General features: G+C 42.1%; 1 protein-coding gene across 2 annotated transcripts; it reads right to left on the bottom strand.

The window, feature by feature from the left end:
• Window positions 1-29,346: 29,346 nt before the first annotated feature.
• On the bottom strand, window positions 29,347-67,163 carry Cpr (Cytochrome P450 reductase). Of its 2 annotated transcripts, none has more exons than XM_080268505.1 (14): window positions 67,098-67,163; window positions 59,840-60,028; window positions 58,298-58,454; window positions 54,903-55,085; window positions 51,037-51,207; window positions 50,599-50,730; window positions 49,490-49,623; window positions 43,956-44,208; window positions 43,318-43,515; window positions 42,718-42,878; window positions 36,242-36,345; window positions 32,872-32,978; window positions 32,133-32,254; window positions 29,347-29,884 (listed from the first exon to the last, which is right to left on the bottom strand). In XM_080268505.1, the coding sequence occupies exons 2-14, from the start codon at window positions 60,025-60,027 to the stop codon at window positions 29,740-29,742; spliced, it is 2,055 nt and encodes a 684-aa protein (XP_080124631.1). In that variant the 5' UTR covers window position 60,028; window positions 67,098-67,163; the 3' UTR covers window positions 29,347-29,739. The 2 variants fall into 2 exon arrangements, with proteins under 2 accessions (XP_080124631.1, XP_080124630.1); XM_080268504.1 differs by lacking the exon at window positions 67,098-67,163 and adding an exon at window positions 67,027-67,070.
• Between the last annotated feature and the right edge of the window lie 4,926 nt (window positions 67,164-72,089).

Below are 72,089 nucleotides of genomic sequence, written 5' to 3'. Positions count from 1 at the left end.
TCATAATTTTGTAGCTGAAATTCTTGTTCAATGCCAGAAACATCAATTTCAGCACTTCCTCATGACTAGCACAATATTCTAGGTAACCTCTTGTTACAAGTACTGTACAGTGATAATGGAAAACATGTTAATTTTAGGCCAAGTTAGAATGCCGGTAAAAAATGTATAGTAATATTAGTTGTGCATTCAGACAAACTATTATTCTGACATTTGAAGCCTTTGTGGATCTATTTTACATTAATTTATTCAGGCCATCACAGTGGCAAACTGAGTGGCTTTTGCAGTGTTCTCTCTGAAAGCAAAAATGCCCCATTCTGAATGACCTCGGTAAAAATTCAGTGTGAAGTGGTTAAAAGTTACTTTAATTTTTTGCCTGCATACATCAATGACTTAGTATCAATTAACTACCTGTATTAGCTTTAGAAAATTTCCTCCTGATGCAAAGGGTAATAGAAATTCACATAATGGAGCATTTAAAAAAAGATCCACTGATCCAGATCTACTCATGTCTGTGTGTAAGAAACATGCTGAGCATTAAGCATAGGTCCGCCTTTATATATGTATTACAGCTCTAACCGGGAAAAAAAAAAAAAAAAGGTAGTCCCCCCCACACTCAAAACCTTCAATGTAAAAATGTCCTGTACATAATCACTTTAGTCCAGTTCAATTAATATACAACCATTTATATGTACAAAATACACCTACAGTATTTGCATGACCACCTTCTACCTATGGTCAATAAAAAAAACTTCAGCAAATGATGATATGACAGATGTTGGAAGCAGTGAGTTGGGGAGTTTGGACAACAGGAAGAGTGGATTGCTGCAGCCTGGTAGGGAGAGAGACACTGTGTTACTTGAGTAATAAGCAAAATAACTGTAAAGGAAGAGATATTAGGAAGTTAACTGATAACAATATGGGCCCTAGTGTTTTAGAACAGCAGGAAAAACATCACAGGGATAAAGATCAATATGATGGTAATATTTCTTATTGTGCTGATGATCATAACTGATCATCAAAGAAATATTGCCATCATATTCATCATCTTTATGATGTTTTTCCTGCTGCTGTAGTCCCAGGCTCCTCTGAAGGTGAACCAGTGAACTACAAGCTCTTATCTTGCAGTCAATCCTCATCCTTTCAGGGGATAACAAGACTGGGTACATGGTTATATCAGTGCCAGTGCATGAGGTCATCCTTCAATAACATCTTGATACAACAAAATATACCTATATGCTTTCTCTTTCTGGATCCTATCTAATCTGATCTTTTAGTGGAATTAGGGTAATCCATCATCCAATCCTATGTTGCCCCATGAGGAGTGTAGGAGCCCGGGGCTAGGCAAGTTGGGCCTGACATTTAAGATAAGAGTGACCAGCCTCACTCATCCCTGCATGGCATTACACATGCATTATACCCCAACCACCCCTTGGATATTAACCTACATATGCCCAATCCGATTGGAGTGCCTGAATTACCCACTACACCACCAGATGCCATAATTTGGTTATATGGTTACCACCTTCTTTTTCTAACAGAGACTCAGCTGTCTGAGGCAACTGACAGCAAACCCTTTTCTGTATCCTCCTACTTTCTCTATACTCATTTCAAAGCCAAAGGTGGCTGTTGTGTATACATACACAACGACTTATCTTGCTCTCGTGTTCCTGAACTTGATTCTTCTGAATTCTCCACACTCTGGCTTCGGCTTTCCTGTCTTTCTCTGACTAAATATATCTGTGCTGTTTACTTATCCCCTAATTCTACTGACTATCAAAAATTCTTCAACTATCTTACTTCTACTATGGAACACATTCTGTCCATTTCTCCTTTCTCTGAAATCTCCATTCTTGGAGATTTCAATGTTCACCACCACCTTTGGCTCTCCTCTCCTTTCACGGATCCACCTGGTGAACAAGCCTACATCTTTTCTATCCTTAATGACCTAGAGCAGCTTGTACAGCACCCTACCCATATCCCTGACCGCCTTGGAGAGAGCTCCAACATACTTGACCTCTTCCTCACAACTAATCCTTCTGCTTACTCTGTTAATCTTTTCTCTCCGTTGGGCTCCTCCGATCACAACCTTATTACCTTAACCTGTCCTATCACTCCGGTACGGCCTGTGGACCCTCCAGGGAAACGTCGTCTGTGGCATTTTGGAGCCGCGGACTGGGAGGCCCTCAGGCAGTACTTCTTTGATTTTCCCTGGAATGATTATTGCTTCCATGGCCGTGAGCCATCTGAGTGTGCCTTGCGCATTACGGAGGTTAATCTCTCGGGCATGGAAGCATACATTCCTTTCTCATATCCTTTGACTAACACAAGAAAGCCTTGGTTTAATCACACTTGTTCTAATGCTGTCCGCAACAAGGAGAAGGCCTACAAAAGGTACCGGAGCCATCCCACCCCTGAATCACATCATCTTTACGTTTCTGCCCGGAATCGTACTAAGTCTGTTCTTCGCTCTACTAAAAATAATTTCACCCATACTAAATGCTCTCAACTCTCCAACTCGAATTCTTCCCACTCCTTCTGGCACCTTGCCAAAAATCTTTCTAACAACTTTACCTCATCATCCTTCCCTCCTCTTTTCTACTCTGATGGTTCTGTAGCTATTTCTTCTACCGATAAAACAGATCTCTTCGCACAGACTTTCTCCTCCAATTCCACCTTAGACGATTCCGGTGCTGTTCCTCCATCACTTCTCCCCTCTGACTTCCTCATGGCTGACATTAAAATTTCTTCAGTTGATGTATTTTCAGCTGTCACAGGCCTCAATACTAATAAGGCATATGGGCCTGATGGGGTCCCTCCTGTTGTTCTCAAGAACTGTGCTTCTGTGCTTACACCCTGCCTAGGCAAACACTTTCGCCTTTGTCTGTCAACTTGTACCTTTCCTTCTTGCTGGAAGTTTGCTCTCATTCAGCCAGTCCCAAAGAAGGGTGACCACTCCCAACCCTCCAACTATCGTCCAATTGCTTTAACGTCCTGTATTTCAAAAGTTTTCGAGTCAATTCTTAATAGAAAAATTTTAAGGCATCTTTCCTATCACAACCTTCTTTCCGATCGTCAGTATGGGTTCCGTCAGGGACGCTCCACTGGCGATCTTCTCACCTACCTTTCAGACTCCTGGTCATCCTCCTTTCGGGACTTTGGCGAAAGCTTTGCCATTGCACTGGACATCTCAAAGGCTTTCGATCGAGTCTGGCATAAATCTTTAATTTCCAAACTGCCCTCCTACGGTTTCTATCCTTCTATCTGTGCCTTCATCGCTAGCTTCCTTTCTGGTCGTTCTATAGCCGCTGTTGTAAACGGCCATCGTTCTTCTCCTAGATCTATCAACAGTGGTGTTCCTCAGGGCTCTGTCCTATCACCAACTGTCTTCCTTTTATTCATCAGTGATCTTCTAAGCTGTACATCTAACCCTATCCACTCATACACTGATGACTCCACCCTTCACCTTTCCATTCGGTTCCCGCAACGCCCATCTCAACAGTTACTTCAAGAAACAAGGGATGAGGCTATGGCACACCTAATGTCTGACTTGGCTCGTATCTCTGACTGGGGTAAAAATAATATGGTTGTCTTTAATGCATCTAAGACTCAGTTCTTACACCTATCAACCCGACAAAATCTTCCACAGGTATACCCATTAATGTTTAGTAATATTCAGCTTAATCCTGCATCATCCATGAACATGCTTGGGGTTTCATTTACTCGGGATTTATCTTGGAAAGATCATATTACATCTCTTGTAAAATCTGCTTCCAAGAGATTGGGTGTGCTAAGCCGACTCCGCTCTTTCTTTACCCCTGCACGATTGTTGACTCTATACAGGGGTTTTATCCGCCCCTGTGTGGAGTACAACTCTCATGTGTGGGGAGGCTCCCCACATACAGCTCTTCTCAATAGGGTGGAGTCAAAGGCTTTTCGTCTCATTAACTCTCCTCCTCTTACTGACTCCCTTCAACCTCTGTCTCTTCGCCGCACTGTTGGATCTTTATCTCTTTTCTATCGCTGCTTTAATGGTCACTGCTTCTCTGAACTGTCTGCTTGCATTCCTCCACCTCTACGACGGGCGTGTAGCACCCGTCTGGCAGCAAACTCTCATCCCTTTTCTGTCCAACTCTCTAATGCAAGAGTTAACCGTTACTCCCAGTCTTTCATTTATGCAACAGGTTAGCTCTGGAACTGTCTTCCTCTATCTGTATTTCCTGCTGCCTATGATCTCCAGGCTTTCAAACACAGTGTGTCCAGGCATCTCAAAATGATCGGATCTTGAATTTGGCTCTCTATTGTATTTTGTTTTTCTCTTGGAGGGAACTGTTACTGCAGGCTCATGGCCTTTGGTTCCTTCTTCCTCGCATAAAAAAAAAAAAAAAAAAAAAAAAAAAGGTTCCTGGTATACAGGAAACCATTTGGCATGTCATTCAGTGTAAAGTCACCCATAGGCTGAAGAAAGAGGAAAGAATGAAGGAAAGCACGACAGAAGTGGAAGGAAGAAAGAGAGGAAAGGGTGGACACCCAAAGCAGCACTACACTGAGTGAGTGGATGGTGAGAGCCCCCACCTACCAACAAGTTAGGGTAATATGGATGCAGGGGGGGTAGGGATAGTAATCATCTCAACCCTATCTAGAAAAAAAAAAAAGGGGGGGGGTGAACAGTAGGATTGGGGGGGAAGGGGGATGACCAAGGCCAATCAGTTAGAAACTGTGTAATATCTCTCCCAAGTGATTGTTCTGCTTATTATTCCTTACTATCATCTTGTGTCATTTAAATCATTACAATACCTCCATACTCAGCATAAATACCATACGAATTGACAGTAGGCAGCCCTATCCAAAAATAATTAGCTACGGAAAAGATGCTAGGCAGCCTCCTTAGCCCTCTCGTGCACACATAAGTTTTATGTTTTGCAGAAACGATTTTACTCCACCCCCTTCTCCGCCAGCCAGCCCACGCAACGCTGAAAACACATATTTTCGCCACCCAAACCTCTATATGTTGCCATGAAACCTACATAGCTTATTTGCCAATGTTTGTTCTAGCCCATAAGCAAAAAAAACAAACAAACAAAAACAAAAACAAAAATACAAATAAAAGTACAATAGGCCACCGTGAATAAACATTTCCAAACGTCAATTTCACTTCCCAACATCCTATTTCAAATGTTTTCCATCATACAGAAAAATGTTATTAGAAGTTTTGATAGAGAATTTCATCAGCTTTCTATTGGGAAAGTCCGGTTAAGATATGGTTTGTAGTTTTTGAGAAAATAGCCCAAAACTGAAAGCCATTTTTTTTTTTAAAGCAGGTAGCTTTTCTGCAAAAGCTTTCTCACATGCTTATGTTTTTATTTTATAATCTTGTGTAGAATTTCATGAGCTTTCTCATGGGCCGTGCAGATTTTTTAATAGGCCTCATAGTTTCCGAGTACATTGCAAAAATACTACTGGGTACTTACGGCCATGCTACACTTTCGTCATGTGTGCACAATAACCTTTATATTCCCGCCAATGTAACGACGACTTTTCATCTGTGAAAAATGCATTGTTATGTCCTGTACATACATAGAATTCACTGATTTTTATCATGGTTCTTACAGGAAATTGATACGTCTAATAGTTTTCGAGTAAATGGACGACAAACGTAGAGTACTCCTCCTTGCCCGGAAACAAGATAAAAACACTCCCTTTCCCTGCCTCACCCACATCTACATATTTTTGCTCGTTAGATTTTATTATTTTCGTTTTGTGCTCAAAGTATACATGTAAAATATCATAAGCTTTTTGATAGAGCTCTCAGAAACTCGACGACCACCGGTCTTTTTGCTAGGTAGTGATACTGAAGCTGAACTTTCTTACATGTCATATGTGTATATGTAAAAAACAATACTTGTTTGTGTAAAAAGTATAGAAATATAGAAATAGGTCAATATACAAATCAACAAAATAAGGATAACTCACTTCCTCCAGAGGTGTTGAGATGTTGGCAGATCCTTGAAGGGTTTGAAGACGAGGAGTTATGTAGAGTGTGTGTGTGTGTGTGTGTGTGGGGGGGCATATTTTGTTCTCTCCTCCTTGCACTACACATGCGATGCACACAATTGATTTCTCCATGAACATTCGCTGCACGACATACGTATATATGTGTGGGATATTTCTTGTCTCTGATCCTTGTGCTTGGTTTTCGCTAAGTCAATCAGTGCTTGCAACATTTCTCAGAGAACACTCGCTGCACTAGTTTATTCATATGTTTCACACTAGACCATACGTAATATAGCACTGTCTGAGCTTGGTGCAATATCTTTTCACTGAAGTCTGTGATTGTGTGACATATTTCTTGTCTCTGATACCTGCACTAGGTTTGAGCTAAATCAGTCAATGCATGCAATATTTCGACGAACACTCACCACACTATTTTATACTTATATTTCACACAACCAATATGCAATACAAAACACTATCACATGATTCCATCCCAACCTCCTCTATTATTCCCTTCCTGACTCTATGGCCTACGTGACTGCTTGTTTCCTTAGCGACTATGGCATATCTCTATGGCATTCATAATGCCTGCTATGGTAGGTCAGTTATTTCACTAATCCAGGTACTATATGTTTCACAAAATATAAGTACTGGCTTCATTATAAAGGTAAATTACCCACATCATATACGGGCAGGGTGATGCAGAGTGGAAACCCCGTTATAACAAACCACACTCCTGCCTCTGGGCCTAACGGCTGATAACAGGCCCCAATGCTTTACAAACAATATATCTATGTTCCACAGACACAATCACTTCACATTATAGTCAAAAACACTGTACAATCACAATATTTCAATAATGGCTTCTACCTCGGGTGGGAGGGGGAAAATGGTGGATTTAAAGGGATGACTGACAGCAGCGCTACCCTTCAGCCCACCTGGTCGTGAGATACTGAGGTTTTTCTGCTGCGCACTGCCTCATCAGAGATTCGCGTTTTCGTGCATTTATATGCCAAACCACAAAGAACGCGATTTGCGTCAAATGCCTCAGAGGGTTAAGTTACAAGAATATGGACCCAGTGGTTATGCTGATACAACAACAATTAATGCATTTTTGTGGCCTATTACACAGGCAGCTGGAGCGACTCAGTGCCAATGAGGCAACAGCTACCAGCCTCACTTGCCCACCCCTCAGATGAAACCCTTACAGTCTCCATCCAGCTGGAGCACCTTAACCCATTAATCCACCACCCACCATAGCAAATGACATGGGATATAGCAAACCATTTCACTTGTCACTCAGGGGGACTACATAGGAGACAGGGAAGGATGGGGACAACATGAAGTAGAAAGAGAGGGGATGGGGACTACAAGTAGAGAAGGGGGGATGAGGATGGGGATATCAAGGAAAGGGGGAGGGGGGACTACATCAAGCAGAACAGAGAGGGGGGAGGCACTACACTGTGTGGGGGAAGAGAGGGGGTCACTATCAAGTGGGAGGAGAGGGAAGGGGTGGGGACAGAGAAAAGGGGGGAAGGGAGAAAGGGTGACAGCACCCCCACCTTCCAGTATTATACTGTAATTATTTTATGTTAAATACAACCACCATTACCACCAATGTTTCAACTTTCACGAACAAGACAAATGATAAAGTAGGAATACAATAATTTTTAATCAAGTGGACATAAAGTGTATTTTGCTTGAAAACAAGTGTAACCTTCAATACATTAATTACCTTGGGCATCAAGAAGGGTGAGTATGAAGGCACACTTAGGTGTCAGCTGGAAGTCTGTCTCACCCTTAATGTTGCTGATCAATTGTCCTTCCACCCCTGTTGTGAATGGGATCAGAACAAAACTGGTTAAAAGTAATAATAAAATTGTTAAAAATCACTCCTCCAACCATCATACAAACCTTCAGTGCTCCATCAGGAGCACAGGACCAACACAGCTTAGTCCAGGCTAGATTATGAGGCAAGTGACCAGTTGCCTTTTCTTGAATAAGGGAAGTGTTGGCAGTGAGGGGGGAGAGGGAGGAGGAGGCTGGAACTGGGACAGAAGTTGACGAGAATGAAGAGGAAGTGGAGGAAGAGGCTGGCACTATGAGAGAAAAAGGGGAGGGGGAGCTGGCACTGAGAGAGGAGAATGGAAGAGGAAGGGGCTGGCAATGTGATAGAAGGAAAGGAGGAGTACAGAGCTGGCACACACACAGAACAGAGGAGGAAGAGGCTGGCACTGAGATGGAGAGGACAGGAGGAGAAGGAAGGGGCTGGCATTGAGACGGAAGGGAGGAAAAGGAAGGGGCTGGCATTGAGACAGAAGGGAGGAGGAATAAGGAGCTGGCACAGAGAGAGAAGGAGAGAAAGGGGTGGGCACTGTGAAATGAGGGGGAGAAGGAGTAGGAGGCTACAAGTGGGGGGGGGGGGCGAGGAGGCGTAAGGGAAGGGGCACTGAGAAAGAAGGAAGCTAGGTGTAAGGGGACTAGGCACTAGTTGGGAGCAAGGTATAAGGGAAGTGCACTGAGAAAAGAGGGAGTGAGAAGCAAGGGAAGTGCACTGAGAAAGGAGGGGGGAGGAGAAGGATGCAAATGAGAGAGGATGCAAATGAGAGACAGAGATAGAGGGTGGTGGTGTGGAGGGGGAGAAAAGGGCTGGCACTGAAAGAGAAAGGGAGGAGAAGGAAATTACTAACGCCGAGGGAAGAGAGAGAGAGGAGGCTGGCATTAAAAAAGGAGGAGGAGGAAGAGGCTGGCACAGGGAGGAAGAGTAATGACAAATGTCTACTGCAAAGTTACCAGTATAGAAGTTTCAATCTTAAGATCAATTGATAAAAAATTTTCATTATGTGGGTACCAATAAAATATACCTGACCCTTTCAATATGAAATCTTTAAAACATCCATTTTCTTCATCCACTGACAATTTACATTAACTGTAATTTACTTTGAAGAGAGTATTAGTAGCATCCTGGCTAAAAGAAGTTTGTCTCAGTTCAATAAAATTGTTAGAAGAAATTTTAAAAATAAAAAATACACCATAATCATATGCACAGACAATTTAACTTTACTGTATTTTTAAAAGAGAGTACTAGAAGCTTGGCTATAGGTGGTTCATCACAGTTCAATAAAATTGTTAGAAAAATGAATTTTAAAAATAAAATACATTATCATATTAAATGGTTTAATGGGTCCAAAGCACAATAGGTTAAACTTCAGTAGTTTCTTTAAATATACACTCACTAATGCCAGATTATTTACTTCAGCAATATATGAACCTCTAGTGATGTGTCTGAAAGCCACATTTAACTCCTCCAGTTATGTCTCTTGAAATCTTGGCGGGAGGTAAAAAATAAATTTAAAAAAATCATCATCTAATCCAGTGCTGCCCCATGAACGTAGGAGCCCGGGGCTAGGTAAGATGACATTTAAGATGAGAGTGACCAGCCTCACTCATCCGTGAGTAGCATTACATGAGCAATAAACCCCAACCAATCCTTGGATATAAACATGCACAGACTCAATCCGACAGGAGCGCCTACATTGCCCACTAAAACACCAGGCACCTTAATTTGGTTATATGGTTACCACCCAGCATAGTAAATGGTTTCCTGGTGTACAGGAAACCATTTGGCTTGTCACTCAGTGTAGTTACCTGTAGACAGAAGGAAGAAGAAAGAATGAGGGAAAGACAGAAGAGGAAAGATGGAAAGAAGGAAAAGAGGAAAGGGCAGGCACCTGAGAAAGCACTACATCGAGTGAGTGGTTGGTTAGCTCCCCCACCAACCACTAATAATAAAAACTAAGTCAAAAATGACATTCCAGATTATTTTGTCAGTAATATTAATCCATCTGACAAACTATGAATCATCCAGATATCAGTGGAGTTTTGTTACCTCATGATAAATGCACAGCTGGACACATATAGACAAAGGTAATTGCATACAATGACAGCAAACACAGGCAGATATGACTAACCTTGCATCATCCAGGTATCGGGTGAGTGACTGGAGGCATTTACCATGAGACAGTGCTGGTTTGGGTGACACTAGAGGCCTTGTGTGTTGCTGCTGCCCCTCCACAGTAGGTGATGAGGAAGCCAGGGGATGAGGGGTGCAAGGATGGAGGAAGTGGGCAGCCCAGCTGATAAGTTTGGCCTGCCACACTAACAATCCTGTTCGCTGGCTCAGATCTGATACCTGCTGAATGCCCTGTGGGATCACAAGTCACTTTAACTCCTTCTCTGCAATTACACTGATTTTTCAGTACTGTATAATCCTACTATATACAGACGCCTTTATTCTGCTTGCGTAAATATAACAAATTGGAGAGGGCAGGCACACCACTAGAACTACCTGTTCATACATAGCATCCCAATGTTTCTCCCCCAGTTCCTACCTAAGAAAAGGGATGAGGTAGGATCCCCCTTCCTTCCCACCAGAGAGAGAGATTATAACAATCAGACAGCATACCCAGTGACATATGCCATAGTCATTATCACACATCACCAAACAATCTGAAGTAATGGCTCCACCTTATAAGTACAACCTGGTTGATCATCTTCCCTTTAGCACTTAACTCCTTCTGTAACACCGACACTTATAAAGTATTAAAGGTACTACTGAACTTTTTCTCTACCATCCACACATGCACTACTCAAAATAACATTGTGGTTCCTCATACAAAACTCTAATACAAAAGGGTTCCTGATGTTACCAGTAGTTACATTTATGAAAATCTGTTCTTATAAAAAGTACATAACCTATGGGCAAAAATGGGGATTGGATGTTTAACTACCACCATCTTACACATATAATGCTATATATAAGGCAATTTTAAACAAAAATAAAGGTTAGTTACACCTAAAATGCAAACGAAATTAACAACTGACCTTAAATAATGCATATCTATTGCAATAGATACATAAAGATTCCAAGAAGAGTTACTGGAATTGAAACCACATCCTCAAACTCCTGACTCTGGCTACTGATTGCATACAACAATCGTACACACAAGTGAAGTAACCCTTAAAGGATTAAGGCTGCTGGCAATACATAGAATAATTTATCTTACTATTGCCTGAAGCCTTAATCCTGTATGGAGTGACCAGAAACAAACTGCTTCCACACTGCCCTGTACTTTGACTGCCCTCCCTCCAACTCATATCCTCCTCTCTCATTTATCGTTCCAGTACATCCTCCCATCTTATCCCCAGTCTCCCCCTCCACCTCACGCACAGTCTCTTGTTTTTCATCCTCCCCATACGGCTAATAATTTCTGCCCCTGATTAACCCACCAGTTCACAGAAAATTATTCCTAACATATTACAAAACTCCAGGATACTTGATATCTTAATCTTGTCCCAATTGTTGTAATGTCTGAGGTGATACACTGGCAAGTAATGGTCCCTACCCAAACAACAGCATGAACAACCCTCCATAAGTTTATTATTAACAAAAATGGTTTAGTTTCTGTTGCTTTGATATTCCATCTAACTGACTTCATTGTGAAGTGTATGTTGACACTGAGTGAAGACAGATGTAGTATACAGGCCATTTTACATACAATATAAGCTTAGTAAAGTATATAAACACGGATGCCTTCATGTAGTGTACAGGTCAGCTCCACTGCCAGGTTTGACAAACATTCCTCAGCTCCCTCCCTATCTCCAGAAAAGTGGATGGTGAACTGCAGGAGGAAGGCAGCTTGAGCCCACAGTTCAATGGGTTCACATTTCAGATGTGCCTGAGGACAATACTACGTATGTTATGTGCTGCTGGTGCAGGATTTGTGCATTACACTGACAAAACATAATAAATATTACCTGTGGTGCTGCCAGCCAGTTGGGCACAGCCTGGGGCATTCCAACAGACAGGTACTTGTATACTGTACAATTGTGATACGTGCTGGAGTGAACCCATTTTCACTGTCCTCTTCTCCCTCATTGCTGCAGCCTTCAGATGACCCCAATGACCTGGATGATGCAGAAGAAGGTTTTGCTTGATGACGAGGATGACATATTGGTTGATGCTGCCGACGATGAGGGTGATGGTCCGCCAACTAGCACATGCACCAGCTGAGCAGAACAGCCACTTACCTAAGTGCACAGCTCTGGAAGTGTTGGGAAAGATACAGTGTATGACAAATGAAGAAATAACTACATCAATTTATCCCAACTCTTATTCACCCATCACATTAAATAAGTAAACTGAAGTGTCAAAGAAAGTGTAAAGTGATGCATGCAAGTACCATCCATCATCCAATCCTACATTGCCCAATGAGGCGCGTGGGATCCCAGAGCTAGGCAAGTTGGTCCTGACATTTAAGATAGAGTCCCCAGCCTCATTCATACATAAAAGATTTTCAAGTTAGGAAAGAAAATGAATAAACACCAAGATTATTATAATGAATGAATACAAAGATTATTACAGTGATTGAACACCAAGATTATTACAGTTAATGAACACCAAGATTATTAGCTACAATGAATGAACACCAAGATTATTATAATGAATGAACACAAAAATTATTACAATGAATGAACACCAAAATTATTACAATGAATGAACACCAAGATTATTGCAATGAATGAACACCAAGATTACGAATAAAGTTTGCATACAAGTACATACGAGATTTTCACGTAAGGATAGGAAATGGATGACGAACTGTACAGACTGAATGTGCAAGGGACAACCCCAGTAAGAAGACCACATGTGTCTGCCACAGCTTACCAAGTGACACACCTTAATGGTGAAACGTGCAGCTGGATCAGTTGTAAATAAAGATGCTGGCAGGTTAGCAGCAGCAGCAGCAAGGTGAGGGGTGTTGGTTCTGGTATAGGGGTGGCAGCCATCTCAAAAGTTTAACTGCTACACCTGCCCCAGATCTCAGTAGCCAAGCCAGGATGTCCCAGCTGGTGTGGCCTCAGGTCAAGGTGACAGGACAGTAATGGTGGTCAGGGGTGTCTGCTTCCAGGGTCACCGTGGATAGTTTACTCAATTAACGAAGATGCATTTTTTTTCCCATTGGAGGGAACAATCTTGCGGACTTCCAGTTTTTGGTTCCTTTTTCCATGAAAAAAAAAAAAAATACTCCAGTCATCCTCAGAAGACCCTCATAGGCCACATATGGTTGGAGTAACTTAACTCACCAGACCATGATGATGATGATGACGACGACGATGACAAAGGTGATTATGATGGTGAAAATTGGCTGCAGGTATCAGGAATGATCTATAATACAGGTAATATTCAGCTGAGATTCAGACTACAAGTAGATGGACTAATGAATCCTAGATATACAGGGTGAGGGTGGCTATTTGTCTTCCCCTGAGCAGTATTATATGAGCAGTAAAACACAACCATCCCTCAGATGTAAACCCAATCCAGTATTACCCCATCAGGAGTGCAGGGGTCCAGACCCATGATGGTGCTCTTACCCACTCTCCTTTTGCACTGGGGCCACAACACCAGCATGCTCCCTTTCTGTGTGGCCTTCTTTAAAAGGACTGTTTGCTGAGGGGATACCCTTACCCAGTGGCACAGAAACAATCATGTGACTCAAGCACCTTATTACAGCAACGACCCTCACCTCCCTCCCTATCCCCTAAAAGGGGGATGGTGGAAAAGTGTGTCAATTTTGGCTTGTAGGCTAGGGGGTTCACATTCAGAGAAAAATTATGGCAGCAAGAGACAAGAGAAACCAAGAAACCTCGGAAATGGCTTAAAGGCACTCACTCTGGACAGCATCGTTCACCTTGACCAGGAAAATGCCATCAGTTGAAAGGAAAACTTAGGAGCAGCACAAGTCCGAACCAGAGCATGATGAGATAGGAATATATTTTGTCCGTACATATCCTAGACAGCAGCACTACAGACAACAATAAACTCTGCAAATGAAGCAGGCTCATAATCACCATGCAGTAACTCCCTATCACTTAAGTTCTGTGCAAGATGTTGGTCTCATCAGCAGGCAGCAGCTCACTGACAATGCAAAGGCTGGAAAGGCTCCAATGAAGCCTCTAGGGAGGAGCCTTCAGGAGCTTTGAGAAAAAAGAGCCTGAGGATCATGTTGTGTCGTCAACAGAGGTACAATCAAAATCGAGGCCAAGAGATGCAGACTCACCAACACAGCTACCTGCCACATAAGGATCAAAACGGGAGGGAAATCTGCCATCAAAGACAAGAACAAACATTCATCCCCTGTCCCCACCAACAATGGAGTCCAAGGGGGATTAAACAACAGGGCCCATATTTATAAAAAGCCATACCACTATGCTTTTGTCAAACACCTAGAAAACGGCAAATTTCTCCCATAACTTCGTCGGAATCCATCATATGGTGTTATGACTTGCCATAAATGCTTCAGTTTTGTCATAAGTTTGCAGCCTAACTAGATCTGGTGGTGGAGGTGTCTTATGAGTGCACATGCCTAATCATGACAATTAAAACGGCCAAACCAAAACTTCCCCTGCATCAGCCAAAATGTCTTTGTAACAGAAAAAAAATGTTCTCAATGTTTTTATGATGAGGGCATAATGATTAGGACAAAAAGTTATGACTTTTTCATTGCTGTGACTGCTTTATGTTCAGCTGTTGACATTTTATTAATATAGGCCTAGGAGTTGAAGCACCTCTTAGCCTCAAGGGTAGCAGAGTATACCCAGGTAACCCACAACCAACAGGTGCTAAGAGCCAATGGAATGCTTGGCTATGTGGTGCCTGCTTGACCCTAGCCAAAACTGACTAGCCAGTTGATTTGAGTGGACTTCAACAAGCATCCATTTAGCAAGATCAGCCAACCAAAGAGGTGTGTTGCTAGCCAAAGGCCACAGCATACAGCATCACTCAAGCACCAGGCTAAGCATCACTTTAGCATCACAGGATGCCATGCACAGCAAACATTTGGGGCACGGACCATCCACTCACTCAATGTAGTGCTGCTCTCGGGTGTCTGCCCTGTCCTCTCCTCCATCCTTCTTTCCTTCCATCTTCTTCTGTCTTTCTTTCCTCATCTTTCTGCCTGCGGGTGACTTTACACTCCCTCTTCTGTCTTTCATTCCTTTATTCTTTCCTCTTCCTTCTGTCTGTGGGTGACTCTACACTGAGTGACAAGCCAAATGGTTTCCTGTACACCAGGAAACCATTTATAATGCTGAGTGGTAACCATATAACCAAATTTTGGTGCCTGGTGGTTTAGTGGGTATTTATTGTGCTCCAATCGGATTAAGCCGGTGAAGGTTTATTAAGGGGTGAATGGGGTTTATTGCTCACGTAATGCGACTCAGAGATGAGGGAGGCTGGTCACTCTCATCTTAAATGTCAGACCAACTGCCTAGCCCCAGGCTCCTACACTCCTCATGGGGCAATGTAGAATTGGATGATGGATAGATGGATGGATGGAACATCCCTGCCCCAAATGACAAGGGAAGGGAAAATCATCAACAATAGCATGCCCCTTCCTCTGGTGATGAAGGAGGGGCAGTAAGTCCATGAAACCAATGGCCTGGCGGCCTTTCTGGAAGGCAGTTTAAATATATTTCACAAATAATGTAACTACTATAACTGATAATGAGAAGTAACTTTCAAACTACGAGGAGATCAACATCGGAGTAATGAGGGGAAAATCATGTATCATAAGAAAATCAAGATTTGAATGGACACATTCTTATAAATTACTGGTTTAATCACTACTAGACCCAAGATATTGCTCAGTAAGAAGCAATTTGTAACTTGTCACTGACTTGTTTGAACTGTGAGGCTGCATAAAGTATCTTACCAGACACTACTTCTGTATTTTGTGCAAGTCACACAAGGAGACTAGAAAGGGTCTGGAACTGCATGCTAGGAACCACCTGTATTTGTACTGGCATAGGGTTGTGAATGACCTGCTGCCACTATCTGTGCTGCAAGCAGCATTGTACTGTACCTCCAAAAGTATAACAGGGGAGGACATTACACAGAGAACTCCTAGTTTGGAGACCTCTTTTTATACTTTATTCCTGAAGGTTCCAGATGATTTTACTCAGTTCAGTAGAGCACCTTAGTAGTGCAGGTTCAACTGAACCCCTGTTCTGTAACCACTTTAGCCACTTCTTCCTCATTTCCTCCATTGCTCTCTTAACCTCATCATCCCACCATGCCGTACCTTTCTTCTTTGTCATTACTCTTGCCACACCACACAGTGCTTCAGCATTTCTAACTAAGCAATCCCTATATGCATTCCACAGGCTGTCCAGATCAATTTCATCCCAATTTACTGATTCTAACTCCTCCTTTCTCAGATGAAAAAAAAAAAAAACAGCCTACAGTGTCTGTTGATTCATCAAGTTCCATCCCTTTCCTGGAAGGAAGGCAGTCAGGATACCTCTTCACATGCATACTTGTTGTCCAGTGTTAACTCCTGGTACCTAAGGATTTCACTCTCATCTTAGTCTTGTCAACTCTTAATGATATAAACTATGAATAGACTTTTCAAACAACAAGGACTACCGGTATATTTTTCAAACTGGAGGGGTTATATGTAGCATTAATAAACCCCTGCAAGTTGAGGGGCCTTTTTGTGAGTTAAAATAATAAAAAAAGTAAAAAAATAAATCATCATTCATCACCATCCGGACCTCCTTTCCCATCCTAGGGCAGGGTGAGGAGTAGCAATGTCCAGACAGCCAAAGTTTGCTCAATCCAATGGGCCATGCTTCCATTCACTGGTCTTTCAAGCCTCTGGAATCCTGGCTGTATCTGATACGCCAAAAACATTCACCACATTCTGCAGCTTCACATAAACGTATCCAACAGAGTCAATCCAGACACTGTCATGTTAAAATGGGGTACCAAATCCCTGATCATGCACTTCTCACAACAGTAGTAGACTGTAGCACCAATTGAGCAGGGCAGTACTCCCAAGGTGGATGGAAAGCTGATGATAGGGAGAGCTGGAGCTCCCGTTTCATCAGCCCTCGGGACTAGGTCCCGACCATCCCCCTTTGCTGAACTTTTTCAGTGTCTCAGTAACACAGAGAGTAGGCCAGCATGCTCTCCAGTACAAGTTTCTCTAACTATCAACACCAAACTACATGCACATTACACACCACACTTCCTTTTCAAAATTTAAAAAGAAAAAATGGCATCAAATAACATAGCCTCGAAGTCCCCAGGGGGGGGGACCATAAATGTCCCCACCTTCTGACCCTCTCCCGGTGCCGACTCAAGATGCCTGGAACCACTGTCTGACTCTCTTTTTCTTCATTTCTGCAACATTCGTGGCCTTTCCTCTAACTTTCGCTCTGTTGAGCACCACCTCTCCTTCTCTAAACCTCACCTTCTTTTTCTAATTGAGACTCAGCTGTCTGAGGCAACTGACAGCAGACCCTTTTCTGTATCCTCCTACTGTCTCTATACTCATTTCAAAGCCAAAGGTGGCTGTTGTGTATATATACGCAACAACTTATCTTGCTCTCGTGTTCCTGAACTTGATTCTTCTGAATTCTCTACACTCTGGCTTCGGCTTTCCTGTCATTCTCTTACTAGATATATCTGTGCTGTTTACTTATCTCCTGATTCTACTGACTATCAAAAATTCTTTGACTATCTTACTTCTACGATGGAGCACATTCTATCCATTTCTTCTTTCTCTGAAATCTCCATTCTAGGAGATTTCAATGTTCACCACCACCTTTGGCTCTCCTCTCCTTTCACTGATCCACCTGGTGAACAAGCCTACATCTTTTCTATCCTTAATGACCTAGAGCAGCTTGTACTGCACCCTACCCGTATCCCTGATCGCCTTGGAGAGTGTTCCAACATACTTGACCTCTTCCTTACAACTAATCCTTCTGCTTACACTGTTAATCTTTTCTCTCCGTTGGGCTCCTCTGATCACAACCTTATCACCTAAACCTGTCCTATCGCTCCAGTACGGCCTGCGGACCCTCCAAAGAAACGTCGTCTGTGGCACTTTGGAGCTGCGGACTGGGAGGCCCTCAGGCAGTATTTCTTTGATTTTCCCTGGAATGATTATTGCTTCTGTGGCTGGAAGCCATCTGGGTGTGCCTTGCGCATTACAGAGGTTATTCTTTCGGGCATGGAAGCATACATTCCTTTCTCATATCCTTTGACTAATGCACGAAAGCCTTGGTTTAATCATGCTTGTTCTAATGCTGTCCGCAACAAGGAGAGGGCCTATAAAAGGTACCGGAGCCAACCCACCCCTGAATCACATCTTTTATATGTTTCTGCCCGGAATCGTGCTAAGTCTGTTCTTCGCTCTGCTAAAAATAATTTCATCCGTACTAAGTGCTCTCAACTCTCTAACTCGAATTCTTCCTGCTCCTTCTGGCACCTCGCCAAAAACCTTTCTAACAACTTTACCTCATCATCCTTCCCTCCTCTTTTCTACTCTGATGGCTCTGTAGCTATTTCTTCTACTGATAAAGCAGATCTCTTCGCTCAGACTTTCTCCTCCAATTCCACCTTAGACGATTCCGGTGCTGTTCCTCCATCACTTCCCCCCTCTGACTTCTTCATGGCTGACATTAAAATTTCTTCAGCTGATGTATTTTCTGCTGTCACAGGCCTCAATACTAATAAGGCATATGGGCCTGATGGAGTCCCTCCTGTTGTTTTCAAGAACTGTGCTTCTGTGCTTACACCCTGCCTAGGCAAACTCTTTCGCCTTTGTCTGTCAACTTGTACCTTTCCTTCTTGCTGGAAGTTTGCTCTCATTCAGCCAGTCCCAAAGAAGGGTGACCATTCCCAACCCTCTAACTATTGTCCAATTGCTTTAACATTCGGTATCTCAAAAGTTTTCGAGTCTGTTCTTAATAGAAAAATTTTAAAGCATCTTTCCTATCACAACCTTCTTTCTGATCGTCAGTATGGGTTCCGACAGGGACGCTCCACCGGCGATCTTCTCACCTACCTTTCAGACTCCTGGTCATCCTCCTTTCGGGACTTTGGCGAAAGCTTTGCCATTGCACTTGACATCTTTAAGGCTTTCGATCGAGTCTGGCATAAATCTTTAATTTCCAAACTGCCCTCTTACAGTTTCTATCCTTCTATCTGTGCCTTCATCTCTAGATTCCTTTCTGGTCATTCTACAGCCGCTGTTGTAGACGGCCATCGTTCTTCTCCTAGATCTATTAACAGTGGTGTTCCTCAGGGCTCTGTCCTATCACCAACTCTCTTCCTTTTATTCATCAATGACCTTCTAAGCTGTACATCTAACCCTATCCACTCATACGCTGATGACTCCACCCTTCACCTTTCCATTCAATTCCCGCAACGTCCATCTCAGCAGTTACTTCAACAAACAAGGGATGTGGCTATGGCACACCTAATGTCTGACTTGGCTCATATCTCTAACTGGGGTAAAAATAATATGGTTGTTTTTAATGCATCAAAGACTTAGTTTTTGCACCTAACAACCCGACAAAATCTTCCACAGGTATACCCACTAATGTTTGATAATATTCAGCTTAATCCGGCATCATCCTTGAACATGCTTGGGGTTTCATTTACTTGGGACTTGTCTTGGAAAGATCATATTACATCTCTTGTAAAATCTGCTTCCAAGAGATTGGGTGTGCTAAGCCGACTCCATTCCTTCTTTACCCCTGCACAATTGTTGACTCTATACAGGGGTTTTATCCGCCCCTGTGTAGAGTACAACTCTCATGTGTGGGGAGGCTCCCCACATACAACTCTTCTCAATAGGGTGGAGTCAAAGGCTTTTTGCCTCATTAACTCTCCTCTTCTTACTGACTCCCTTCAACCTTTGTCTCTTCGCCGCACTGTTGCATCTTTATCTCTTTTCTATCGCTACTTCAATGGTCACTGCTGCTCTGAACTGTCTGCATGCATTCCTCCACCCCTACAACGGGCGCATAGCACCCGTCTAGCAGCAAACTCTCATCCCTTTACTGTCCAACTCTCTAATGCAAGAGTTAACCGTTACTCCCAGTCCTTCATTTATGCAACAGGTCAACTCTGGAACTGTCTCCCTCTGTCTGTATTTCCTACTTCCTATGATCTCCAGTTTTTCAAACGCAGTGTGTCCAGACATCTGGAAATGATCGGATCTTGAATTTGGCTCTCTCTTATAATTTGTTTTTCTCTTGGAAGGAATAGTTTTGCATGCTCATTGCCTTTGGTTCCTTCTTCCTCACATAAAAAAAAAAAAAAAAAAATCACCCAGCTAGCTCGATCTCTTGTCAGTACCTTAGCATCACCGATTTCCATATCTCACTTCCTCACACACACACATCCACCATATCCCTCCACCTTCTCCTTGGCCTACCACACCTCCTCTCTCCTTCAGTTACTCAGATATACCTATTTCACCACTCTATTGTTATCCATTCTCTCCATGTGACCATACCATCTCAGTATACTCTCTTCTATTCTGGTGTCCACAGACTTCCTCACTCCACATCTTTCATGAATCAGATTATTTCATATCCTACCCACTCTCTGTACTCCACATACAGTCCTCAGCAGTCCCATCTCCACTGTCTTCATGCTTGACTTTTCATTTTCATGCCACACCACAGTCTCACATACATACCGTATGTTAAAGTTGCCATAAATACTCCTTCATGGAGGCCTCACACAGATGCAGCACTCAAGCCTCTGTTTCTTATCAAGGCCTTCATAGCACAAGGTACTTCTCTTCCTTGCGTCACTGTACCCAGATATTTGAACTCTCTCACCAATTCCAGTCTCTCTCCATTCACTGTAACATCATACTGGGAGTCACCTTCTCTCTCAATAACCATTGCTTTTACTCTTTTCTACATTTACTCTCAAGGCAGATGCCCACAGACATCAGCAAAACACTGCACAAGTCTACCAAATTCTTGCCCTCCACTACTGCTAAGAATGGGACACATTCAAGTGGTGGCATCGATATACCTGGATAGCCAACCTGTCTGGTTATACAAATGCCCCTCAACTATTTCCCTACATTCCAAAAGGAGGATGGTGGACTGCAGGAGAAGGGAAACTTAAGATCGAGTCCACCAAGTTATGTTCCAGATGAACTTGGGGCTATAAGTACTACACTACTCCTATACTACTACTATACCTAGGTACTGGCTTCTTTGAACTGAAGGGGTCTGATAGTAGCCTTCATTAACTTCCTTCCTAACAGGAGGCTCTCATAAGCTGAACAAAATTACCTGGAGACATCAAGAATGGAGAAAATGAGGACATTGTCGGGCCTACATGGTCAAAGAAGCTTCCCTTCAGTTCTGTGGTGTCATTTTTACTAATTCCGGTTAGATAACTTTATTTCAGTTTGTGGGAGATGTCTTCAAGTGAAAGGGTTGATGAAAGCTGTATCTAATCCCTAGACTTCAAAAAATGTGCAAATAAAGGTGTCTGGCGATTGCAAGAACAAAATCAGAAATACGTTGCCAGGGTGAATGGTAATTTGATATAATTTTGAAGTATAGTGCTACAGAGGGATGCCTTCAAGTGGTGACACTGATGATGTATATCCATGCAAAAACATCCCTGAATCCCTCTTCCATCACCTGAGAGTGGGATGGTGCACTGTAGGTGAAGGGCAACTTCACCCTGCAGCCCATAGAGTTTCTGTACATATGAGCCTTGGGTAATAACAACATTCTCCAAACAAGGGCTGTAACTAACATATTAGGGATATGTTACAGTGAAAGGTTTTCAGCTGGTCAACCTGAGAACAAGACATTGCCACAACACAACATTCTTATGGACATCCCTGTCTTGTCTTACCCCTTCAATACCATGTGTTGTACTGCTTTAGTAATGCTGCTTCCATACAATTTTATTCAACTTGGAAATTACCACATAACTATATGGGTTAATGAAGACCAAGACTAATTTCTCCAGTTTCAAGTGTTTTTTAAAGCTGAGTAATTGGAAGAAAGCATGAATAAAATTTAATACCAGTATATACCATGAGATTGAATGGATTAAGACCATTAACAAAAAATTATAAACTGACACTGCAGTTTACTGTAAAAACTAACAGGACAAATACTTGTCAAGGTACATTACACAAAAACATTCAATGAATGGGTAAAAAATGAATAAAGTGGGCAAAAGGAGCCACATCAAAATCGTTTGACCATAATATAACAAAAGACCACAACAAATCCTAGAAGCCTAAAACAATGCTAAAGAAATTATTACAGAATATTCTGGGTGCTGTATTGGACCCAAGCTGTGAAGAGGAAGCTGACCTCTTCTAATTATATAGTTGTCAACCAACTCTGCTATTACTAACTTTCAATGAAGTTACCAGTATGCCAATGATTAAACTGTATACCTCAGTACAGTACAAACTCTCAAATCCGAAATGTTTGGGTCTAGAGGCTTTATAGAAAGGGTAATAATTTGGAAAGCAGAATGATGATCATGAGAAAATCAAGCAAAAACAGCCTACAGTACTAAGAACAGTAAATGCAATGAAGTACCTTGTATTTGTTATATGTCATCTGTTGCTACACTTCTCCAAAAATAAACTTCAGCGCTGATTGTGTGCAGACAGATGATATCAACACCTCCCTGTTGCATGAAAAAATAGTTTGGAAAATGGAGGTTTGGATTTAGGAGGCTGAACTGCATTGTAAATTTACACTACTAGCTACTAATAAAATACAAACAAAAAACAGTAGCTACAATATTAATACCCATCCATCCATCATCCACTCCTACAAAGCCTCCTCTTCTTTTCAGACATTATATAAAAGTTTCTTATATAATGGAAGCTTCAGTAACACAAAAGCTGGATAACAAACAATCAACTACAAAAATTGCTCTTTAATCTCATCAGTTACACAAATATAGTTCAGGAATGGTTTGAACATAACCTCAGTTATCATTAACAAATATACAGTAGTGTGAATTATTCTAGGGCATTTAATAAGTAAAATTACTGATATTAATCCACAATGATTTCTATTACACTTTTGGCTGATTAAAATACAGGTGAAATAACTGAACCACTATACAGTACAGGGTGGTTCATATACAGTAAAACCTCGATATAACGGACTTCGACAGACCAGAATTCGCTTTTATCGGAATCAGAGAGCCACTGGACTAAATTCTTAATACAATATACTGGAATAAGACTGATAAAGCCAGAAGCAGTCCAGACTGCCTGACCTTTTCAGCTATCCTCACCATAATAAGGTAAATAAAATGCATATTTATCAGTGTACAGTACAGTATCATTATGTATAATATACCATATTATTACTGTAGTGAATGTATTATGCAGTACAGGAAGGTCCGAAGATACGAGCAGTTGGGTTCCATTTGGCATAGTCGTATAAAGAATTCTCGTATAAAGAAACACGTAACTAATGCCAAAACACTGGTTGGGGTAAAGGACCCCGTCAAAGGCAAGTTTTCAAGCTAAAATATACGATACCACACGCAACAAACATATCTATATTACTGAACTGTAGAGAAAGCAACCTGAAAGAGCAACTAGAATGCAAACAACATGACTGCACATTAAATAATGAATTGTTGAACAGAGAATGAAAGTAATGCAAGTATAAATGGCTGGGAGAAGGAGGGTGGTGAGAAGAGAGGAAGAAATCAGTAGGATGGAATTTGTGGAAGCAATGAAGAAAGTTAAAATGGGGAAAACCCCAGGAATTGATGAAGTGTGTGGTGAAATGCTGAAACACAGGGGAGAGATAGTAGTACAATGGATGTGGAAGATGTGCAGATTGGCCCAGGAGGAAGGTAGGGTCCCGGGGGATTGGAAGTCAGGTGTAATTACTCACATGTACAAAGGAAAAGGGGAAAAAGACATATGTGATATTCATAGGGGCATTTGTCTTAGTCAAATAGGAAAAGTATATGGTAGGATACTTACTGACTGGGAAATAACAGAGGAAGTAGTTAAAGAACAGGGAGGTTTTAGGAAGGGAAGAGGTTGTGCAGATCAGATATTCATTCTTAGATCCTTAGTGGAAAAGTTCTAGAGAAGGGAAAGTTGTATGCGGCCTTCATGGATTTGGAGAAAGCATATGACAGGGTGGCTAGACAAGGATTGTGGAAAGTATTAAGAATATAAGGAGCTGATGGGAAGTTGTTGAAGGCCGTGAAGAGTATGTACGTGAGTGCTAAGGCTGCAATGCGTGTGGATAGTGAACTGAGTGAATTTTTCTATATGAAGGTTGGATTGAAACAAGGATGTCTCATGTCTCCATGGTTGTTCAATCTGTATATGGATGGGGTTATAAAGGAGATACGAGGTAGGGCAGTGGATGTTGGAGTGGCCCTAGTGAGAGAAGGCAGTGTTTGGAAATTCCCTCCACTGTTGTCTGCAGATGATACTGTGTTGTTAAGTGAAGACGAAGGGGAGCTGCAAGCAGTGGCATCATTTCAGTTTTCCTTGGGGGAGGGGGGGGCACAGGCTATTTAGGAGGCCCCCCTACTCCCACCTCCACACATGGGTGGGGTGGCAAGCAAGCATTTTGAAGCCACATGCAAGGCTATATTTAGGGAATTAAAGCAGTATACTGTATATATTTCTTTATTTAACCAATTACTTCCTGACACACACACTAATGGATATTCTAGCATTGGCAAACGTTCAAACTTTTAACTCCAACTTCGAACCACAAAATAAAATAGAACCATACTTTCGTGTACAATTCTATGTTAATTTTAATTTTTGTAAAGCATAAATGCCACTTAAAGGTCTGTGATTTTGATTTTGTCACACAGATTTTGTAAATAAAAATGCTTACTTGGTTCTGATGCCACCCTGCCGCCCCCCTAGTGTCCCCGTTTTCCTCACAGTCTCACGGTACCTCACTGTCCCCCTGGATCTTTCTGGACCACTTCCCACTTTGGGAACCACTGATCTAAATGAACTTCTAAGTCTCCTACCTACAGGTATTTTTTTTTTTTATAATGAATGGAGGAAGGAAAAACAAAGGGGAAAAAAATAAGTCCATGTGCCTAAAGGCATCATCCAATCATGAAATACTTATAACAATTGGATTTAAATTTGAGTAGATTAAATGTATGTACTTCCCAAGATGAATAAAAGCTTTTAATGATAGCCAGAATACAATAAAAAAGGCAGCTCGATACTGAATTTAACTGAACAGCGGGCTAGGAACATATTTTCACTGACCTCCTTTAATATACCTAGTTAATTATTATGATTATTACACACACACACACACACAAATGGTCCTGACGAAATTTCAGGTTGGGTGCCACAAGAATGTGCAGAAGAGTTAAGCAGACCAATATACTTAATATTCAAGGAATCCTTATATCAAGGTCAATTACCCGATATTTGGAAGAAAGCATTGTTCCCCTATTCAAGAAACGGAATAGACAGAATCCACTCAACTATCAACCAGTATCACTGACCAGTGTTGTAAGATACTGGAAAAGCTGATAAGAAGAGTTTGGGTAAACCATCTAGAAGGACACAATATGATAACAGAAAGGCAGTTCGGTTTTAGAAAGGGAAAATCATGTGTTACTAATCTATTAAGCTACTATGATAGTTACAGAAACATTACAGAAAAGAGAAGGATGGATGGACAGTATCTATCTATTTAGGTTTCAAGAAAACATTTGACAGAGTACTGCACCAAAGACTTTTATGGAAACTGTACCATCAAGGAGGTGTCCAAGGCAACCTGTACTGTTGGATGCAGGATTTTCTCAGAAAGAGGGAAATGAGAACAGTATTAAGGGGAAATTACTCATCATGGATGGGACTGGAGTGTATTGGTGTTGTGATGAGGAGAGGTAGATTGAGGTGGTTTGGACATGTGGAGAGGATGGGGGATGATAGTTGGGTGAGGAAGGTGAGAAGTGTTAATATTGGGGGTGGGGTTATGAGGGGTAGACCGAGAAAGACATGGGATGAGGTCATTAAGTGTGACCTCAGGGTTAAGGGACTGAACAGGGAGGCTGCAATGGATCGTGCAGCGTGGAGAGCCGCCATTAGGTGACCAAGGCCGACACATGCAAGCATGTTGGAGCCTTTAAAAACGAAAACGAATGGAGGGAAGTGACTAGCGAAGTTCCACAGGGCTCAGTGCTGGCACCAATTATTAGTATATATAAATGACATGGATAGTAACACTGGAAATGGAAGCCATCAAAATATGTTTGTGGATGATGCAAAAATACAAAGGAAAATTAATTATGTTATTAATATATATAAATGACATAGACATTAACACTGGAAATAGAAGCCATCTAAATATGTTTGCAGATGATGCAAAAATACAAAGGAAAATTACTAACAGATTCTTGCAAAGAGCTGCAAGAGGAATTAAATAAGCTTCATGAATGGAGCAGTAAATGGCAAATGGAATTTAATGTGATGTGTCATGTATTATGCTTGGTGAAAGTGAGAAAAGACCAGAGTGGGATTATAAGATAGGAAAATCAACCTACACATATCAGGAAGGGAGAAGGACCTTGGAGTGATTCTCAGTAACAGACTATCTCCAGTTGACCACACCAGTGAGAAGGTATATAACATGTATACATTGCTTGCTAATATGAGAATACCGTTCACATATATAAATGAAGACATGCTAAGAAAGATAAGAACATCATTCATCAGACCAGCCCTGGAGAATGCATCAGTAGTCTGGAATCCTTATCTCAAAAAATCATAGATATGATTGAAAAAGTACAAAAGGCAGCTACAAGACGGGTACCAACCTTAAGGGATCTAAGCTACGAAGAAAGACCAGAAAAACTGAATCTACCAACACTACAGGAGAGAAGGAAAAGAGGAGACATGATTATGCTGTATAAATGCATCTCAGGGAAAGAGAAAATAGACATAAATGAATGTATAACCTATGGGGAAGCAGCAGCAAGAGGACACGGCAAAAAATTACATAAAAAGAGAGACGATAAAGATGTAAGGAAATTCAGTTTCCCAAACAGGGCAATTGAACAGTGGAATGCACTATGATATGAAATAGTTTGTGCCAAAACAAATAATAAATTTAAGTATATGTATGATAAAAAGGGTTTAATACACGGGACAGTAAAAGCTTGACTCATTCCTGTAAAGATACAATTAGGTAAGAAGTTAGGTGAGAACACACGCACACACACACACACACACACACACACACACACACACACACACACACACACACACACACACACACACACAATATATTTCACTCAAAACGGATTAAGGCTAAATACAAATTATTTTTAATTTCAGGGTGTTAACTTTATTTTTTTTTCATTAACTGTAGTTGATTTGGGGGTCCCATAAGAAAGTTTGGGGGGGGGGGAGCACCCTTCACTGTGATTGTGGGTGTGTGTAAGAAATGGAATCTAAAGGTAAATGTAGGGAAGAGTAAAGTTATGGTCGTCGAGAGAAATGAAGTCAGTGAACGTACAGTGAGGCTGGATGAGGAGGAAATGGAAAATGTGAGTGTGTTTAAGTACTTGGGTAGTGTGATGAGTAAGGATGGAAGTTTAGAGGGTGAACTGCTTGAAAGGGTGCAACTGGGAAGAAAGCTTGTTGGTTCCTTGAAAGCAGTGATAAGAAACAGGGAAACTCCATGGAAGTGAAAAAGTTATTACATGACAGTATTGTGATACCAACTCTAACATATGGAAGTGAAGCTTGGACCTTGTTGGAAGGGCACAAGTCAAGAGTGAGAGCAGTGGAAATGAGTTATTTGAAAGGAGCATGTGAAGTCACACGGAGAGACTGACTGACAAAGGAAGAAGAGAAGAAGCGTTGTGGTGTGGATGTTGATGTGATAAGAAGTGTTAGGAGAAACACACTGAGGAGAGGATGGAGAGTGGGAGACTGAGGAGGAGAGTGTATGTGAGTGAGGTGGAGGGGGAGGGGGAGGCCAAGGATGAGATGGAGGGATGGAGTGGAGAGGTATATGAGAGAGGGGGGGGTGCGAGCTGGGAGCAGGGCAATGAAATGGCAGGGGACAGGGTGACATGGAGGCAATTTGTTTGTAGCCATCCCTTACAGGATTGACGTGTCTCGCGGGCACATTAATTAAACACATGAAACATGTATAACACTCATCTATAGGTAGCAATGTTGTGTTGGAGGTAGGAAGATGGCGGTCGCCAGCTGAGCAGGTGTGCCAGATTCCCAAACCCATATTATCGTACCCGGCACGTTAAAATTATCGCTTTTTTATCAAAACTATGACACTCATAAATAATGGCATTTCTTCACATAAATTGGTAATTACTGTGGAATTAATATATTTACATGTTGAGTGACTAATTAACGTTATTGAATTTGTTTAGCTGTTAAGTACCTACCAGATTATAATACAGTACTGGTTATCACAAGAGTTACTACATTCTACTGTTGTGCTAGTCTTACAGTAGACTTTTTAATTTTGCAATCCCCAATTTGTTTTACAGAATATGAAATTATGAAAGTTATCACATTATCGCAAAGTGTACCAAAATATCACATTTTGCAATAATTATTGCACATCTGGCAACACTGCAGCTGAGCAGTCCCACTATTTCTATTCGAGGTTGAGAGAAAATGGCGGTGACTACGTTTGTTGGGATGACTGAGTTAGAATCCTCCCACCTCGTCCCAGACTGAATGTCGTATCATTGGACTTTCAAGACTGTATAATGAAAATAGTCCCTAATTTACCCATCAGTTTCTCGTATATCGAGTGGTCGTATAACGGGACCTACCTCTACAGTACAGTACTGCAATGGTGGTGAAAACAGTTTAAAAACCGTTGTTATGATCCGGACTAATGTCTGATACATTGGAAAAAGTCTGGGGTAGCAGGGGGAACTTTTATCGGAATTCTCTTTCTTCGGAATTGCTTGGGTCCAAGTTAGTTAGTTATTGTGAGATTTTACTGTATAACACTCCTCTTCCACTCCACCACGTGATTTCTCAAGTGTTGTGGAGAAGGCTCAGTCTGCATCACCAGCAACTATCTTGTATTATTTATTCATTCCTACTCCCATTGCCACACCCACACCAGCAGACTGTGTCATCACTAGACACACAAGATACTGACAGGTGAGTTTCTACACATTTTTTTTTTTTTTACCAGGCAAAAATGTACTTAACAGGATGGTGATGATTGACTGAATACAACGAGTCCAAATAACATCATTGTATTTCAAATAATATACCGTGTAATGTGAATTAAAACTTATTTACGGACTCAAATTTCTCCCTCAGATATATGCTGCATTCAGCCAATCATCAGAAACTGTCAAGTGCATCTTTGCCTTAATCAAAAAAATTGAGTGTAGTTGAGTGCTATTAATGGACTACCCTGAACAATACCATAAAAGAAGACATGATATACTGTATATACTGTAAAGGTATCAATGGGTATTATTAAAATTTCAATCCCATATGCAATTTACATTTGTTATATGACCACTATAAATTACTATTTCTACAAGCACAACAATAAATTTCAAATTCTGAATAACTCTCAACAAATTATCAATGGAGTGGCCACCATACGTCAACTACCAGTACTGTACAACTCTGTCAACAATCAAACCGAATGGATCCAGTGCTAAGCAAAACTGACAACAGTCTTGCATAATAATATAAAAATACATTACGACTAACTACATTAGCTCGGCCATATAGTTTTTTCAACAATAAATTTATGTTCAACAAATATAGCACAAAGATAGAATACAAGAGAAAACAATAAAAAATATTTAACACTATTGCTACTACAAATACCAGTGATCATGCTGACTTCTCAACTCCAGACGTCTGATGAATAGCGTTTCTGATTAATCATCTTCTTGACATAGGCCTCGGCTTCTGAGTGACTCATGCCACCATTATTCTCACAGATTTTAATGATGAGGGCATGGACATCACGAGCCATGCTCTTGGCATCTCTGGAAAGCAGGCATGATGTTAATGATATGGCAATAACAATGTGGTATATTAATCATCATCATCGTCATCATCCTGACCTCCTTTCCCACCCCGAGGTAGGGTTGGTAGGGTCCAGAGAGCCACAAAAAAATTTATACAATGAATTACTAATCAAACTTTGCCCAACTGAATGAACCTCACTCCCATTCACTCACAACTCAAGCGGCCACAATCTTGGCTCCTAATGATGGGTCAAAAAACTTCTGCACCTAGCTTCTTCACTATCTTTACTCCCTGAAAAATTCAAGCTGAAGAATAATCTATGCAAAAGCCAAACAAAACAAATACTAGTAGGTTACTTTCCATAACCCAATTTCAGAGCTGGGCACCTCCGCAATCACTTTCGCATTCCGCAACTTCCGCAACAGTGGATCGCATTACAGTAATCACTCCAATATCCGACGTAATAGAGCCATAGGTAGGTCCGGATATTGGTTCTGTCCGGATATTGGGCCCCAGCTTATGGACTTGTACTTATGGACCCTAACTCAGAGAAACACCTATACAACTCCCTCTGGACATGCATAGCACCTATTTAAGACCCAAATCACACCAATAAGGCACATAAATGACTGAAATAAATGCAAAAGAAACATAAAATGAGGGTTTAGAAGTAGGTTCATAGAATAATAAACATTCTGGTGACTGGCTCCTGGACTGGTACTTATGGACCCTAACCTAGCCTAACTCAGAAAAACACCTTCCTACTGCACATGCCTAGCTCCTAACACCCTATTCACACCAATAAAGGACATTAAAGAGTGAAATGAGGTAAGTATAGTATGGAAAAAAGTACAGTTTGAAACATTCTTATGTCCGAATAGTGGGGATGTTCGGATATTGGGCGTCCGGATATTAGAGTGATTACTGTATTTCAGCTGCAGAATTGCAATTGCGGTAAACTTGTCCAAAACTTGCAGTACTGTGCTGGGGAAGTACTTTCGCAATCACAATCCTGTCCGCAATCTCCCACGTGGCGGTCAGTGTCAGTTAGTACAGGCAACAGCATGACTCATGAATATCACGCTTGAACAGGATTCCCAGCTAGCTGAGGCAGCAGGCAAGGCATGGCTGCATCAGTCAGCATTAGGGATGGGCGATACCAGGAGAAATTATTTGATACGATACGATATAAGCCAGCATGGCAGTAAATTTTGTGGCACACATAGCTAATCATGCACAGCTGTGGCGTATGAGTGTGAAGAAGTGTCAAGTGTCGACTCCTGAACTTGAACTTCTGAGTCAGTGAGGACTCTTGAGAAGTGGTCTGAGTGAAGTTATGAATGGAGTCACTAGCGAGTGACTGTCACAGTGGGAAATTAATGTCATAAATAGATTATAAATACGATAATTCACTATATTACCAATTGATTTACCCCATTTGTGCACTTTGTATTGAAAATTGTGAAACTGGATTGCAGCTGCGGTACTGAGGTAGCAGAACTGCACATTCCAAGTTTACTGTGGAACTGCATTAGCAGAAGGTAAGGGTCAGAGGTTGTGGAATTGCGATTGCAGAGTTGAATTTTAGATTGTGGTGCGCAGCTCTGCCCAATTTACACATTTGTTAAAACAGCAACAGACAATCCCATACTAACCCCTCTTAAAGATGTGACCCTGAGACCAGACTGTCATAGTCCAGAACATTTAAAGGCAGATGTCCAGCCTACTTCCCTTGGTGATATTAAATCAATACCTCTGGTAACACAATTATTTCAGCTAGGGTGGGGGGGGAAAAAAAAAAAAAAAAAAAAAAAAAAGGTGCTATAACTGTACAAGAAAACCAATATAAAGGCCTAAATTCCTTCTGGTCACTCAGTCAGTCACCACTTTAAATCTCTTTATGTTTATCAAAATGTAACCTGAACACTGTGCTAATGCACACATGTTGTAACAATGTACTGTATGCATACACACACACACCAACACTGAAACCAACTACTACTTACACATTTACAGCATTACTCGCAAAATGGGTCATAATATTTGTCACTATCCTACCTGAAACCAAGCTAAATAACAATGCATTACTTGATGTATTAGTGTAAATAATTGAAAAACCTCTGGTCACTTCTTGGAGAATAAATCTATGCAAGACCGTTAATGCAAGTGTGGCATGGACTCACAAAATCATCCAAGCCTAGCATCACACTAACAGGGTCCCATCAACAAACACCCACACACACACCAACACCACTAATGACTTACCCACACACATAGAGATGGCCATTCTCTTTGCCGATGATACGCCACACTTCTTCCTGGTTCTGTTCCAGCAGGTGCGTCACATAGACCTTGTGGGGCTGGTCACGGCTGAATGCTACATACAGCTGTGTTGACACAAATCATACAGGTAGGACAGTATCTAAAGTATACTCCCTTCACTCTAATGATGCTCTTAACACTTTTGCTACCTCCAAGCAATTTCATACATGTTAGAAGATTTTCAAACTGAAAGCCAGATTTGATCAGCTTACCAAAGACTTCTCAGACTGATGAGTTAAATAACATTCTGATTACATGTTAAATGTATTCATTGTAGGTTTGCAAATATTTAACTGAATACATACAAAGTACATTTACAATGAAAAACACTGGAAATTCAATGTACACTCGCGCCAAAAACTATCGGTGCATCGTGGGTCCGATGCCATCCAAAATAATTCGATCATGTGGCAGTGGCAGACCGTTAATACCTGTACTGTATATACAGGATTATAACAATTACTGCCATTCCCTACTCACTATGGAGGACACAAGAGGTATTTGAAATAGCATTCATCTGTCGTCTGGGATGCCTGCGTGTGGGAGGACAGAACCGCAATTTACAGATACCTTTGTTCCATGTGTCATAATATTTAACACATATTCTGCACCGATACTTTCTGGTGTGAGTGTACATTCCAAGTATATAATTTCAGAGAGAGAGAGAGAGAGACTGATTTACCTTAATGAGACCAGCATCACTGTGCTGTGTGAGTTCTTCTTCATAGAGGTAATCGTTGGCCTTGTTGCGGCAGCCAAAGTACAGCACTGTCTCTCCTACTTCCTTCCCTTTGGTGGATAGTGATACCAATATGTTACTAAGCCATTCACTCAACATTATCAAAAACATTAACCTATTTCCCATTATTTCATCATTCATCATCTAATCCAGTGTTGCCCCATAAGGAGCACAGATGCCTAGGGCTAGGCAAGTTGGTCCTGACATTTAAGAAGAGAGTGACCAGCCTCACTCATCCCTGCGTGGCATTACATGAGCAATAAACCCCAACTACCCCTTGGATATAACCTGCACTGGCTCAATCTGACTGCAGTGTCTTAATTACCCACTAAACCACCAGGCACCATAATCTGGTTATATGGTTACCACTCAGTACAGTAAATGGTTTCCTGGTGTACAGGACACCATTTGGCTTGTCACTCAGTGTAGAGTCACCCATAAACAGAAGGAAGAGGAAAGAATGAAGGAAAGAAAGACCGAAGAGACCTACAAAAGAGAAACAAAATAGATGATGATGTCAAAATATGAAAAGTGAAATAAGCCATTTGGTGCACCTATTCAATCCTCCTGAAACCTTCAGGTTCCATTGCACAAGCTTTAACATCTTATCACTTTCAAACTAAAATACATGCACAATCAGTATGTCACTAGTAGTAATAAGCAGGCTAAAGGCAAAACATAGACCCAATTACAGAAACTAGGCACAGCACCAGTATTTGAATAACAAAACACTGGACATGAAAAAAATAAACTACTACTATGCATTCTTAAATTACCGTATTTCAATCATAGTTTGGTAGCTGAACCACACACTGATTTGTTTCACTGATTTCATACAGCATGATTCGTATCAAGTTTGCTCTGTCATAGATTATGAGGATGTCTCTCAACAAAAATACAATCAACTGCACACATCAGGTACAGAAAGACCTCACTTATATTACCTCTCTTCAAGAACAAGCACTGAAAAATATATGTATGTATATATCTAAAAAATAAAAAAAATAAAAATAAATAAAAAATAATAATCCTCCTCCTCATCATCATCATCCAGACCTCCTTACCCACCCTAGGGCAGGGTGAGGAGTAGCAACATCCAGAGAGCCTAAGTTTGCCCACTCCAATAGGTCACACTTTCATTCACTCATCATTCAAGCCCACAGAATCCTGGCTCCATCAGACAGGCCAAAAAATTTTCACTACATTCTGTAACTTCACATATACCTATCTAACAGAGTCAATCCGAACGCTGTCACATTAGAATGGGGTACCAAATCCCTGGTTATGAGCTTCACACAAAAATCATCCAACCATCTCGAACTCTTCTCAGTCCCTTAGCCTCACCAACTTCCATACCTCTCTTCCTCAAACACTCATCCGCCATATCCCTCCACCTTCTTCTTGGCCTGCCTCACCTCCTCCCTCTTCAAATTCACTCAGATATACCTATTTCACCACACTATTGTCATCCTTTCTCTCCACATGATTCTCGGTAAACTCTCTTCGATTTTAATGTCCACAGACTTCCTCACTCCGCATCTTTCACGAATCACATCATTCCGTATCCTATCCACTCTGTACTCCACATACATTCCTAAGCAGTCCCATCTTCACTACTCTTACTCGTGACTTTTCATTTTCATGCCACACCATAGTCTCACATCTGTATGTTAAAGTTGGCCCAAATACTCCTTCATGGAGGCCTTGCACAGCTGCAACACTCAAGCCTCTGTTTTTTATCAAGGCCTTCACAGCACCAGCTACTTTCCTTCCTTGGGTCACTCTACTTTCCAATACTTTTGCACATTTTCTTCTCTTTTCTATCATTCTACCCAAGTATTTGAACTCTCTCACCAATTCCAGTCTCTCTCCACTCATTGTAACATCACACTGGGAGTCACCTTCTCTCTCAATAATCATCACTTTACTCTTTTCTACATTTACTCTCAAGGCACGATGCTCACAGACATCTACAAAACTCTGCACTAGTCTATCAAGGCACGATGCTCACAGACACCTACAAAACTCTGCACTAGTCTACCAAGCTCTTGTCCACCATCTGCAAGCTGCACTGCATCATCAGAACACAACAAATTACAGATATTCCATCCATCACCATTCATTACGAAGGCCATCCCTCTCTCCTTTACTTGTGTTTTTACTTCTCATCACCCCATCCATATATATATATATATATATATATATATATTGAACAACCATGGGGACATCACACAACCTTGTCGCACGCCCACACTAATTGTGAACCCATCGCTTAGATGCCAGTTTACCCTTACATGTGCCTCACTACCATCATAAAAACTCTTGATGGCACCTAGCAGCTTACTATCTACACTGTACATGCGCAAAACTTTCCACAATCCTTCTCTATTTTGTCATATGCTTTTTCCAGATCCATAAATGCCATAAACACCTCATGGTCCTTCTCACAAGCCTTCTCCACTATCTGTATTACTGCAAAATTTTTGATCCCCAAATCCTCTGCCACTCCTGAAACACCCCGTTCATCACTCACTAGGATAACTGATCTACTTTCTCTAAAATAATCCTTCCATATACCTTCCCTACCATACTCAATAGACTTCTGCCACAATAATTCTTGCACTCACTCCGCTCACCTTTATTTTTGTACAGGGGTACAGTCACTGCCTCTCTCCATTCTACTGGCACAGTTTCACTCATCCATGCCTTCTTACATGGCTCCAACAAGCATTTCACTCCAAACCCTCCACTAAACTTAATCATCTCTGCATACACCTCATCAACACCAGCTGCTTTCCAATTTCTAGCCACTTCATAGCGTTCTTCACTTCTGTGAGTGTCATGTTTCCTGGCACTGCAATCCGTCTCTGTACACCCCCAAAACCAATCATGTTAACAATCACTTTGCTCTCTCCATTCCCAGTCATCATACTTGCAAAATGTTCATTCCATCTGGTCCCTACTTCAGCCCCATGGGTTTATAATCTACCACTTACATCCTTCACACTTTAACATTTCTTTCCACTGTCACTTCTACACTTCCACACCTCTTTCCAGACTAACTTCCTATTTTCAGAGTAATTTGCATTCATTTTTCTTCCTACTTCATAATTTACCTCCTCCTTTTTTCTCTTCACTAGTCTCTTTACACGCTTCTTGATCTCAATACATCATCATCATCATCATCATCATCATCATAATAATAATAATAATAAAAATGATAATAATAACAATAATAATAATCATGACTCCACTAACTTTACTGAGCACTAACAACAATGGCAAACAATAAGCGAGAACCAACAATGCTTACCCTCTTCCTTGTGCAGGCTACGGTCCTGGATGAAACCTCTGAATGGTGCAATGCCTGTACCTGGACCAATCATCAGCACTGGCACTTGTGGTTTACTGGGTAATCTGGAAAAAAAAAAATAAATAAATAATAATAATAATAATAATAATTACCCCTAGTACTATATCTTAGGTGAAACAGAAGACTTAGTAGCAACTCTTCCTCAGTCTAGGGAGTAAACTGTAGCACCAGTTGAGCAGAGCAGTACTCCCAAGGTGAATGGAAAGCTGATGATGCGGAGAGCTGGAGCTCCCATTTCATCAGCCCTCAGGACTAGTTCCTGACCATCCCCCTTTGCTGTACTTTTTCAGTGTTTTCAGAAACACAGAAAGTAGGTCAGCATACTCTCCAATACAAGTTTCTCTAACTGTCAACACCAAACTACATGCACATTACACACTACACTTTCTATTCAAAATTCAAACCCAAATGGCATCTACTGTAACAACCAAGCCTTAGATTCCATAAATGCCCCCAACATCCGCCCCTCTCCCGGTGACAACTCAACGAGTTGCCTGGAACCACCGTGTGACTGACTGACTTCATTTCTGCAACATTCACAGCCTTTCATCCAACTTTCTGTTGAGCACCACCTCTCCTCCTCTAATCCTCAACTTCTCTTCCTAACTGAAACTCAGCTGTCTGAGACAACTGATAGCAAACCTCCTACTATCTCTATACTCATTTCAAAGCCAAAGGTGGCTGTGGCATCTACGTACGTAACGACTTATCTTGCTCTTGTGTTCCAGAACTTGATTCTTCTGAAATCTCTACTCTCTGGCTTTGGCTTTCCTGTCATTCTCTGACTAAATATATCTGTGCTGTCTACTTATCCTCTGATTCTACTGACTATGAAAAATTCTTCGACTATCTTACTTCTATGATGGAACACATCCTACCTGTTTCTCCTATCTGTGAAATGTCCATTCTAGGAGATTTCAATGTTCACCACCACCTTTGGCTCTCCCCTCCTTTCACTGATCCACCTGGTGAACAAGCTCGTATCTTTTCTATCCTTAATGACCCAGTGCAGCTTGTACAGCACCCTACTCATATCCCTGACTGCCTTGAAGAAAGTTCCAACATAATTGGCCTCTTCCTTACTACTAATCCTTCTGCTTACGCTGTTAATCTTTCCTCCCCATCAGGCTTCTCCAATCACAACTTTTTTAGTTTAACCTGTCCTATCACTCCAGTACGGCCTGTGGACCCTCCAAAGAAACGTTTGTTGTGGCCCTTTGGAGCTGCTGATTGAAAGGCCCTTAAGCAGTACTTCTTTGATTTTCCCTGGAGAGATTACACTCAAACCTCGATTTAAGGGACTAAATGGGGAATCAACTTGTCCCTTACTTGAAAATGTCCATTGTTTTACCACATATAAAGACAATCTTATTATGAAATGCAATGATTGTTTCATTTATCTTACTTATTTATATCCATCCATCCATCCATCATCCAATTCTACATTGCCCCATGAGGAGCGTAGGAGCCCAGGGCTAGGCAGTTGGTCTCGACATTTAAGATGAGGGTGACCAGCCTCACTCATCCCTGAGTGGCATTACATGAGCAATCAACCCCAACCATCCCTTGGATATAAACCTTCACCGGCTCAATCCAACTGGAGTGCAATAAATACCCACTAAACCACCAGGTGCCAAAATTTGGCTATATGGTTACCACCCAGCATAGTAAATGGTTTCCTGGTGTACAGAAAACCATTTGGCTTGTCACTCAGTGTAGAGTCGCCCACAGGCAGAAGGAAAAGGAAAGAATGAAGGAAATAAAGACAGAAGAGGGACTGTAAAGGCACCTGTAGACAGAGGAACAAGGAAAGAAAGAAGGAAAGAAAGACAGAAGAGGATGGAAGGAAAGAAGGATGGAAGAGAGGAAAGGGAAGACACCCGAGAGCAGCACTACATCGAGTGAGTGGATGGTGAGCACCCCCAACTACCACAAACTTATTTATATGATTATGAATATTACGTGCGGGTACTGTATAAAGAAACATAATAATGTGTATAACCTAGACATTACGTATCATTTTTGAATGGTCTTGTCTGCTTTGTGGTAGTTGGGGGTGCTCACCATCCACTCACTCGATTAGTAAGAGAGAGTAAGAAGAGAGTGGATGAGGAATTTGGAAGGAATTTGAGTGTAAAGTGGAGGGACTGTAAGAAAATGTTCTGGAGAGAGGTGAAAAGAGTAAGACAGGGTGGAAGTGAAGTTAGCAGGGAGGTGAAAGATAAAAATGGTAGATTACTAGTGGAGAAGGGAGAAAAAGTGAGCAGATGGAGAGAACACTTTAAGGAATTGTTGAACGTGGAGGACGGAAGTAATGCGAGTATAAGTGGCTGGGGAATGGCTGGGAGAAGGAGGGAGGTGAGAAGACAGGAAGAAATCAGCAGGATAGAAGTTGTGGAAGCAATGAAGAAAGTTAAATCAGGGAAAGCCCCAGGAATTGATGGAGTGTGTGGTGAAATGCTGAAGCATGGGGGAGAGATAGTAGTAGAATGGATGTGGAAGATGTGCAGATTGGCCTGGGAGGAAGGTAGAGTCCCGGAGGATTGGAAGTCAGGTATAATTATTCCCTTGTACAAAGGAAAAGGGGAAAAAGAAGTGTGTGGTAATCATAGGGGCATTTGTCTTCTTAGTATAATAGGAAAAGTGTATGGTAGGATACTTATTGACAGAGTTAGAGAAAGAACAGAGGAATTAGTTGGAGAAGAACAGGGAGGCTTTAGGAAGGGAAAAGGTTGTGTAGATCAGATATTCATTCTCAGATCTTTAGTGGAAAAGTTTCTAGAGAAGGGAAAGAAGTTGTATGCGGCTTTCATGGATTTGGAGAAAGCATATGACAGGGTGGATAGACTAGGATTGTGGAAAGTGTTAAGAATATATGGAGTAGATGGGAAGTTGTTGAATGCTGTGAAGAGTATGTACGATGGTGCGAAGGCTGCAGTGCATGTGGATGGTGAACTAAGTGAATTTTTCTCTTTGAAAGTTGGGTTGAAACAGGGATGTGTCATGTCTCCATGGTTGTTCAATCTGTACATGGATGGGGTAATAAAAGAGGTACAAGGTAGGGTAGTGGATGTTGGAGTGGCCCTGGTGAGAGAGGATAGTGTTTGGAAACTCCCTGTGCTGTTGTTTGCAGATGATACTGTGTTGTTGAGTGAAGACGAGGGGGAGCTGCAAGGCTTGGTGGATGAGTTTGGGAGAGTGTGTAAGAAACGGAATCTAAAGGTGAATGTAGGGAAGAGTAAAGTGATGGTCTTTGAGAGAGGTGAAGTCAGTGAATGTACAGCGAGGTTGGATGGTGAGGAATTGGAAAATGTGAGTACGTTTAAGTACTTGGGTAGTGTGATGAGTAAGGATGGAGGTTTGGAGGGTGAAGTGCTTGAAAGGGTACAGCAGGGAAGAAAGGTTGCTGGTTCTTTGAAAGCAGTGATAAGAAACAGGGAAGTGAGCATGGAAGTGAAAAAGTTACTACATGACAGTATTGTGATACCAACTCTAACGTACGGAAGTGAAGCTTGGACGTTGTTGGAAGGACACAAGTCAAGAGTGAGAGCAGTGGAAATGAGTTATTTAAGAGGAGCCTGTGGAGTCACATGGAGAGACAGGCTGACGAATGAGGATATAAAGGAGCGTTGTGGTGTTGATGTGGATGTGATAGGAAGCATTATGAGGAACATACTGAGGTGGTTTGGCCATGTGGAGAGGATGGAGGGTGAAAGACTGACGAAGAGAGTGTATGTGAGTGAGGTGGAGGGGGAAAGAGGGAGGGGGAGGCCGAGGATGAGATGGAGGGATGGGGTGGAGAGGTATATGAGAGAGGGGGGTGTGAGTTGGGAGCAGGGGAGTGAAATGGCGGGGGACAGGGCGACTTGGAGGCGATTTGTTTGTGGCCACCCCAAACGGGACTGAGGCGTCTGGCAATAGATAGATAGATAGATAGTCTTGTCTGCTTGTCAGGTAGAATATGGAGTCCCTTAAATCCAAAATCCCTTAAATGGAGGTCCCTTAAATCAAGGTTTGAGAGCATTGCCTCCATGGCCGGGAGCCATTTGAGTGTGCCTTGCATATTATGGAGGTTATTCTCTCAGGCAAGGAAGCATAAGCATACATTCCTTTCTCATATCCTTTAATTACTGCAGAAAAGCCTTGGTTTAATCATGCCTGTTCTAATGCTGTCCGCAACAAGGAGAGGGCCTATAAAAGGCACCGGAGCCAACCCACCCCTGAATCACATCCTTTTTATGTTTATGCCTGGAATCATCCTAAGTCTGTTCTTTGCTCTGCTAAAAATAATTTCATCTGTACTAAATGCTCTTGACTCCCCAACTCGAATTCTTCCCACTCCTTCTGGCACCTTGCCAAAACCTTTCTAACAACTTTAACTCATCATCCTTCCCTCCTCTTTTCTACTCTGATGACTCTGTAGCTATTTCTTCTACTGATAAAGCAGATCTCTTCACTCAGACTTTCTCCTCCAATTCCACCTTAGATGATTCCAGTGCTGTTCCTACATCACTTCCCCCCTCTGACTTCCTCATGGCTGACATAAAATTTCTTCAACTGATGTATTTTCTGCCATCACTGGCCTCAATACTAACAAGGCATATGGGCCTGATAGAGTCCCTCCTGTTGTCCTTAAGAACTGTGCTTACACCCTGCCTAGGTAAACTCTTTTGCCTTTGTCTGTCAACTTGTACCTTTCCTTTTTGCTGGAAGTTTGCTCTCACTCAGCATGTCCCAAGGAAGGGTGATCATTCCCAACCCTATAACTATCGCCCAATTGTTTTAACATCCTGTGTCTCAAAAGTTTGCTGCCTTTGAAGCTCCTTACTAGCTCCCCAACATACTACACAAAATACCAGTATATGGAAATCACTGTCATACACCAAAACAAATCCTGACAATAGTAGCATTTGTAGTAGTAATAATCCCAGGTTCATCTAAAGTGAATTCCATGGACTGCACACTGAAGCAGCCCTTCTGCAGCCCACCATCCTCCTCTGGGGAATCAGGAGGGGACTGAGGGATGTTTGTATAACTAGGCAGCTCCACCACCCGGTCAAATCAGTGCTATCAAATCAAAGCATCTCTCAGCAGCACCTCCCTTATATTAACAAGGATTTCATTCATTCATCATCTAATCTAGTGTTGCCCCACAGCTAGGCAAGCTGGTCCTGACATTTAAGATGAGAGTGACCAGTCCCACCCATCCCTGAGTTGCATTACATGAGCAATAAACCCCAATCACCCCATGGATATAAACCTACATCAGCTCAATCCGACTGGAGTGCCCAATTACCCACTAAACCACAAGGGGTCATAATCTGGTCATACAGTTACCACTCAGCGTACAGTCGGCGCAATGGAAGTCTGGACCCTCTAATTCACACCATATATTTGGTAGGATCCAAGAAATATTGTAGGAAAATTCCTGTAGTCGGTGGATTTTTTTCTGGTGGCTTCTATCAACTTTACAGGCTTACCACTACATGCTGTGAGTTTATGAGCTCAGTGCCTACCTGACTTTGGATGGGAAAGCACGTCAGATTTTCTTGTCCTGCCTAGTCTTTGTTAATTTCAAAGCTCTCATTTTCACACCCTCCTTTGCCTTAATGAATCATTGGAGATGGGTCCCAAGCCACTAACTGATGTAGAAAAAGCCCGAATTTTAACTATGAGAGAGGAAAATGTAAAAATTAATAATATTTGTATTCGAATTGGGTGAGGAAAATCTACCGTTATGGCACTCCTCGCTGCTGCCCGCCACCTGCCAAAAAACACAATTCCCCAACATAAAGACAGGCTGGGACCTAAAAGAAGACATCACCAACTACAGACATGTTACTGAAGCAAGCTGTGATAAAAGACCGACGTTTGACTGCTAGACAACTGAAAGATATGTACCCAGAATTGCTGAAAGATGTGTCTGAAAGTACCATACAGAATCGACTTCAGAAAGACTTCAAGATCCCCAGCCGTACTGCTGCACTGAAGCCTCTCCTTAATTTTTACATTTTCCTCTCTCATAGTTAAAATTAGGGCTTTTTCTACATCAGTTAGTGACTTGGGACCCATCTCCAATGATTCACTATGGCAAAGGAGGGTGTGAAAACGAGAGCTTTGAAATTAACAAGGGCCAGGCAGGACAAGAAAATCTGACGTGCTTTCCCATCCAAAGTCAGGCAGGCACTGAGCTCATAAACTCACAGCATGTAGTGGTAAGCTTGTAAAGTTGATAGAAGCCACCAGAAAAAATTCCACCGACTACAGGAATTTTCCTACAATATTTCTTGGACCCTACCAAATATATGGTGCGAATTAGAGGGTCCAGACTTCCATTGTGCCGACTGCAGTATATAGTTTCCTGGTGTACATGAAACAAGTATTTACAGTTTATAATTTTACTCACTGCAACTGACCTGAACTGTGATTTTCGCACAAAGATGGGAACATAGTGCTTAGTGCCATTATCTGGCTTGAGATGGTGTAGGAAGGTTGTACAGACGCCTTTGTTAATGCGGCCAGTGGGGGTGGTGTAGCGCAGGACGTTGGCTGTCACATGAATCGTATTGGGGTGAACCTGGTAGACAAAAAGTAATTACAAGCCTGGGCCAACAACAAAAATAAAAACAAGTTTACAACAAGTGGTACCAGGCAAAACAAACCTCACCCGACAGCAATTATTTATTTGCTGTTAAATACTGAATCGGTACTGCCATTTACTGTCAGTACACAATTAATGTCTAAGGTAATGTCGCAAATGTTTTCACGTTACACCCTCTTAAAATCAGTGATCTTGTGTTTGACCTTTCAAGCTCATTCAAGGTCAAAGGTCATGGTGCCAAATGAACTCTATATCTTGATAATAGCAAATATCTCTATCTTCAACCAGTGTCAAGTTATAGTCCCCTGAATATCTGTAACCTTGTGTTTGACCTTTCAAGGTCACCTACAGTCAAAGGTCATGGTACCAATTAAAAACACATATGTGAGAATGAAAACTGTAGCCACACACACACCTTTGATGACGAAGAGATGGAGTAGTATCGCGCCTGGAGGCGTGGCAGAAGCTCACATAGGTGATCAAGTGGAGGGTGACAAGAAGGAAGGTCTTCCAGGATGTGTACAATATTGCGGCAGTCCTGCACCACCCAACGTTGGTATGCCTGCTTTCCTGCTTCACTGGTGCCACTCATTAATACCAGCTGCTCTTTTTCCTACCAGCACACAATAAATTTACCTACTAGTACCTCATCTTTGTTTATTATTAAAAACAAAAAAAAGTACAGCTAATGCCTCCAATCAATGAGTAAGAAAGGCACAATATGCATTAGGTGTACAAATCTGCTTACATGTGACAGGGTTTGAAGAAGAAGAGGAAGAGAAGGAGGAGGAGGAGGAGGAGGAGGAGGCAAGTACAGTACAAGCTACACTAAAAAGGGCTGTAAACCAACGACTTGCTATACGTCAGTTGTTTCTGAGGTGCTTCAGCTACAGACAAATCTATAAAGTTTTGTAGCATACTTGTTAGCAGTGATGTATTTAGCGAATTCCTTCAATATATATAAAACAATCAAGTGATGAAACCACCACTGTCTATACTCAGCCAAATCCTTCAGTATATATGAAAATATCAAGAGATGTAGCATGCACCTACCTTGTTATCACTGGTGTATTCGGCCAGTTCCTTCAGTACATGCGTGCGAGGTACTGCAGCAATATCCACATAATGAGCAAGAGCGGTGGCATAGGTGCAGGGACAGGGGAACGGGTGGCGCTTGCTGCTGTCCTCGTCGACATTAGTGAGGGTGATGACACGCCCAGGTTCCTCCCCGACCAACTGGATCAGACGGGCCACAAGCTCAGGGTCGTTGGTTGGATAAATGGCGACGTGATCACCAGAATCATATCTTGGTGAAAATAAAGGAAGAATAAGTATAATGGTTCACTCAATACAGCTTACAACCACAGCAACATAACACTGAGTCATTGCTGCCAAATAACCATACATCATCATCATCATCCAATCCTACATCGGCCCCACGAGAGGCGTAGGAGCCCGGGGCTAGGCAAGTTGGTCCTGACATTTCAGATGAGAGTGACCAGCCTCACTCATCCCTCAGTGGCATTACAAGAGCAATATACCCCAACCACCTCCTGGATATAAACCTTCACCAGCTTAATCTGATTGGAGTGCCGTAATTACTCACTAAACCACCAGGCGCCAAAATTTGGTTATATGGTTACCACCCAGCGTAGTAAATGGTTTCCTGGTATACAGGAAACCATTTGGCTTGTCCCTCATAGCAGAGTTACCCACAGGCAGAAGGAAGAGGGAAGAATGAAGGAAAGGAAGACAGAGGAGGGAGTATAAAGTCACCCGTAGGCAGAAGCATGAGGAAAGAATGAAGGAAAGAAAGACAGAAGATCATGGAAGGAAAGAAGAATGGAGGAGAGGAAAGGGCAGACACCCAAGAGCAGCAATACATCGGGTGAGTGGATGGTGAGCGCCCCCACCTACCACAAAATAACCATACAAGACTAATAAATATGCAAAAGACATTACTACTCATCAGGTGAAGTGCTATATAGCAAATTATTCAACATCAATACATGTAAACATTAACAACTAAGCCTTAATATGGCACCATCATCATCACCATCTTACCCTGTGCTGCCCCATGAGGAGTGTATGAGTCCAGGGCTAGGCAGGTTGGTCCTGACATTTTCCATTACAGTGACCAGCCTCACTCATCCCTGAGTGGCATTATGTGAGCAATAAACCCCAACCATCCCTTGGATATAAACCTGCACAGGCTCAATCCAATTGGAGCACCTTAATTCCCCACTACACCACCAGGTGCCATAATTTGGTTATATGGCTACCACCCAGCACTGTACATGGTTTCCTGGTGTACAGGAAACCATCTGGCTCATCACTCAGTGTAGAGTCACCCACAGGCGAAGGAAGAAGAAAGAATGAAGGGAAAAAAGACAGAAGGGGGAGTGTGGAGTCACCTGTAGGCATAAAAAAGGGGAAAGAATGAAGGAAAGAAAGACAGAAGAGGATGGAAGGAAAGAAGGAAGCAAGTGAGGACAGGGCAGTCACCCGAGAGAAGTACAGTAATCCCGCATGTTTCGCGGTAGTTACGTTCTTGTAACCCCGCGAAAATTTAAATCCGCGAATACTCTATTAACAATTGAATCTTGCACTTGTGTCCACCATGCTGCCCATCACACAGTCCATGTCCATACTGATTGCGAGACAATTCGCCGTCAGACAATTCCCCGTCAAAACATGGACGATTCCCCTTCAGAACAATTCGCACCCTGGACGATTCCCCGCCATTTTATAAATATACTAATCAATACTTTTATAAATATACTTATTATTAATTAATCAATACTTTAATAACTATATTTCAGGGGGATCCGGGATCCAGCAAAGTCTATGTTCAGTAGCGTAGGTTCTGGATATTATTTATTAGTTGCACCTTTAGTCAATAATTAACTTGTTTCTTCCTCGCTGTAGTCGCCTTTGAATTATATTCTAGCGTCACCCATAGCTATCTTCATTAATGAAGGCGAATTATCTTGTGTTTGTTGTGACTGCGAATTGTCCCGAAACCTCCATACTCATCCCGAAATACCTTCTTACAAGATTGAAAGCACATACTCCATTATGAAGGAAAAACGTAAACACCGTACTGTAATACACAATTATCTACACATTTATTCACAAAACAGTACAAAATGAAAAGATGCATTAACTGGTGATAGCAAACACTCGCACGGTCGCTTCTTAGCTTGTCCAGTAACACAATTTTCTCTGCTGTCATAACTTTTCTTGATCGTTTTGTCACTTTGGAGTGTTTACTAATTGTATTATTAGCCTTTGGTGAGGCTGGCTTACGTCCTGGGGCCATGTGGAAAGCAAGTGGGAGGCAAGAGGCTCGTATCATAGTGCAGTTACAAGAACACCAAACACGTGAGGCAGTCAGGCGTTGACTGAAGAATGTGGGGCAGAGAGCAGTGTTGCCATATCCAAACAACGAAATTATGCTAGGGCAGTGAAAAAATTATGCTAGATTGAGCAAATTTGTTCCAAGTAAAAAATGAATTATGTTAACTTGAAGCTAAATAATAAAATTCTATACATATTCATGCTACATATTAATTATGTACTGTTTACTATGAAAATATTAAAATGAACCTACATACAGTAAGAGGGTAAATATCGGTTTTCTGCCCATACTGCTTTTTCCCACGAAACTTACGTTTTTCTGATGGATTTTGATGTGATTCATTCGATTTTGAGCATCATTTCCGTCGGAAATAACCAGATTTTGAGATATGCCCCCCCCCATCCCCCTGCAACAATGGGGGAGCTTTGGGGAATCGGGGGTTATAGGGAGGGGGGGAAACACAGAAAATGGTCATTTCCGACTGAAATAAAGCTGAAAATCGAATGAATCATACCAAAATCCATCGGAAAAACCTAGGTTTCATGGGTAAAGTACAAAGCTCAAACTTATCCTAACCAAACCTAACCGAACCAAACCAAACCTAACCTAAAACCTAACCTAACCTAAAACCTAACCTAACCTAATCCAACCCAACCTAATCCAACCCAACCAAGCCCAAACTGAAAGTAACCAACTATTCAAACCTTACATCTTCTTACCTTATTCGTCTCTCTCTCTCTCTCTCTCTCTGATTTGTAGCTTTTATAAAATTATTCCAAAAATATTCCATTCCATTCTAAATTATACTAGAATGATTCTAAAACTTCTAATATGCAAAAAAATATTCCAGACTCGAAAATTTTATCAAAATTATGCTAAAAGAATAAAATTATGCTAGATATGGTAACACTGGCAGAGGGGCCACGGGAAAGGGACAGAGGGTGGCGTGAGTTTACCGCGCTACAATTGGAAGTTGCGGGAATTTCAATTTTTTTTTTTTCTGTATATTCAAGGATATTTTAGTTGAACTTATTAATGCTAAGAAAATCCGCGAGAGGGCAAAACCGTAGACAAAAAATCCGCAAAAAATCCGGGATTACTGTACTATATCAAGTGAGTGGATGGTGAGTGCCCCCACCTACCACTAACTAATCAATAAAATGCATGACCACTGTTAAAAACATAATGAAACCTGTATTTACATTTGAAAGCTCCAAAATTATCCATAACCTAAAAACTCTACAGCAAGAAAAGCAGGCACCTTTCCCAACCTCATTAACCCCAATGACACCCCCAGGAAAAGGTGCCTCTTTGTATTCCCATTACTGTGACATTTGACTTAAACAATACAGAAAGACCACTTTATCAGTCTAAAATAAGATACGCAGACCTAGCAAATTATATCAATATAATCCTATGCTACAGCATTAGAAGCATACTACAGTACTGTACTACAATATACAGTCATTCCCTCATCCCTTCACCAAAAATACATGTGCTAAAAGACTGTAGTAGTGGTAGTAGTGACAGTAGCAGATGTAGCCCCAGCTTCAGCTAAGGCACAAACCCAGTGGACTGCAGGTTTAAGCTGATCAACGGTTCACCATCTTCCTTTGGGTGGATAATGAGGTAGCTGAGGGATGTTTGTACAGCCAGACAGCTGTGAGACCTGGTTATATCGGTGCCACCACAGGAAAGCATCCCTCTCTTAGTGCTAAATTATTTAGAGAGCCACCTAGTAGTGTAAGTGTTAATGCATATTGTATTTAACCCTTTTAGTCCCAAAGGTCTATCCCAATCTGAATGGAAACATCTGGAATTAACAGAAATAAAATACACAACCCCCACTGCAGTCAAGGTTTTACTCCCTTCAATCTGATGACATTTCTATTTTACACTGCACTCTTGGTGCTGGAGACGGGCACCTTCATGCGGTGGCAATGATAGAAATGACTGATGGAGCTGCCTGGGTACACAAATATCCTTCAACTACTCCCCTATCCCATAAAAGGAGGATGTCAAGCTTCAGCCTGCTGTTCACTGAATTCAAATTTCAGATGAAGCTTGGGCTACAACTACTACTATTACTAGCTACACTCTATTCATGCTACTTTATTACCTTCCAACCATTCACCATCCAATCCTATGTTGCCCCATGAGGAGCATAGGAGCCCGGGGGGTAGGCAAAATAGTCCTGACATTTAAGATGACAGTGACCAGCCTCGCTCATCCCCGAGTGGCATTACGTGAGCAATAAACCCCAACCACCTCTTGGATATAAACCTGCACCAGCTCAATCCGACTGAAGAGCCATAATTACCCACTAAACCACCAAGCACCATAATTTGGTTTTATGGTTACCACCCAGCCTAGTAAATGGTTTCCTGGTGTACAGGAAATCATTTGGCTTGTCACTCAGTGTCGGTTCACCCATAGGCAGAAGGAAAAGGAAAGAAAGACAGAAGAGGGAGTGTAAAGCTACCCACAGGCAGAAAGAAGAGGAAAGAATGAAGGAAAGAAAGACAGCAGAGGAAGGAAGGAAGGAAGAGAGGAAAGGGCAGACACCATATGCAGCACTACATTGGGTGAGTGGATAGTAAGCGCCCCCACCTACCACCAAATTATTTTAATCAACCCAGAACAGAACCCTAGAGGTAACAAGTGCCCGTGGGCCCTTCGAGCCCCTAGCACTTGCTCCTGCGGAGGGCTCTCGTGTTTATGTGCTGTTCTAGTGTAACGTTGTCACTTGGATTTTTTGCAGCTAACCAACTGATCGTGTTATTTGCAGCTTCGGGAATGGAACCCAAGTTGTCCAAACTCAAGTACGAAATACTTAAGTTGTACCTGTGGGCAAAAAATTCTACGGAGATCCTATGCCACGCGCCAGGAGCGGCGCTTTTAGGTCAAAATGTGATCGCTCATTAAATATAGTAAAAGTTTTCCAATCATGATGGAACCAATTTTTTCACATCTGCAAATTCTTTGCGACTTCTGTGCCAATTTTGGTGCAATTTGAATGTGTAGTTTCGGCTGCCCAAAACACACACACACACACATGGCTACTGGTATAGTATATCAGAAGGGCTATGGAACATCATATCTTCTGCAATCAAAAGTCTCCCCACAGCTGAATAAAACTGCCAGTGGTAGCAAGATAATCAGCTAGTACATGCCATTAGAGTGAAGAGTTAAAGCCAGACAATGATGAAACTACACGTTACTGTACCTTATTCTGGAACCCTCAATATTCAGTTCTATATGCATGCAGTTCCGATCGCCGCCCTTGAACAGTTCTCGATTGACAGATATCTCAGCCATGAATGGGTTTTTGCTGTCAAACGGAGGCCTCTGGCTACCAATCTGAAATTGAGATATCAGTCCCATGTTAACCCCTGCCTACCACCAAAGCCTTTACTGCCACATAACGAACACAAAATCCCAGGGCACAGCTACTTGGCTTAGAATTTTATGACAAAGGTGACTAGTGACTTGTACCAAAGTATCATTATGGGAGAAACAAATCCCAACCACTCCTTGGATGCAAATCCATATTGACCATACCCAGCTGGAGTGTCTTAACCCACTAGACCACCAGATAGCTATTACCACTCAGAATAGTACATGGTTTCCTGAGCTACAAGAAACCAGTAGCTCTACAATGAGCGAGTCAGTGAGAGGACGGTACCGGTAGGCACCACAATCTATCACTATACTACACAACACATCAGATAATTATGCATGTATTTCTAACATCAGCACAAGATACTGACAAAAGGCTTGTTATTCTATGGGTAATCCCATCTCCTTCCTTCCTTTATGATGTTCTTGTACTAAACACCACATTACCCACTATGCAGCCCTTCCTACATGTTCCTTAGCTCTATCCCTCTACCATACTGTACTTCCACAGCCACCAAAAGTTTTATTCACACCACACCTCAGCATATCAGTCTATTATTTCTTTCAAACTCTGCCTCTTCATATATGCCACAAAAAATTACAACTTACAAGACATAAGCAGCACTTCTGTCTCCTCCTCAATCACTATCTCTCACATCAGAGCATTTTGCTGGCTAAAAAGCATGGCAATGCCTCATCAGGAGCAACCTCAGAAAAAATTACATATTCACAAACAATGCACATAGGTCATTCAGCGACAGCAACAGATCATGGATGAAAAGTGGTCTCGTATTTTCTTGTATGACCTAACAACAAAGCCTTCCAATAAGGACTGTGAACATTAGTCCACATATTGCTACATGTCAAGTTATGTAATGTCCTCTGTTGCACGTAACATTAGAGGATGCTGTATTGTCATTTCAAAAATATACTTACTTTGAGTGAGTTAAGCCTGGCAATCTCCCCAGTGAAGAGGCGAGAGGGGTCATACTCTTCATGTACTGTCAGCTTGTACTGTCGCATGTTTATATCCTGATCCAGGGCCTCCACCCCAAAGAATTCACAAACCTGCAACACAAATATACATTAGTAATGCCACTCAGGGATGAGTGAGGCTGGTCACTCTCATCTTAAATGTCAGGATCAACTTGCCTAGCCTTGGGCTCCTACACTCCTCATGGGGCAATGTAGGACTGGAAGATTATAATGATGATGATGATGATGAATTTCACTAATCTTCCACACAACTTACATGTAATAAAAAACACCTTTTTTGTAACACCGACACTGCATGAGAAAAGGAGAAAAATGCCCAAAACTGGATACACACACACACACACACACACACACACACACACACAAAGTGGGGGTTACCTTTGGCCACATGGCATCTTTCCAAGTGATGAAGTCATCTTCCATGTTGGCATCATCATCCCCCATGCCCAAAGCGTACACCCTCGACGCACCCAGCTCAGCCAAGCGCTTGTCAACATACTTGCCCATTGCATTGTAGTGCTCGTATGTCTTGTTGCCGAGACCAAACACCTACAACATTAATAATAACAATAATAAGAGCAAACACTGTGGGAACTGCTTACATGACTGCAAAGAAAAAATGGTTTCTGCATCAGAATATTACAGTTACCTATGATGTATTTTAAATTACAATGAGTAACGTAACTTCAAAAGTATACACACAATCCACTCTTAAAGCATACAGTAGTGTGTATGACAGCAAAATGCCACTTTAAATAAAACAAAACTTTCCAAAGATCCTTCAGTCTCCCTAGTGCTGATAATGGCAATTAGAAGGACATAACCACCTCCTGTCAGAGCAGGGATCCACACACAAATACATCCCCTTTCTACTGGAGCAGGGATCCATACGCAAGTTCATCACACTCAGCATGAAATTTGACTTCCCATCACTGAATACTATCCCTTCAACCTGCAGCCTTTGCCTCTTCAAGCTACCTCCAATCAATTGTATTCACAGGAATGGTCTCTAGAACTGAAGGAATTAATGAAGGCAGTAACTGGGCTCTCTATTTTGAAGTCTCTCCTAAGATGAACACAGTGAATCCTCTAGTGACCGCCACAGCGAATTACAAAGCAGGGCTCTTGTTTGGCGAGCCACAGCTCGCAAATTCAAGTATTTTTTCCCTTCGGCAAACAAATTATACATGCAAGTCGCCTTTTGGCGAGGAGAAAATACATCCACTTCAAAACCCAGTAAACTACAAAATGAGTAAATCTCACTTAAATGAACAAAACAGCACGTTGTGATCGACTATTAAGTCTTTCCTTGTCGCCACTGAATGTTTAAAACATTATATTATTCTAATATCACAATGTGAAAATAAATGAATATATTGCTTGTAAATTATTTCGGCACGTAGTCAGTTTGGCTACTATAAATTTATTTGGCGCGTAAATATGAAACCTCATGACCCAAATGGCTCGCAACCATCGGCAGTTAGCAAAAGCCCTACAAAGATGTGGTTACACTGCTAAGGTTAACTGTGATGGCCTAAAGTACAACCAAATAACATGATTCTTGCATGATGACATCCAACTATAGTCGGTTTGTTTTTAATTAACTGAACTGTGATTTGGGAAGAGACGTTGTGACAGACAATTATACGATTTAACTGATGTCACTTTTATTTTTGCTGATGAGGTCTGTACTATAAGTGACATTACAATTCTTGTAATTGTGAAAGAGTAAATGAATGTCAAGTGCTTGTGAATTCCTTTGCAAGAACTGGCATTTTTAAGAAACAAAAGACCGGATTCAACATCCACATCATCATCCGGACTTAATTTCCAATTTCCCACCCTAGGACAGGGTGAAGAGTAGCAACATCCAGACAGCCAAAATATGCCCACCTCAATGGGCCATGCTTCCATTCACTCATTATTCAAGCCCAAGAAATCCTGGCTCCATCAGATAGGCCTAAGTCAAAAAAATTTCATGATGTTCTGTAGCTTCGCACATACACCTACCTGACAAGAGTCAATCTGAACGCTGTCACATTAACCCCTTAAGTCCTAATCGCATCAACTGATGCGATTTGAGTTTTATGCCAAAATGCCTAATCGCATCAATTGAGGCGGCCTGTAAAAAACTGCGGAGCGCTTGCTCCACCCCGATTATGACGTACATGGCTTCAGGCCAATGAGAACTTGCCCCTGATGTGGCGTGAGGAGGGATCGGACCAACCCGGGCGGTGGGGGGACACCCCCCTCTCGGCCGCCTCCATGCCACCCTCTACTCCACTCCCTCATGCCCTCCTTGACCCCATCACTCTCCCACCCCTCCACGCAACTGCATCTCTTCTCCCACAACAACCTGCGTCCCTTTCCACCCTCTCTTGCCCTCCTCCCTCCCTGCCAGCCTCGTCCCCCCCCCAAACCCCACCCCATCTCTCCCTCCTTGTCCCTCACTATCCTTCCGACCCCCAACAGGACCCCAAGTGTCAGGCCTGATGTATGTACCTGTTTCATATTATTTCTACTTCTTCCTAAATTTGTACACCTCACTCTGTTCATTTCTCATTTTGTACTTACCAGTTTCTGTATGTACGTAGTTGGAGAATGCTGTATGTTGTACTACATATGACGGATCTTATTTTTTATTTTTTTTTTTTTCATTCTCCCTACCCGCCCAGATTGGCACTTCTGAGTAGTATCCGTCTGTGTTAGTTTTTGAAAGACTATGAGGCCTTGTAAGGCTACTCCCCGCACCTGTTTCATCTCCCCACACATACAAACACACCTGTTTTCATGGCTGGTGTGTATTCCAATAAAATGGTGAGTTTCCACAGGAGAATTTGGTTGTTGACGAAACTGTAACGATAAGTGTGATGAAGTGTAATGATGATGTGATAATGGTAATGGTGTGATAAATGTGTAACGAGAAGTTGGGACAGTAAAAAGAGAAATCGGAAACAAATGATTGCTTTTTTTCCCCTTCCTTATGGGAGGTACCCTGCCTGAAACAACTGCAGTCTTAAGGAGTTAAAAAGGGATGCCAACTCCCCGGTTATTCGCTTCTCCGCACAAAATTCATCCAGCCAAATTGATCTCGTCAGTCCCTTAGCCTCACCGACTTCCAAATCTCTCTTCCTCACACACTCTTCCACCATAGCCTATCCCTCCACCTTCTTCTTGGCCTACCTCACCTCCTCCCTCCTTCAAATTCACTCAGATATACCTTTTCACCACTCTGTTGTCATCCAATCTCTCCACATGACCATACCATCTCAGTACATTCTCTTTGATTATGGTGTCCACAGACTTCCTCACTCGACACTTTTCACAAACCACATTATTCCTATCCACTCTCTGTACTCCACATACATTCCTCAGCAGTCCCATCTCCACTGCCCTTACTCCTGACTTTATAATTTCATGCCACACCATAGTCTCACACCCAATTGTTAAAGTTGCCACTAACACTCCTTCATGCCTATGCTGTGCGTAGCTGCAACACTCAAGCCTGTTTATCATGGCCTTAATAGCACCAGCGACTTTCCTTCCTTGTGCCACTGTACTTTCCACTTCTTTTTCCACATTTTCCTCTCTTTCCTATCACTGTCCCAGGTATTTGAACTCTCTCACCAATTCCAGTCTCTCTCCACTCACTGTAACATCACACTGGGAGTCTTCTCTCTCAATAACCATTTCTACATTTACTCTAAAAGCATGAATCTCACAGACATCTACAAAATTCTGCACCAGTCTATCAAGCTCTTGTCTAGTATCTGCAAGTAGCACTGCATCATTAGCATACATCAAATTTGAGATAGTCCATCCATCACCACTATTCTTATTATTTTATTATTTTTATTAATAGAATTATCATTCTTTCCTCGTCCTTCTGCCTAGGGGTAACTCTACACTAAGTGACAAGTGAAATGGTTTCCTGTACATCAGGAAACCATTTACTATGCTGAGTGGTAACCATATAACCAAACTAGGGCACCTGGTGGTTAGTGGGTAATTAAGGTGCTCCAATCAGACTGAGCCTGTGTAGGTGTATACCCAAGGGGTGATTGGGGTTTTCATGTTCACGTCATACCACTCAGGGATGAGTGAGGCCGGTCACTCTCGTCTTAAATGTCTGGGCCAACTTGCCTAGCCCCAGGTTCCTACGTTCCTCACGGGGCAACACAGGATTGGATGATGAATGGATGGATGGATTATTCTCATCATCGTCATCATGCCTTACTACTCACTGTGTACTGAACTCCTTCCAGCTGCTCATCCCCAGCTTGCAAAAATTCATAAAACTCCTGAGCATTGTCAGTGGGGTCTCCCTCTCCATAAGTGGCCAGACAGAAGATAGCAAGATGGTTCTCCACCTCAGGTAACCTGCTTAGTTCAGTCATGTCACACTCCTCAGGGTCTGCTACCATGCCCTGTTGACAGAAAGGCAAATGATAATAAGATGATGCAATGCTATTAGTTGATATATATCAAATACAGGAATACTAGAAAGTAAAGAGGACTTCCTGCAAAAACTGATTTTTCTTGCACCAAATATTCATTTGTTAAGAAATGGTGAAGGTAAGAGGAAACATTTTGCACTTGAATTTTCCACAAGAAATGACAGACCAATGAAGGAACCACAACACTATCCAAGTCCTGGAGAGAAGTCTATTCCTCCTACCTAGAGGTGTATTCATTCTACCTCTCTACCTACACATCTAAATAAATTACATAAATTCTTTCCTCTTCCTTCTGCCTATGGATAACTCTACACTGAGTGACAAGCCAAATGGTTTCCTGTACACCAGGAAACCATTTACCATGCTGGGTGGTCACCATATAACCAAATTATGGGACCTGGTGGTTAGTGGGAAATGACAGTGCTCCAATTGGATTGAGCATGTGTAGGTTTATATCCAAGGGGTGGTTGGGGTTTCTTGCTCACGTAATGCCAATCAGGAATGAGTAAGGCTGGCAACTCTCATCTTAAATGCCAGGACCAACTTGCCTAGCCCTGGGTTCCTACACTCCTCATGGGGCGACACAGGATTGGAAGATGAATGGATGGAATAAAAAAAGCTTTCACACACCAGATTACAGGTGTCCTCCATTAATAAAAAAAAAATCTGTCACCAGATTACAGGTGTCCTCCATTATTAAAAAATCAGTTACCAGATTACAGGTATCCTCCACTCATAAAAATTCTGTAAATGTTAGACTTAAACTGCTGTAGGTTGAAGTTTGGGGAGAAACTAATCTGGGAAAGCAAGTTCCAAAGAGAAGCATTTATGGAAACAGAAGAAATTTGACAGGCAGAAATTCTACAATATGGATGTATGACAGGTAATGGGTGCTACCAGATGCCCATGTGGCATAGGGGAAGGTGTGGAGAGGTGGCACAATGGATGCAACTTTATCTAAGCAATTGCCACAACAGCATCTGTTAAATAATACATGAGGCAACATTCTGTTTTACTTGTATGGGGGAAGTAGATCATTTGTAACTGTAGGGTTATTAATTATTCTAAACAACAACAAGGTTGTGTGATGTCCCCATGGTTGTTCAATGTATACATGAATGAGGTGATGAGAGAAGCAAAAACAAAAGTAATGGAAAAAGGGATGGCATTGGTAATGAATGGTGATGGATGGAATATCTAAAATTTGTTGTATGCTGATGATGCAGTACTACTTCCAAATACTGGACAAGAACTTGGTAGACTGGTGCAGAGATTTGCTGGCATCTATGAGTGTTCTGCCTCATGAGTAAATGTTGAAAAGAATAAAGTGATGGTGACTGAGAGAGAGGATGACTCCCAGTGTGATGTTACAATAAATGGAGAGAGATTGGAATTGGTAAGAGACTTCAAATACCTGGGTACAGTGATAGAAAAAAGAGGAAAAATGTGCAAAAGAAGTGGAAAGTAGAGTGACACAAGGAAGGAAAGTAGCTGGTACAACAAAGGCCTTGATATGAAACAAAGGCTTGAGTGTTGAAGCTGCTAGAGGCTTACATGAAGGAGTGTTTGAGCCAACTTTAACATATGGATGTAAGAATAGCATATGGATGTAAGAATATGGTGTGGCATGAAAATGAAAAGTCAAGAGTGAGAGCAGTGGAGATGGGACTGCTGCGGAATGTATGTGGAGTACAGAGAGTGGATAGGATACGAAATAATGTGATTCGCGAAAGATGTGGACACCAAAATCAAAGAGAGTGTACTGAGATGGTATGGTCACGTGGGGAGAATGGATAACAACAGAGTGATGAAAAAGGTACATCTGACCGAATCTGAAGGAGGGAGGAAGCGAGGTGGGCCAAGGAGACGGTGGAGGGATCTGGTGGATGAGTGTGTGAGGAAAAGAGGTATGGAAGTCAGTGAGGCTAGGGAACTAACAAGAGATCGAGCTGGTTGGATGAATGTTGTGAGAAGAAGTGCATGATCAGAGATTTGGCACCCCTTTTTATCGTGACAGCATCCAGACTGACTCTATCGGATACGTTTATGTGAAGTTACAGAATGTGGTGAAAGTTTCGGGGATATCAGATAGACCCAGGATTCCAGGGGCTTCAATGATGAGTGAATGGATGTGTAGCCCATTGGACTGTGAACCTGGGCTGTCTGGATGCTGCCATTCCTCACCTTCCCGTTGGGTGGGAAAGGAGGTCTGGATGATGAAGATGATGATGATGATAATCATAACGATAAATTTCCCAAGAACATGACAGGTTTTGCTGTAAACAGGACAGGAGCTGCATCCAGGTTATGAATCAAATCTAACCATGGCCATTCTGAATCACTGTGGGGTTTCTGAGATCTAAGCTACCACAAAGGAAGCTACAAACAAGATGAGTGGGTTGCAACAATCTCATGTTGGGAGGAAAGGTTCTGGGTCTCTATGACCTACAATCAAAGAAAAAATAACTGCCTATGACATAAGCTGCACTTCTCCTCATATCTGTATCAAAACACTTCCAAGGTTAACTATTTCTAGAGCTATAACATTACTTTGGAACCACAGGGTTCTCAAGACTTTGGGTAAAAAGAAAACACCACTGTAACTTAAGCCTCATATTTCTAAAAACGGATGCTTTTTAGATCATTCAGCAACACTGAGGGAAGAAAGCACTAACAAAGACCAAGTCTACTCTACCGTTAACTACTATGCTTGCAACTTCTTTTATAGAGTAATAATCTTACTGAATCAAATATTTGTCCTGATTTCATTCAAAGAGATATAAGGATCCTTTTCAATAAGTAATGAATCCTGACTCTTCCATAATTCAAATGATACCACAACAACTACACTATAGCATACATTATAAGTATTTGTTTAATAATTTTCAATAAGCTGGCTGCACCAGTATATATTTTTTTTTTTTTTATTGCAAGGTAGAAGGAACCAGAGACCAGCAGTTGTAAAACCAGCCTAATTACTGCCAGGTGGCGGGATGCAACACCAGGTTAACAAGGATAAATTATTCAAAAATGTACCATTGTCCTCCCAAATGATAAACTTAAGCTACATCCACTGACAGTACAACCTTCACATGTATTAATCCCATGCATGCTTGCTGTTATCTCCTCCACGGTAAGTAAACGTACCAGTATGCCACTTCAGTATATAAACACAAACAAACCTTCAATCCATAACGTGAGGCCTCCTTGGCAAGTCTCCCTGCAAATTCCTCTGCAGTTCCAGTCTGTGAGCCATAGAAGACGATCACATTCCGCCCTGATGACTTCATTTTGGCTATAAAACTGTCGTCATTGCCACGTGAGGCAAGCTGTGTGGGGCTGCATACAAGAAAGGGAACATTTTGCTAGTACACTGCACAAGTCATTCACTAAATTAATACTGCTATATCACAAGGAATATGTATTTTATTGCAAGATACCTTAAAAATGTACAATAATTATGGACTGAAATAAAAAGACCAAGCAATTAATAATAATATATTACTGGAAAGCTGCTATTGTCACTGTGGCCCTAAGCTTATCTAGTCAAACGCTGGCAGTTACAGGGGCTAAGACTACCAAAGTGTATTAGTACATGACTGTGTGCATGATGGAAGTGTCAGTATTCCCTTCAAATCTTCAATCTAGCCATCTGTCTAACAGATGCCTTAATCCTGGAAGACATGGCCACAAATGAACTGCCTCCATGGCATTCTGTCCCCTGCCACCAGGTTGCCCTTTCTCCAACTCACACCACCCTCACCCACATACTTCTACATCCCATCCTTCCATTTCATGCTCACACAAACATATCTTCATTCAGTTTTTCAGTCCAAAATTTCAAGTGCCCGTAAAGATGATTTACTTCGATAAGTTACTGTTCAGTGCTACCCCACATTTTTCTTCAATTACGAAGGCTCTGTAGCACCTCTTCCTAACCATTAAATATTTGTTTATGATGTGCTAATACCTGTACTCTCATCCACAATATTTGTTCTGTACAACCAATGCAGATATTAAAAAGAAAAATATAAGGGAACACTAAAGGTGAAATAGGCTAAATACAGTAAATTACCAACAAAATGGTACAGGAAAACCTCAGAAGCCAACAAGAACATAAATCTCTATGGGCATAAATCACAGTTCAGAGAACAAAGGAAGTTCCAGGTAATCATCTGTCAGTCCCTCCTACACTAGTGAAATTATGAGGCTATTTGCAACACACATACTGGGTAGTCAGGTTGCTATACTCTGACACCAGTGAATTTCCCTATCTTACTATTCTTGTTTAATCAATTATCTATCAAATACTTTACTAATCTTGTGTAACTAATTATCTATCCATTATTTTACTGATCTTGTGTATCCAATTATTTATACCAGTATTATTTTACTAATCCTGTGTAACCAATTACCTATCTATTATTTTACTTAACTTGTGCAACCAATTACAGTATCTAGCAACCTAAAGGCAATTTCTCAAGACTATAAAACATGTGTTAGCTAATTCTTTATAATATATATTATGTGTGATGATTTTCACAGAACCTGCAAGCAGAATCCAATGTTTTGTGACTGTAAACACACTATGGCTTCAGTCACACAAAATCTCTATCTCCAGCAAGTACTCAAAACAGAGAGCCAATAATGAACAAAGCAACAGAAACACACTCCAATATTCACTAACAGTACAGACGCTTCAAACAATTCTGCTATTAACTTACGAGATGGTGAAGCTCTTGAGAGCCTGTGAATCCTCCTTCTTGCCACCACCACCATCCTTGACGAAGAAATAATATATTGAAACACCGGCCAGCAATACAAGCAGCACCATATCCAGCATCCCCACCAGAGGCTCAGACACTCCACTCTCACCGCCCATCTCCTCCAACACCTCTGCAGTTCCTTCCATCCTGGTGCAACACATAATGCCAAATTTTAGTTGATTAATAACTTGAAATTAAAAACAAACATCTCAATAATAAGTGAAAAATGTTATATAAGCTAGCAATGGTGCCTACTGTTTAAAAATAATCAACAAAATACATTATTGTACATACAGGCAGGTCCCATTATACAAGCACCTGCAACACAGAAAAATGATGATATGAGAATGAGCAACTAAGACCCAAATTCAGTGATGAGAGCAGGGTCAGTTAACCTAATTTCCCATATGTTATGTACTCCACTCTAAGTTTTGTGATCCTTCCCCCCTCCCCATCCATTTTACCAGTTTCTGCTATCCGAGTAGTCCTCCATTAACATATCCCACTCATATAAAGGGAGCTGCCTGTACACATACAATGCTGCACTGTATTTTATAAGGGCTAAGCAGATCCACTGACTTTAAGAGTACAGACTACTGGGAGGCTCAAAGATAACACTCCTCTTCCACTCTGCCAGGCAGTTTCTTGTGTGATGCATGGGTTGTTCAGCCAGCGTTATCAACATCTAGCCTATCCCTTGCCATTTATCCATTTCCTACTTCCACTGCCACACCTACACCAGCAGACTGGGCCATCCCCACAACTCACAACATCTTATCAGGTGGGCATCTAACAAAGCGCTACTTATGTACCACCATTTATACATGGAGTGACAGACTCAAATACAGTACATACAGCAACTGTACAGTTCTGCAGAGTGGCAGAAAACAGTAAGTGACCCCGACATGAGAATTGAGCAGTACAGTACATCCAATTCTGTGCAGCATATGAGTGAAGGATACAACAATAGCTATTACCGTACCCAAGTATAGTGCTATACCTTTTGTAGGGTACTCTAACTTGGGCTAGATTTTTGTTCTTCCGCAGCCCTCCACAAGGCCAAACCCTCTCTCACTCTTTCTCTTAAAACTTTCACTCAAATTCACATCAACACCACAATGCCCTTTTATTTCCAGCCCCCAATTAAATTATCTGTTATGTTTTCTACCACTGCACTGAGTTACGGCATACAGTACAGTATTAGGGTACGCAAAATTCTCCAACTGCTTAAAGTTTCTCTAATCACAACTATATCACTCTCAAATCAGGTTATTTATCAACAAGCATCACTTTATTCTTATCTACACTTAGTGTCAGACCCTGTCACTTATAGATATAGATAAAACTCTCACTCTGTAAAAATCAGTTTCAGCAAGCAACTCATTAAGGAATATTCACATAGTAACACAATACTATATACACTCAAACCTTGATTTAAGGGCCTAATTGGGGAATCAACTTGTCCCTTACTTGAAAATGTTCATTGCTTTTCCACAAATAAAGGCAATCTTATTATGAACTGCAATGACTGTTTCACTTATCTTATTTATATGATTATGAAAATTATTTTATGGGTACTGTAAAAAGAAACATATTAATGTGTATAACCTAGACATTACGTATCATTTTTTAATGGTCTTGTCCGTTGGTTAGGAGTCCCTTAAATCCGAAATCCCTTAAATGGAGGTCCCTTAACCCGTTAACTGCTCTATACAGCCTGGGCTGTTCCGAGTGCGATTGCTCAATACAGCCCTGGCTGCGCAGGTGAATTTTGAATATAGTGCCATGGTGACCAAGGCCAACCCATGCAAGCATGTTTGAGCCTTCAAAACCGAAACCGAAAAAGAAAACGAAAACCATACATTCCAATAGGGAATCAGACACTTCGATGTTCATCCATGGCTTTACCAAGGTAAATATTGAGCTAATATTTCGTTACTATATACTTTGGCATGTGTTCTCTCAATTCCTAAGACAAAATTTGGCCTTTGGGAAATTTCATTTTTATCCCTACGTCTGCACACCACGGACACCTCCAAAAAACCATCATGCACAGTTAACAGGTTAAATTGAGGTTTGAGAGTACTGTAATTAACTGTGAAGGCCCATTCAATCGAACAGTTGTCTTCCAATGTGTATCGGGTATGCCTCAGGATTAGAACTTAAACCCAAAGTTGTGGCAAATATTTGAGGTGGGTGCTGGAAGTATGCCCTTTCATTGGCCAGCACATGTTTGCACCCTGCCAGTTCTGCTGTTGGCAAATACAGTACACCCTCAATATAACACACTAATTGGTACCAGACCCTTGACATTTAAGCCGATAGTTCGTCAAAGCCGAACACCATGTTGTTTGCTAACTTCTCAGGTGTCGTGGCTTTTATTCAACAGAGATCCCTAAATATAGAGCGTTGGTCAGCTGTACTGTCATACACAGTAACATACAGCTAAGTCTAAATGGCTCTTTTTCTCAATAAATGCTCTATTTATGGCTCCTCTCATGATGCTGGTCACTCAAAGACTGATGCAGCATTCTGCAGGATGTGTGTGTGTGTGTGTGTGTGTGTGTGTGTGTGTGTGTGTGTGTGTGTGTGTGTGTGTGTGTAGGGATGCCACGCTGTACGGGGTTTCCTATATGTCCATTCTTTTACCAAACAAAAATTCGTTACACGAACATGACGTTCAGCCAGCTCAAAGTCGTCATTAAAAATGAAATTCGTTAAAGGGTTCCATATATCGAGGGTTTACAGTAACTGCACAGACTCTTGGACACACAGACACAGCTATATGAGATCTGTTCAGAAAGTATCTGACCTTAAGCTATAACAAACTAAATAGCTGACCTGTTGAGCTAGGACACTGACTTGACACATGTAGCCCAGCATTCTTTCCACTGCCTGAAACATTTTTCATAGTCGATTTTTGGCATCTCCTGCAGGTGCTTTGTTGCATTTGTCAAGATCTCTTCTCTTGGATGAACGTTGCTCAAGACATGCTGGAGTGTGCAAATTATGATCCAGACTTTCTAAAGACTGTTACCACTGAAGATGAGGCTTGGGTGTATAGGCATGACCCAGAAACCAAAGCACGGTCGTCCCAGTCGAAGCATGCAGGGTCACCTCGGCCAAAAATGCATGACAGGTCCACAACATAGCGAAATGCACTTGCACGTTGACAGTTTTTTCGACTACTGTGGTGCTGTGCATCACGAATATGCACCAGGGGTCAGACTGTAAATAATCATTACTAACTCGACTTTACCTGTCGTCTTCGTGATGCAGTTCAGTGGAAGACACCAGACCTTTAGAGAGGGGGAAGTTGGAAGCTGCACCAAGACAATGCCTCTGCCCATTCTTTTCAACCAATTCAGGAATTTATGGCTAGGCACAACACCCCGCAGGGCCAACACGCTCCCTACTCACCAGACATGGCTCTGCAAGACTTTTGGATATTCCCCAAGCTCAAAACTCTGCTGAAGGGTCCCAATTTGAGATGAGAGAAGAGATCATGACCAATGTGACACAGCACATGCAGGAGATACTGAAAACCAACTTTGAAAAATGTTTCAGGGAGTAGAAAGAATGCTGGGCTGTGTGTGTGAAGCCAGAAGGGGCCTAATTTGAGGTTAGCTATTCATTTTTTTAGAGTCTACGGTTGGATACTTTCTGAACAGACCTCACATGACCAGCAACACAAGGTAAACAGATCACATACCTACAAAGCATAAAAGTACAGTAGTCCCTCTTTTATCTGGATGTGTTCATAATCTAAATGCTGGACCTTGGCTCTATTAAACCATTATCTGAATTTACTTGCTAGTACCAGGATGTAAAAGTCCCCGGGAACTTAGGCCGGCCAGCCGACATCTTCAAACACTCTGTATTGTGGCCGCTGGGCTCGAGCCATGAGCAGGAAGTAGCTAGTTCATAACCCACAACCAAAGCTAAAATGTCTGTCCGCCCCTGTACTGAATGGTCAAAGCCACGCGCTCATCCAATCACTCCCAATGAACCGCCACACCTTAGTAATACGACTGTAACCCACAAGCGGTGTCAAAACGTCTGTACACATCCCCATCGAATGTTCAATGTCGCGCAGCCAACGGGCTAAGTCTTTCCCAACCGCCACCATCATCGAACACAGACCACAAGTCACGAGTACATATTCAGTGACAGTGGTCGTCCACCTCTCTACAGCAGGTCGAAAGTCTCCCGGTCATGGTGAGTTGTGTTTCCACATGGCCACTTGGCATCTAACAAACCGCAAGCCACGAGAACTGCAAAAGAGCCCGTCCACCTATTGACAGAAGGGGGAGAATCCTGCCCAAAGCCTCACTTCTTCCCCCCTCCCCTCCTGTCCCTCCTCCATACCCTCCCGGCTCCCCCCTCATTCCCTCTCCTCCTCCGTGGTGATAACACTGACTCATGAGTTTTCAAAGTTTTTTGCAATTTATTCGACTACTATTGGACCTTGGTCATATAAAAATTCCAAAGTGACCAAGAGAAAACCCATGAAATTCTGCACCTAAGAATACAGTAAAACTTCGATATAACGAACTTCAATAGACTGGAATTAGTTTTTATCGGACTCGAGGAGCTACCGGACTAAATTCCTACATACTGTATTGGAAAAAGTCCAATAAACCCAGAAGCAGTCCGAACTGCCAGACCACTTCAGCTATGTTCACCACAATAAGGTAAATAAAAGACATGTTTATCAGTGTACAGTGCAGTATCATTATACTGTAGTGAAGTTTTAACACAGTACAGTACCGCAATGGTAGTCAAAATAATTTAAAAACTGTTCATGCGATCCGGACTAATGTCTGATATATCAGAAAAAGTCCGGGTGTCGCTTTTATCGGAATTTCGCATTTTTCAGAATAGTTTGGGCCCCAATTAGTCCATTATAGTGAGGTCTTACTGTATGCTTAACTCCTGGAAGGTGCTGACAAAATTTTGAACTAGGATGGTGGGAAGTTATAAAAAGGTAAGTTTTACTCTCGAACACTTTATTCTCACTGCATTTCTGTACTTTTAATTATCTGTTTTGTGTGTTTATTATTAGTTTATCTTATAGTATAAACACTAGCGAAGATGATGGTATATCATTTATACCAATATAACCAATTTCCGGTGGCATATTTGGCTGTGGAATTTTTTTTGAGTCCCAGGGGCAATCACTCATCACAAATAACAGATTTACAAACCGTGTTCAGGTTTTTTGTTATTCGTTGGTTATATGTTGTTTTCGTGATGTTGCGTTAATATGGATAATCCAATGTGTGTTTTGATGTCTCAATATGGCAGAATGACTGGAAAAGTGCCAAAATTAGGAAGGGCACTATACATACAGTAGTGTATAAGTAGGGTGTTTTCAGTGTTTTTTTTTTTTTAATGGTTTTCTTGGTGTTTGGCATTATTTTGCATATTCTTATGTGTGTTTTGATGTCTAAAAATGGCAGATTGATTTGAAAACAGTGCCAAAATTATGAGGGGTATTGTACATAGTGTATAGGTACCCGGTAAGGCGTTTTTTGGTTTTCAGTTTTTTTTTTTCATCCCTACGTGTCAAGTGGGGTTGGTGGAGGATTAGTGCCCCTCCCTGTAAAACAATTAACTCTAAGCCATTGGCCACCCCGTCTGGGATACATGGCGTCTGGCAATGATGATGATGATGATTTTTTTTTTTCATGGTTTTCTTGGTGTTTAGCATTATTTTGGATATTCCTAGATGTGTCTGATGTCTAAATATGGCAGACTGACCTGAAAATGGTGACAAAATTAGGAGGGGCACTGTATATACAGCTTTTTTTTTTTTTTTTTCCTGTTTTTTTTGGTGTTGAAAATTATTTTGGATAATCCTATGTATGTTTTAATGTCAAAATATGATAGATTCACCAGAAAACAATGCTAAAATAAGGAGTGGTACTGTACATACAAGTGTATAGGTAGTGTTTTTTTGTTTTGGTGGTTTTCTTGATGTCTAGCATTACTTTGGATATTTCTTTGTGTGTTTTGATGTCTAAATATGCCTGAATGACTAGAAAACACGGCCAAATTATGCACAGGTACTGTACAAATAGGTTGGGTATAGGTAGGGTCTGGGTATGGTAGGGGAATAGTGTTCAATATCTGGATGTTGCCACTACCCGGACACGCCTTTGGCTCTATTATGTCCAGATAAATGAGGGATTACTGTACTTTACATATATACTTTGTCATCATCCATCAATTGTATATGGTAAAATATAACTATACGGATTTCATTTTTCGCTTTTGACCACAAAGATAAACATATGATACACTTTGACCAGTAGATGCACCTTTCCAAATCAGTTCTTTTTCTTCCTGATTGTCTGCTAAATTTTTCTGATTATTTCTGGAGTGCTAACAAAAAAAAATGCTTTAGTTAAATCTGTTCCCTCATTGTTTCAGCTGTTCCACTGTTTAAACTCGTCTGATTAGTCGGTGTAAAAGTGAAAGCGACTGTCCAAACCCAATAGCTTAACTAAACCTAGCCCACTTTAACTGTACTGGATAATTTAACCTAACCTCCAGTTGGGAAATGGGAAGCAATATACAGTACAGTACATTTTCAAGTACGCTTGAGTAAGTTACTTCCATTATGCCAGAAACAAACAATTGTGGCTACAGCTTAAGGAACGTGCTTATAAGAGGGGAAAGAAATTCTGCAGGAAAAGGTCATTTACCACCCTGAAAATGGTCAGAAAAATACAAAAAACAAACTGGAATATGAACTGAATTGGTAAGGTCTTTCTGCTGCTTAAAGCGTATATTCATCACCATGGATGTTGTGGAATTATCCTGTTACTAAAGAGTTCTGGCTGTGGTGAGGTGAAAGTGAGATAGGACTAAGGTAACTGGTAGGTTTGTGTGCAGGAACGGTGCCGCAGATGTCCTTATGGAAACTACTCTGCCAATTACCATTACATAACGCACAGTACGATGCTCTTTGCAGTGGCTGATATACCATCCACCCTATATCCTCCTTCCTTTAGGCGGAGAGCTTCATCACAACAAATACAACCTGCCTACATGACGTGGAAAAAATGAAAACATATCACATTCTGGAGACGTTTCGTGTACTCCCGCATCAGGCGAACTTCCTATCCAGCACCACAAACCTTATTATATTCCCCATGATATGAACTACAGTCTCAACGGTCACACTGACACACACACACAGATGAAGTACCTGAGTGAAGGGCAAGTATCAGCCGGGTGGTATTTAAAGTAGGAGCCTTACGTAAAACGATGTTCACCTCCTCACACCCAACTAGCAACTGCACAGCTGACGGACTACCTCTACACACTTGTGGAGCTCTCGGCCTTTTACTAATTCGGTATTTTAAAGATATTTTTGGAAATTAAACTATCATTACCATACATAATACTGCAAATAAAGAGTCCCTAGAACACAGCTTCTTTCTGCGCAGATGCATTTACCAACTGAGAAAAAAAAGCTAAGAAAATACATGGCGAACCGAATTATCAGGTACGACGAGACATTCTGTGTTGACTACGAACTTCGAAATGGATTCTATGATGTCATTCCTAATCCTCTGATTAAACTGATCACACTTCAGTAATGTGTAAGACATGAATAGTACACGATATAAAAAACTTAATGACAAAAAATTATAATAATGCCAAGCATTATGTAAATCAATGTAGTCTACTATCGTTCAAGGTCGTGTGTGTGTGTGTGTGTGTGGAGGGGGGGGAGAGGACTACACGTACTACATACACAGAAGGAAGATTTGGGTCTTTCCACATTTCTCCTTCGACAAATAGAAATATAGTGATGAACAGTTCTTTTATGAGTACACCACATTGAATTTATAAACTAATGGCTTCGGCACGTTACAGTTCATTTACTTCACAAGCTTCGTTGGGCAATGTCAGCTAAAACTTGCATCATCGAATTATTTACTGGCGTGAAAGATGAGTGAACACATTAAACTTTAAAGCTAGTCGCCGCCAGACGATTATCTCTGAACCGTGGCAAGTCGACTGCTCCACTCTCCATCCTGCGCTTTTCTTGGCTTGAGACGCACCGTTATGCACCTCGGTTATGCTTTTACTATAATCCTAGGATCAGATTCTCAAATACGCTTACCATTATATCCCCGTTGTAACTTACCTGTTTTACCAGCACGAACAAAAGCAAATTATTAAAGAAAATCAATCGTAAATATGTTCAAGAATCCCACCTTTATTGTACACGTAAGGTTAAATAACCGCACGTAGCCGGGGAGCTAGGTCCGGCTTCATTTTATTGTATTTATTTTGTGTCCGAATTTAGTGCACTTTCCCTGAGGCCCTGCAGTCCTCCTACGTACACCTTACACACTTACACGTCATCACGATTTCAGTGATATGCCGTCCATACTGAATACATGCTAGGGCTTTCTCTTACATGGCTGGTATACTGGTATTTACTGAATATATGCAAGGGCTCTCTCATATAGGATTATACGATGGGTATATTAGTATTAATGGAGCTGGAATCTTTAAAATAAATATGCTTGGAGTGTCATACACCAACTGTGTGTGTGTGTGTGTGTGTGTGTGTGTGTGTGTGTGTGTGTGTGTTTGTGTGTGTGTGTGTAAAACTACAGTAAAAAGTGGCTTGGCTACAGAGACAGGGCGACCACATACTAAAATGCAGTATAGTGTCCCCGAAAACACCCAGACACCCCCACAAGGAGCCCACAGAGGAGCAACGACAGCGCGCCGGGACTCGGAGCGACAACGGTAAAAGTCAGCCCGAGCCGCGCGCCCCTATGACCCGGAACTCGCTCGCCGCTACCATAGCAGGAATACTAGACTTCTTCCGGGCGAGCCTTCCCTAACCAGCTAAGGGGTGGAGCTGCCTATCCAGCTCCTGCCAGCACCCCAGAGACGGCCTGTAGCCGCTCCGAGGGTTATATAGAGACGGCCTGTAGCTGCTCTGAAGGTGTCTTCCTTGAGATGGCCTGTAGCCACTCGCCCCTCGCTAAGGAGACGGCCTGTAGCCGCTCCCGTCTTCATCAAGAGACGGGCTGTAGCTGCTCTGAAGGTGTCCTTCCTGAGACAGCCTGTAGCCGCTCCCGCCTTCATCAGGAGACAGCCTGTAGCCGCTCCCGCCTTCGTCAGGAGACGGCCTGTAGCCACTCCGAAGGTGCCTCCCATGAGACAGCCTGTAGCCGTTTGCCCCTCCCGAAGGAGATGGCCTGTAGCCGCTCTGAGGGTAATAAGGAGACGGCCTGTAGCCGCTCCCGCCTTCGTCAGGAGACAGCCTGTAGCCACACCGAAGGTGTTCCCCCTGAGACGGCCTGTAGCTGCTCAACCCTCCTGAAGGAGATGGCCTGTAGCCGCTCCCACCTTTGTCAGGAGATGGCCTGTAGCCGCTCCGAAGGTGCCCTTGGGTCTGCTGGCAGCTGCCCACTCCTCCAGGCCACACCCAGTAGCCAGGCCTTGGCGATGGCCTGTAGCCATGCCCCCAGGAAGCCACAGCCAGTAGCCGGGCCTACAGCAGGAGATGGCCTGTAGCCGCTCCTCCGTCTGAAGCTGATGCCTATTCCCCAACCCCTGACACAGAGGGAGTCTTGGGCCTAGAGGAGTATTGGAGAGGCCCCTTAGTCTCCCCCAGCCTCTGCTCCCTACACCTGGCTCTGGAGGAGACTCACCTGACGGACCCCGATACAGACCGGTGTCACAGCCCTTTCCTGTCGGCACCGCCAAGCCCTGGGGACCGCAGCCCTCGGGAACCCCAGATCGCCCCCAGGACTCCCGGGCGGGAACTCCCCACACCTCGACGTCGGAGATCTTCGTCCTCCGTCAGGAGCCTGAACGACAGATTCAGGCAATTGTTCGGCCCCAGCCCTGAGGGCCACACTCCTGTCCCCAGCCCTGAGAGTCCGGGACCCTTTGCCACCCACAGCCCTGGACGAGAACGGACGCCCCTGCACGTGATCCCGTGGCCTCTGGATACAGAGGCGGTGTCCAGCCCCGTCAGTAGCGGAGCTGTGATGCCCCTCCGCCCTTGCACCTGACCGCAACGACGCCCAGACCCAACAGGAGTGACAGTAATAGTGCAATGTTTGTGATCAAGTCGTCTGTGGCATTTTGGAGCCGCGGACTGGGAGGCCCTCAGGCAGTACTTCTTTGATTTTCCCTGGAATGATTATTGCTTCCATGGCCAGGAGCCATCTGAGTGTGCCTTGCGCATTACGGAGGTTATTCTCTTGGGCATGGAAGCATACATTCCTTTTCTCATATCCTTTGACTAACACAAGAAAGCCTTGGTTTAATCACGCTTGTTCTAATGCTGTCCGCAACAAGGAGAGCGCCTACAAAAGGTACCGGAGCCAACCCACCCCTGAATCACATCATCTTTACATTTCTGCCCGGAATCGTGCTAAGTCTGTTCTTCACTCTACTAAAAATAATTTCATCCATACTAAATGCTCTCAACTCTCCAACTCGAATTCTTCCCGTTCCTTCTGGCACCTTGCCAAAAATCTTTCTAACAACTTTACCTCATCATCCTTCCCTCCTCTTTTCTACTCTGATGGTTCTGTAGCTATTTCTTCTACTGATAAAGCAGATCTCTTCACACAGACTTTCTCCTCCAATTCCACCTTAGACGATTGCGGTGCTGTTCCTCCATCAATTCCCCCCTCTGACTTCCTCATGGCTGACATTAAAATTTCTTCAGTTGATGTATTTTCTGCCATCAGTGGCCTCAGTACTAACAAGGCATATGGGCATGATGGGGTCCCTCCTGTTGTTCTCAAGAACTGTGCTTCTGTGCTTACCCCTGCCTAGGCAAACTCTTTCACCTTTGTCTGTCAACTTGTACCTTTCCTTCTTGCTGGAAGTTTGCTCTCATTCAGTCAGTCCCAAAGAAGGGTGACCACACCCAACCCTCCAACTATCGTCCAATTGCTTTAACGTCCTGTATTTCAAAAGTTTTCGAGTCAATTCTCAATAGAAAAATTTTAAGGCATCTTTCCTACCACAACCTTCTTTCCGATCGTCAGTACGGGTTCCATCAGGGACGCTCCACTGGCGATCTTCTCACCTACCTTTCAGACTCCTGGTCATCCTCCTTTTGGGACTTTGGCGAAAGCTTTGCCATTGCACTTGACATCTCAAAGGCTTTCAATCGAGTCTGGCATAAATCTTGAATTTCCAAACTGCCCTCCTATGGTTTCTATCCTTCTATCTGTGCCTTCATCGCTAGCTTCCTTTCTGGTCGTTCTGTAGCCGCTGTTGTAGACAGCCATCGTTCTTCTCCTAGATCTATCAACAGTGGTGTTCCTCAGGGCTCTGTCCTATCACCAACTCTCTTCCTTTTATGCATCAATGATCTTCTAAGCTGTACATCTAACCCTATCCACTCATACGCTGATGACTCCACCCTTCACCTTTCCATTCGGTTCCAAAACACCCATTTCAACAGTTACTTCAACAAACAAGGGATGAAGCTATGGCACACCTAATGTCTGACTTGGCTCGTATCTCTGACTGGGGTAAAAATAATATGGTTGTTTTTAATGCATCTAAGACTCAGTTCTTACACCTATCAACCAGACAAAATCTTCCACAGGTATACCCACTAATGTTTAATAATATTCAGCTTAATCCTGCATCATCCTTGAACATGCTTGGGGTTTCATTTACTCGGGACTTATCTTGGAAAGATCATATTACATCTCTTGTAAAATCTGCTTCCAAGAGACTGGGTGTGCTAAGCCGACTCCGCTCTTTCTTTACCCCTGCACAATTATTGACTCTATACAGGGGTTTTATCCGCCCCTGTGTGGAGTACAACTCTCATGTGTGGGGAGGCTCCCCACATACAGCTCTTCTCAATATGGTGGAGTCAAAGGCTTTTCGTCTCATTGACTCTCCTCCTCTTACTGACTCCCTCCAACCTCTGTCTCTTCGCCGCACTGTTGCATCTTTATCTCTTTTCTATCGCTACTTTAATGGTCACTGCTCCTCTGAACTGTCTGCTTGCATTCCTCCACCTCTACGACGGGCGCGTAGCACCCGTCTGGCAGCAAACTCTCATCCTTTTTATGTCCAACTCTCTAATGCAAGAGTTAAACGTTACTCCCAGTCTTTCATTTATGCAACAGGTCAGCTCTGGAACTGTCTCCCTCTGTCTGTATTTCATGCTGCCTAAGATCTCCAG

This window comes from Coenobita brevimanus, chromosome 28, assembly GCF_032717465.1.
Source record: "Coenobita brevimanus isolate Jiangsu-jjx chromosome 28, ASM3271746v2, whole genome shotgun sequence".
NCBI lineage: Eukaryota > Metazoa > Arthropoda > Malacostraca > Decapoda > Coenobitidae > Coenobita > Coenobita brevimanus.
This window is presented reverse-complemented; position numbering and strand designations above follow the sequence as displayed.

Coding starts and splice junctions, on each gene's coding strand:
- Cpr (XM_080268504.1), bottom strand. Junction 43,516..43,955: donor AATACACCAGTGATAACAAG/GTAGGTGCATGC, acceptor GTGTGCTGGTAG/GAAAAAGAGCAGCTGGTATT. Junction 32,255..32,871: donor GTGATGCTGGTCTCATTAAG/GTAAATCAGTCT, acceptor GTGTCAACACAG/CTGTATGTAGCATTCAGCCG.